General features: G+C 49.9%; 1 protein-coding gene across 3 annotated transcripts; it reads right to left on the bottom strand.

The window, feature by feature from the left end:
- Positions 1–26831: 26831 nt before the first annotated feature.
- On the bottom strand, positions 26832–66594 carry VSTM2B (V-set and transmembrane domain containing 2B). 3 transcript variants are annotated; one of them, XM_033225566.1, is made up of 6 exons: positions 66302–66594; positions 65294–65896; positions 64568–64752; positions 63530–63559; positions 61683–62157; positions 26832–27524 (listed from the first exon to the last, which is right to left on the bottom strand). In XM_033225566.1, exons 2-6 carry the CDS (start codon positions 65373–65375, stop codon positions 27436–27438), a joined length of 861 nt encoding a protein of 286 aa, XP_033081457.1. In that variant the 5' UTR covers positions 65376–65896; positions 66302–66594; the 3' UTR covers positions 26832–27435. The 3 variants fall into 3 exon arrangements, with proteins under 3 accessions (XP_033081457.1, XP_033081455.1, XP_033081456.1); XM_033225564.1 differs by lacking the exon at positions 63530–63559 and having other exon boundaries at positions 66302–66569; XM_033225565.1 differs by lacking the exon at positions 66302–66594 and having other exon boundaries at positions 65294–65956.
- Between the last annotated feature and the right edge of the window lie 4156 nt (positions 66595–70750).

Raw genomic sequence — 70750 nt, 5'->3', positions numbered from 1 at the left:
GACGCGTGCTGCCCATCTGTGCTGCAGTGAGGTCTCTCCTGGATGTGGAGGCTGCTTGCTGGACCCAATTTCCTGAAATTGATTGCATTGACTTGTGGGCTTTTTTTGCAAGTAACTGTTGTCTCTGCAAGAAGCAGTCCCCGAATCACATCAAATGACTTGAGATCTGGGTTGAGATGGTTTCTTTTAATTAAAAAGCTGTATTTCTCATCTTGAGTTGAGGAAGGAAATTTCTGGGAGAAGGAAACACAGCTGTGCTCCCAGGATTTCTCTCATCCAGAAAGACAGAAATTCAAGTGAATCTGGTAAGTGTTCATGCAGCATTTACAGTGTGTGGGATATTAGGGACATAGACACAGGAAGAATGATTAATTATAATCTGGTCTTCTCTGCCCTCAGGAAGCTTCTGCCCAGCAGGGTGGGATCAGGGCACCGAGTGAGAGCAAGTCTTGCAAGTACCAGGGGATAAAGAGGAGACAAGACTTGTTCGCCTGCGTCTGGAAGTGGAGTGTTTCCATTTATTACTGCACAAGCAATTACCCCAAAACGTAGTAGCTTAAAAGGACATTTCCTATTTCAGTTTCTGCAGGTCAGGAACTTCGGAATGGCTTAACTGAGTAGTCCTGCCTCAGGGTTTTCCAACTTGCAGTCCACATGTCAGCCAGAGCTTTGTTCATCTGTAGGCTTGGCTCTGGGTGTAGCATCCAGTCCCAGGATGGGCCCCACACAGGGATGTGGGTAGGGGTCCTAAGTTCCTTGCCATTCTTTGAGGACGGTTTTGAGTATATCTTCAGCTGGCTTCTCCAGAGTGGATGATCCAATAGCTAGCAAGGCAGGAGCTGCAGTGTTTTTCATGAACGACTCTCCAAAGACACCATTATTTCCGCAATGTTCTATTTTCGCATGAGCCAGTCCTGCTTGGTGTGGGAGAGGACCACAATACCAAGAGGCAGGGGTCACTGGGGACCATTTTGCAGGTGGCTACTGCATGGTTGTTTCCTTCTAGCAAAAGGATATGGGGTGGAGAACAGAGAGCTCAATTCCCCCATGTCTCCCGCCTGAACAAACTAGCAGCCTCTGCAAAAGCTACTTTGGAAAGCACTGCCTCAGGCCCTAGGCGGCAGGGAGCGCTCCGAGACTGCCTCGAAGACATTGCTGGTGCCGGCTTGCAAACGTAGGATGCTCTGTTTCAAAGGGCTTTCCTGGCGGAGAGGCAGGGGAGGCAGCAGGGGGCCTCCAGAGCCTGCTCCCGCTGTGACTTCTTGTGGTTCTACACTTTGCACCTTCAGAGTGGATGCTTCCCCTGGCCTTCATCTAAGCTGCAGTTCATGTCTCTAAAAAAAATATAAAGCTTTTGCTTTGCTGACCTAGATTGGTCTCAGCAAAAGCAAAGATGCATTTTCTCCCAGGGCCCAAGTCAGTCAGCCATTTAAGTGAAGTTTATTTAACAAAGGGAATAGTTCCAGTTGAATTCTCGAGATGAAACTGTGGGTTCATTTGCAGCTACATGGAAGGTTGAGGGGAAGCTAATGAAAATGGTTTTTCTCAGCCTACATGATTGATATGGTGTGACTGTGTCTCCACCCAAATCTCATCTTGAGTTGTAGTTCCCATGATCCCCACATGTCGTGGGAGGGACCCGGTGGGAGGTAATTTAATCAAGGGGCCAGTTTTCCCCCATACTATTCTTGTGATACTGAGTTAGTTCTAAAGAGGTCTGATGGTTGTATAAGGGGCTTTCCCCTTCGCTCAGCTCTCATTCTTCTCTCTCCTGCTGCCATGTGAAGAAGGACATGTTTGCTTCCCCTTCCACCATGATTGTAAGTTTCCTGAGGCCTCCACAGCCATGTGGAACTGTGAGTCAATTAAACCTCTTTCCTTTATAAATTACCCAGTCTCAGGCAGTTCTTTATAACAGCATGAGAATGGACTAATAAAATGATGCACCAGTGTTTCCAGAATGACATGTTCAGCTTCCAAGCTTGAGGCTTGCCATGTCTCTCCTTCATACACATACCCTGTGAAGATGAAATTCCATGACAAAAGCACATTTGGGTCAAGTTTCCTTGGGTCTGTGTGCTCCAATCCTGGGGCAGTCCTCCCACAGCTGTTGCCTTTGGGTGGGCCCCTGCAGATTTCTTGCAGGGGACATCAGTTTGGCCTCCTGGCATCTGCTCCCTCTCCAATAATAGCTTGTCTGATTTTTGCGGGAGGATCTGCCCATCCCACTCTCAGCCCAGATGCATCCAGTGAGGCTGATTCCATCCTGGGCTCACCAGGTCAGCACACTCAGTCTCTCTCACCCTGGTGATTAGTTCAGGATGATCCAGGCAGGGCATCTGTAACTGTACTGGTACTTTGTACCCCCTGTTACACAGAACCAGGATGGCTCAACTCTGGAACTTTTCTTTTCTAGAGATGGGTCTCACTCTATCACCCAGGTTGGAGTGTGGTGGTACAATCAATGGCTCACTGCAGCCTTAACCTCCTGGGCTAAAGTGATGCTCCCACCTCAGATTCTCAAGTAGCTAGGACCGCAGGTGGGTGCCACCACACCTGGCTAATCTCTTTATTTTTAGTAGAGATGCGGTCTTGCTATGTTTTCCAGGCTGGTCTCGTCTTGAACTCCTGGCCTCGACCAATCCTCCCACCTTGGCCTCCCAAAGTGCTGGGATCACAGATGTGAGCCACTGTGCCCAACCAACTCTGAAATTGTTATAAGGCTGGGGGACGTGTCACCATATGTAGCCACCTGTGCATCGGGCAGACCTGAGAGATGGAGGGACAGGCCAGGACTTAACACTTCTGAGTTCCAGATCCAGCTGCAGCTGAATCCAGCCCAATAAATTCCCCTTTGGCTTAAAGCAGTTCAGATTGCCAAATTCTGTCAACCGTGAGAGATCTAGTCGATCTAGTAGAAATCAGGTGGTTCTCACAATGAGATACCATTTCACACCAGTCAGAATGGCTACTACTAAAAAGTCAAAAAATAACAGATGTTGATGATGCTGTAGAGAAAACTGAATGCTTATACACTGTTGGTGGGACTGTAAATTAGTTTAGGCACTGTGGAAAGCAGTTTGGAGATTTCTCAAATAACTTAAAACAGAACTACCATTCAACCCAGCAATCCCATTACTGGGTATCTACCCAAAGGAATATAAATCATTCTACCAAAAAGACGCATACACTCCTATGTTCACTGCAGCACTATTCACAATAGCAAAGACATGGAATCAACCCAGGTGCCCACCAACAGTGTATTGGATAAAGAAAAATATGGTGCATATACACCATGGAATACTCTGCAGCCATGAAAAAGAACAAAATTAAGTCCTTGCCAGCTGGATACAGCTGGAGGCCATTATCCTAAGTGAATTATCTCAGAAACAGGAAACAAAATACTGCAAGTTTTCACTAATGAGTGGGAGCTAACTATTGGGCACTTGTGGACATAATGATGGCAACCATAGACACTGGGGACTCCTAGAGCAGAGAGGGAAGGAGGCAAGGGCTGAAAAACCACCTATTGAGTATTATGCTCATTACCTGGGTGATGGGATAAATCACACCCCAAACCTCAGCATCATACAATATACCCACGTACCAAACCTGCACGTGTACCCCTGAATCTAAAATAAAAGTTAAAAAAAAAAAAGGAAAAAGAAACGAGATGTTTCCACCTTTGCTGTGTGGAACTTAATGCTTCAGGTACAGACGCTATGGAAGATGGATTTCTTTAGTGTCTTGTATGAGTCACAACACTTGGGTGACTCAAGGCAGCCCTAAACTGTGGTCTTGAGCACTGTGCGCAGATGCCTGTGACCTCAGTGCATTTATGGGACTTCCTGCTACCAGCTGTGAGAATTGGTCTCAGCATTGCAGAGTTGGGTTAGCGGGAACCAATCTGAGGCTGTGGCCAGGCTGCCCTCAGGCTAGCATGTGATCCGCCTGTGTGTTGTCAACCTCTCTTGGTAAATAGGGAGAGTGGTAGTTGGATCACAGACTTGTTATCTCATCTGAAACCTTTTCTACTTTGGCACTCATTTTCTTTTCTCCTGCCCAGGGCAAAACTCTTCCCCCTTCCCATCTCATGGTATCTTGCCCCATCAACTCTCTTCCTTCCCTATCCCAGGTTCTATCTGCCAATTCCCTTTGCTTCCTTAGACTGTTCACAGGCTTAAGACTTTGAAACTAAGAAATTCTGCCACTGCCTGTCCAGGTCTTCTGGTACTTCTACTAGCTACAACTCTCCCTCCCTTCTCAGCCAAGCTTTGTGAAAGTATGATCTGTGCCATTCTTCCCATCTCATTCACTCACCCCACCTCAATCTTCTCTGGCAGAGGGGACGACTTTGCCACATTAGCAAAACCAGTGGGGCCAGCACACACGAAGCAACAGCACAGGTGCGCTTACAGCATGATGGCATCGTGCCTGGAGCCTGCCCTCCCAACATCATGCCCACAGTCTCTGGGGCACTAGGCACTGTGGATACCTTTAACTTCTTGAAACTCTCCAAGCCCTGGTTTCCACAATCTCCTTTTTCAGTGAGTTCTCATGTGTTTCTCGCTTTTTTCTGCTTTTCTACTTCATGGTCTCCTTTGTGTCCACCCTACTCCAGTGGGTTTTGTCTTTAAGATACCATCATTCCTCTACTAGAAGCTCCCTCCAGCTGTGTTTTAGTTAACAGCTTTATGCATTTGCTTCCAAAATTTATCTCTGGTTGCAATCTCTCTCATTACTTACAACTGTTTGCTAGATATCTGCAGTTTGGTATTCTGCAGGAACCTCAAATTCAAAATGTCCGGAGTAGCCTTCTGCTTCTGGCTGTGATAAAGTAATAGGGACTGGATTTACCTGGCCATCATAAACAACTGAAAAAGCAGATACAATATTTGAAACCACTGTTTTTAGGCATTGAACAAAAGGCAGCACAAGGCAGTGACTCATGAGAGAAAGGAAACAAGTGGGATGAGGCCTGGATTGCCTAAGCTCACCGCCTGGAGCGAGATTCCATGACAGGGATGGGGATGTGCCTGGGTGTCCAGACAGAGTCCAGTGGTTTCCTTGAGTTGGAGAGACAGTGTGGTGTGGAGAGTGCTCAGAGATATGCTGGTCCCACCCAGGTCTTCTGCTGAGTACCCATCAATGAATGCTTACGAAGAAGCTGCTTGAGGCCACTGAAGAAAACACTGGAAAGAAAAAGGTAGAACAATTTCTGGAAATCACAAGGGCTGGGTCAGGTCATATTCCCAACAGTCAGAATAGAGAGACCTTGTTATACACAGGTAATCCAGAAAAACACTCAGCACCCCATGATTTAGATAAAGTGGGCAAAGTTTTTGAAAGACACAAATGACTAAAGCTTACTAAAGAAAAGATAGATAACCCAAATAGCCCTATATCTATTAATGACATTAAATTCAGAGTTAGAAATCTTCCTCCAAAGAAAATTCCAGGCCCAGGTAGTTAAAAAAAAAATTGGCATTATTTGAGAAAGAAATAATGCCAATTCTATCCAAACTCTTCCAGAATATTGAAGATGAGGCAATACTTCCTAATTCATTGTATGAGGTCAGCATTAACACTAATCTCAAAACCAGAAAAAGGCACTATAAGAAAAGAAAACTACAGAGATTCCTCACAAACACAGATGCAAAAATTCTTAGCAAAATTTTAGCAAGTTGGTTCCAACAGAACCTAAAAAATCATGACCAAAGGGAGACTTGATGATAAATCAGTGTGATTCACTTTTACCAGGCTAAAAAGGAAAATCATGTGCTTATCTCAACAGATACAGAAAAATCACTTGACAAAATCCAATATCCAATCATGATAAAAATCCTAAGTTAACTAGGAATAGAGAGAATTTTTTTTAGGCTGATAAAACGTTTCTATGAAAAGTCTGCTAACATCACACTCAACAGTGAAAAGCAAAATACTTTTCCTATAAGATAGTAACAACACAAGAATGTTCACTCTTAGCACATCTGTCCAACATTATTCCAGAGTTTCTAGTTAGTGGGATAAGGCATGAAAAGAAAAACAACAACAACAACAACAAGCATACAGTTAAAAAAGGAAGAAGCAAAACCATCTTTGTTTGCTGACAGCATCTTCACCTATGGAAAATATCCTAAGGAATCAATCTAAAAAAATCTATGGAACTTATAACTAAGCTCAGTCATGTTGCAAGAAAAAGATCAATATACACAAGTACATTGTCTTTCCATATATGATCAACAATAAGAAATTTAAATTTAGAATAATGAAATAGCATCAGATATTTGAAATACCTAGAGATAAACTTGGCAAAAGATGCACCTGACTTGCAGACTGAAAACTACAAAATATTGTTGAGAGAAATTAAAGAGATCTAAAAAAATGGGGAGAAATATACTATGTTCATGGATCAGAAGACTCAGTTTTATTAAGATGTCAACTGTCTCCAACTTGATCTACAGATTCAACATGATCCCAATCAAAATTCAAGAATTTTATTTTTTGTAGAAACAGATCTGCTAGTTTAAAAATTTATGTAGAACTAAAAGAATGGAGAATAGCTAATTAAAATTTTTATGTGCAAGTAAAATATCTAGAATAGCTAAAATAATTTTGAAAAGGAAGAACTAAGTTGGAGGACTTATACTAACTGGAAAGAGAGCAGGTCAAGTGGCTAATTGTGCTGGGGGTTATATGTGCAGATCTGAATTTGGGAAATCTCCTTCCATCCACATCTCATGGTCAGAGTCAAGTCACATGGCATTTACAGATTGGGGGCTGTACCCACCTTGATCCTCTTGGATCACTTTTATCAACTCCATGCAGCTATCCCCAAGCACCTATGTGCTTTCTGCTAATAGACTGCACCTGCAACCTGCGACCTCCTGTAGGCTGCTCTTGGGCACTACAGCCTCCTCCCATGCATGCAGAGAAGGACCTGTGTATCTCAGAGCAGCCCACAGTCAATGACTGGTTGGGAGAAGAAAAGCCCAGCATCATTCGAGACCTGCCTGGCCAACATGGTGAAACCCTGTCTCTACTAATAATACAAAAATTAGCCGAGACTGGCGGCAGGTGCCTGTAATCCCAGCTACTTGGGAGGCTGAGGCAGGAGAATCGCTTGAACCTGGGAGGCAGAGGTTGCAATAAGCCAAGATAGCGCCATTGCACTCCAGCCTGGGTGACAAGAGTGAAACTCCATCTCCAAAAAAAAAAAAAAAAAAAGCCCAGTATCATTGCCTTGGTGCAGGTCAAACTCTGAGGTGCAATTATACTCCAGAGATTCTAGGCTGGGTCTAGGACTTCATCCAAAATCACACCCTTGTTTTCCTTCTCCCCTTCTCTATATCTGCACCCCCTCCCTCACTCTGCCCCACTTACTGGCTCCCTCTGGCAGCACTCAGCCAATCGATGGCATCCAAAAGAAGCAGGTCTGGTCGGCACCTAGTCTCACAGTCCCTTATTTACCTAACTTTCTTTCTTCTTCTTCTTCTTTTTTTCTTTTTCTTTCTTTCTTTCTTTCTTCTTCTTCTTCTTTTTTTCTTTTTCTTTCTTTCTTTCTTTCTTTCTTTCTTTTTTTTTTTAAATAGAGACTAGGTCTAGGCTCCCCTTCTCAAGGAAGCCTCCTCAGCTTGTCTCTATCATCAAGTGGCTCTGCTGACATCTCTGTTTCCCCTTTGCTAGACTCTGGCTCTCCAGTTGCCAGGAACCAAGCTCTATTTTTCTTTGCATTCCTGATGCTCATGCAGCCCAGTGGCAGCCATAGAATGACTGCTGGATGCATCATTTTTGAACTTCAGGTCTCTTCATGAGGCTGTTCTGCTGCAAGGGTAGCATGAGGTGTGATCCAAGCAAGGGGTCTTTGCTCTCTGCTGCTTCTCTGATGTGGCAAGAGGTAAAATATTCAAAAAGGCAGCTGAAAAAGGAGGCTGTACCCCTACTGCTGTCTTTAGGCCAGTTTTCCCCAGCTCTGGGCTTTGCATGGAAAGTTAAATCATCCCTGGTCCCCCAGGCATCACAGCTCTCAAATTATGCACTCTATTGCTCTGCAATTAAGCAATAATGCAATTAGAAATAATGCAGTGAAGATGATGATCTGTGAGGCCCATTCTTGAAAATGCTTGACTTGAATATTGAGCTTGGTTCAGGGAAAGACGAAACACAAACTTCTTTTATAAAAAACATAAAAAGGTATTGTCTTCAAACAGTTGTCTCACAGCCTGCAGCTTTCTGCTGTGAGATGTATCCGAGGAGTTGCTCCCTTGTGTATCTAATCTTCACTATTTGATGGGGGTGGTTCCGCAGGCAGATGACATTGCTTGCCACTTTTGCAGCCCTCCTATGCTTTGCCATGCCTTACCTGAGGATCAGATGACAGCTGCCTCCTACCTGCCACCCTCTTTCATTTCTTTGGGCCAGTGGGGCTGACTGGCAGGTCAATGGGATGAAGGAGGGGACTGAATCAGTGCCCTATCCCTGGAGCACAGAGTTTCCATGACAGTGGCCCCAAGAGGGGCTCCCCTGGCATTTTCTTTTCATGAGGGAGAAAGTCAGCCAGGAAGACTCTAGAGTGACGTGACTCCCTGGCTCCCAAACCTGCGCTGTCCAATGAGCACAAAGTGGACAGCGCAGCACGTACAAAGGCACAAGGTCCTGTGTGCTGAGATGCAACCTTCTTATCTTTTTGGTTAAAATGTCCTTCCTGTCTGAAATGGCATTAATAATGAAGTTTTTCTCAGTGTTCTTGCTCACCAAAACCAGCTTTCCAATTGTTTCATGTTAGGTCAGACCATGTGAAATTGCTAACATTTGACTGTTTTTGACCCATAAAATGGCAAATTTGCTGTATTTGATCATCGTGACTCATAAAAATGGCAATGTCAGATGGTTCAATCTAATACTTTCACTAATTCATGAGAAACCCAACATTTGGGACCCAACAGTGTAGTGGAAATACCTTTATTATAGAACGTGGTGAGTTTAGAGATTTGTTTGGCTTCTACCTCTTCCAACAACCTCAGGAACTCCCTGCCTGATGAGGCTTGGTTCCCTCATCTGTGGAGTGGAACTCATAACCCATGTCCTTCCCATCTCGCAGGGTCACATGAAATGATGGACATTAAATTGCCTCTTAAATACTAAAGTGCCCTGTGAATGTCGGGTTAATGGCCTGCAGTTGGGATGACTCTGATGTGTAATGATCAAATCCTCAGTTTGGACTCTCCCAGAGCAAAATGTTCATTCTTTAACCCCTGTTTTTATTTCTTTGGGATGAAAAAAAGTGGGGACAAGTTCTGTGGACTGGCCACAGTAACCCACCAGAGGCTGGTGTTTACATTTGCTGTGGCGGCTTCTAGTCAAAAGTCAGAACAATTGAGTGAAATGTGCAAAAATCAATCTGTCAGTGACTTTGTCTCCAGAAGGTTATGCAACTGGTTTGGATCTTTTTAAAAAAGAAATTGACTCAAGAAAAAAAAAAAAAAAAAACCACTTGAAATTCAGTTTTCTTTTCTCAGGATGGCTTAGAGACCATGTTATTTATAAAATGTTTTGAAATTCTTAGTAAGGATAATGCCAAAGTGAAATAAAGTATCACTCTCCAAGCAGACATTTCTAACATTTAAACACCATAAAGAGACTTCACTCAATGGTCTATCAAAAATCTCTATTAACTATATTTTTTGTAAAGGGCTTGACACAGCTATCCTGTGATAGCCCTAGAGGAATTACATGATTCTCCAGTGACTTTTGGGCCTCCATGGCAATGTAATTCAGCACAGTTATTGTTTGGAAATTGGTGTAGTGGATATGGTTGGCTCCCTGTCTGTATCCTCTCACCCTTCCCACTTTTGTGCATGTCAATCCCACTTCCAATGGCCAGAACCTGCATCTCTTTGCCTGGGGCTCTTTCGTCAACGGGCACAGTAAGTCAGAAGTGCCAGGAAGTCAGCAGCCCCAGGAACAGCTTTCAATAATGACGGACAGCAGTGGGAGTATCAGTACCCCACCTCCATCATCCCTTGGGTAGGACAGCTCTGAGGTGTATTTTGCAATCTCCCCTGGGATTGAAGTTCCCCAGTGGGATTCCCCGGTCAGATTAGTTCCAGTCTCCTCAGTGTTCCTGATATGGTTTGGCTGTGTCCCCACTCAAATCTCCCCTTGAATTGCAATAATCCCCACATGTCAGGGGCAGGACAGGTGAAGATAATTGAATCATGGGGGCGATCCCCCATACTGTTCTTGTGGTAGTGAATAAGTCTCACAATATCTGATGGTTATATGAATAGCAGTTCCCCTGCACACACTCTCTTGCCTGCCACCATGTAAGAGGTAACTTTTCTTCTCCTTGTCTTCCCCCATGATTGTGAGGCCTCCTGAGCCATGTGGAACCATGAGTCCATTAAACCTCTTTCCTTTATAAATTACCCAGTCTCCTGTATGTCCCTATTAGCAGCGTGGGAACAGGTGAATACAGTTCCCCAAAGGAATTAGTTCCCCTGTTGGATTAGTTCTAATCTCCCATAGTGGTAACTAGCCTGATAGCACACCCTTTTTAGGGTGTCTTCCCTTCCCTGTCTCACTTTCCCTCTACCCTGCAGATATTTCATGATCTCCCGAAGAGACTACTTTTGCTCAAATCCTAATCTCAGGATCTGCATCTGGGCCAACCCAAATTAAGAATTTCAGCAATCTGGCTGGGCGCGGTGGCTCAAGCCTGTAATCCCAGCACTTTGGGAGGCCGAGACGGGCGGACCACGAGGTCAGGAGATCAAGACTCATCCTGGCTAACATGGTGAAACCCCGTCTCTACTAAAAAATACAAAAAACTAGCTGGGCGAGGTGGCGGGCGCCTGTAGTCCCAGCTACTCGGGAGGTTGAGGCAGGAGAATGGCGTAAACCCAGGAGGCGGAGCTTGCAGTGAGCTGAGATCCGGCCACTGCACTCCAGCCTGGGCGACAGAGCGAGACTCCGTCTCAAAAAAAAAAAAAAAAAAAAGAGAATTTCAATAATCTGAGAGTATGGTGTGTGGGACTCAACTACATTAACTGGAAATATGGGATTATCCAGGGCATGCTATTTCTTGAGTCTGTCGGTTAACTGCTTAATGTAATATTGTTTGTAGTAATTGCAAGTCAAAGAGCTATGTGTTGCTCCCAAAGATTTAGTTATTTTAGCCAAATTGTGATTTGCTTGCCTTCTTTTGCTAGCAGCTCCTCAACTTCTCTCTGAGGAGTCCTACCTCCCACCCTCAGTCCTTAGCTCTAGTGTTAGGCTTATGACTCATGCCTGGCCGAGAAGAGCACCTTGTCTCCCTGGCCACCATGAATAGCTCCGTGTGGCACACAACTCAAGCCAGACCAATGGGCCCATTCCACGAGTTGCTAAATTAGGAAGATGTGAGGCAGGAGGCCTTGGAGTCAAGACATGGAGAGGAGCCTGCCTTGCAGCCAGGTCAGCCCAAGGAAGGCAGAACCAAGAGATGGAGGGAGAATTTGTCCTGATAATGCTTGCACCCTGGGTCCAGCCACCACTGCACTTTGCGGTCACATGAGTTGTTTTTCTGTTACTCGCGATTGAACCAGTCCTGACCACGCTGCTGAATTGAGGAGGAGGGGTTCTTTAGGCAAGGATCAGGGATGCCGAATTCTCTTCTCAGAAGTTGCTTCCCTAATGAGGGTTGCAAGCTACTTTGCAAGAGTGGATGCCCAGAAGAAGACTCTTGGCTCCGGAGCCAGGTCTACATCCAAGATTAACCTCTGTGAAGACCACAGGCACATTCTGAGTACCAATTCTGGCTCTGGATAGTGTTGGGAAACTTGCTTTTCCAGAAGGCAGCTGTGCAGAGGGTGGGCCAAAACATAGGATACAGTGGCCGTGTGAAGTGCTGAGTACCTGATGCATGGCTGTGTTGCTTCTGCATTGACAGGATTCCCTGTGGAAGGCGGTCCCCGGAACACAGTGCCATGTGGCCCCCCAGACACCCAGATGCCTGTTTCTGAGGCTCTGAGTAAAGGGACATATGGACCTCCACTATCTGGCAGCCTCATGGCAGGCACTGTGGCATTCAGTTTGTAGGGTCACTGGTAGGATGGTGCTGCTGCCCTAAATGGTCCCTGACCCATGCCTGGGGTGCCTTGTGCAGAGACCTTGGCCACCTGCTGACTAATAGCAAGAAGGGAAGATCTGTGAAGGGCCACATTGGCTGCAGCCACAAAGAGCAGTTGGAATAGGGAAGGCTGGTACCTGTGGCAATCGAGACCACAAACAGGACAGGACAAGAGCAGATGGAGACCAGGGAGGGGAAGGCACAGTATCATGGGTGCAGATCAGGGTCTCTGAAGATCAGGACCCATCTTGAAAGAAGGCAGGAGACACCACGACTGCAGGGGGTGAGATTTATAGGAGGCTGGGGGCCCAGGGTAAACAGCCGAGGACTCTGGGGACTGGGCAAGTGGGACAGATGACAGACCACTTTGACGTGGCCAGTTGATGTGGTCGAGGCAAAAGTGCCGTGTCCAGATGTAGAATTGCCATTTATAATTTATCAGCGATGTTCCCATCACCATCCCTGGCAGATGATGGGGTGAGGCTTAGGGCTGGGGTCTGATTTGATCTGATTTGCTCACTACTTGGTGAAAATAATTGCTTGACTGAACATTTAATGGTTTGGTTTGTAGGCTGTGTTAAATGTCCCTGTGTAAAAAAATCCTCATCAAAATGTCAGTGACAACTCACCCCTTATCATATCTCAGCAAGCAAGAAGGCTTCCTTTTAATCTTGCAGTTAAGCAAACAGGTTTCTCTCATTGGAAGGAAGGAGGGGTGGGTGGCTTCCTTGGTGAAATGAAGAGGGGTGAGTATGTCCTCCTTACCCAATTTGGAATGCTCTGCTACTCAACCTATGGGTCCTGTACAGCCACATCAGCAGCCCCTGTGAGTTTTCTAGAAATGCAGACCCTCAGGCCTTACCCCAGGCCCAGTGAAGCAAGACCTGAGTTTTAATAAGGTCTTCCTGTGATTCGTATGCATGGAGACTGTTGAAAAGTGCTGCTGTGGTGAACATCCTTTAGAGCATCTTCCCAGATTCCGGTGGCACTCTGTTCCCTCCAGCTGTAGGGGTGAGGCTGGTAGTCCTAGGGGTTGGGGCTGGCAGTCCTAGGGGTTGTGGTGGGCAGTCCTCGTGCATCCAACTGCAGTTGGATGACTCCTGGAGGGTCCCACAAGTGAATGTCTGCATCTTGCTGTTCGCAGGCAGGTCCTTCTGGAAGGCATTGTGCCTGCTCCTCAGTGTATAGCCACACCCCTGTTGCCCAAGCAGTGAGCTCCACAGCACATCCTTTCTTGGCTTTTTCTTCTTCCAGACTCACACTCTCCGCTCCTTCTCTCCCACTTTCTAGACTGACCCCCAAATAAATGACTTCCCCCTCTGTCCTTGCCCCAGGCTCTAATGAGAACACAGACTGTGCAGCTGTGTGATGCCAACATCCATTTCCCTCACTGGGGCATAGACTGGGTGTTTCCTTGGGGAATTACCATGGTCCTCGTACCTTGTCATCGTTGGCTGAATGAATTAGGACTGGTTGTCTGACCCAAGCTGTGCCAATCTGAGTGTTTCTCTGGGAATTTGAATTAGGACTCTCTCTCTCTCTCTCTCTCTCTCTCTCTGTGTGTGTGTATGCATGAGAGAGAGAGAGAGGAGAGAGAGAGAGAGAAATGGAGGGGGAAAGGAAGGGAGGGAGAGAGGGACAGAGGGAGGAAGAGAGAGAGAGAAGGAGAGAGAAAGTGGGAGAAAGGTGAACATCCTTTCTTTGGGTAGCTGCATATATCACGAATATTTGGGAGTGGGTCATTTTTCACCAGCTGCAAGGCCCTGAGTGAAGGAAGCCAGTACGTAGAGAGAGGAGCATGAAGCAGATGTGTTAGACACTGGGTAGTGGTGGTGTCTTAGTCCATCCAGGCTGTTATAACAAAATCCCATAGGCTGGGTGCCTTATAAACAACAGAAATTTATTTCTCACCATTCTGGAGGCTGGGAAGTCCAAGATGGAGGCACCAGCAGATTTGGTGTCTGGTGAGGGCTTCCTGGTTCACAGACAGTGCTTTGTTTTTGTGTCCTTGGTGGAAGGAGTGAGGGTCCCTCTGGGGTCTCTTTTATAAGGACATTAATCCCACAGAGGCTTCATGACGTAATGACCTCCCAAAGACCCTCACTTTCTTGAACCATCATTTTGAGGGTTAGGATTTCAACATATGAATATTGGGAGGACATAACCATTCAGATCATAACCCCACCCTGATGCGCAGGTGAATTCCACTCTTGGGTTCCGTGAGGCTCCCCATATCCTGACACACTACCCTGGCTAGCCTAGGCTGGCTTGAGCTGGCTGTCACTGCAGCTAACCATGTCAGCTGGGGATCTGGGCGGCACCCTCAGAACCTGCCCTGTTCCCTTCCACTGGGGGGAATCTCTAGGTGGTGGTAGTGGAAAGGGGTGTCAGGAGATCAGGGGAGGTAGGTGGCACCAAGGGAGCTGGGTGGACCAGGAAGGAGAAACCACAGCCAGGGCCATACAACAGGGACAATTCAGCAAACCAAGCCCTTGCTCCTGGGGACCGGCAGCGAGCTGTTCCCCTCACCCATGCTCCCCTCCAGGGGAACTCGGTGGCTCAGGCATGAGTCAGTGCTCGTCCCAGAGGCGGCCTCGGGGATGGGGAAGCGAGCATCTGGCCACTTTGGTTCCCTCCTGGATCTGCCTCCCCCAAATCTGTGCACACCAAGAGCATGGTAATTCCCCAAGGAAACACCCAGTCTATGCCCCAGTGAGGGAAATGGATGCTGGCATCACACAGCTGCACAGTCTGTGTTCTCATTAGAGCCTGGGGCAAGGACAGAGGGGGAAGTCATTTATTTGGGGGTCAGTCTAGAAAGTGGGAGAGAAGGAGCGGAGAGTGTGAGTCTGGAAGAAGAAAAAGCCAAGAAAGGATGTGCTGTGGAGCTCACTGCTTGGGCAACAGGGGTGTGGCTATACACTGAGGAGCAGGCACAATGCCTTGCAGCAGGACCTGCCTGCGGACAGCGAGATGCAGACATTCACCTGTGGGACCCTCCGGGAGCCATCCAACTGCAGTGTGCTTCCGCAGAGCCGGCTCTTCAGCCAAACAGGCTATATGGCTTAGAGGAAGCCCCGGAAAGAAAATCAGAGAGGTGCGGGCTTCCCCCTTGAGTATCCCTTTGTCCTCTACAGGAGCCTGGGTCTGTCCTGGAAGCTTCCAGCCCAGCTGGGGCTGAAGTCGGAGAGGGCTGAGGGAATGTCATGCACGGCACAAAACGATTCTGCTATAGTCAGGATACAGCTAAAGGTCATACCTCTAGCCCTGAGTGCCTGAATAAGCCAGGTTGTGGGAATAGTAGACGTCCCCACACTGAAGTGGCTGAATCATTATCTGAGGGTCATTTGCATATGATCTTATAGCAAAAATTCCCCTTTTCATCTTTACCAGTGACACACATTGGGAAACCAAGAACTTCATAGCAACAAGCAGGGACAAAATCTCAACTTTCTCTCTGGTTTTTATGGATTTCTATTTTGTAGAAAATATACACTGTAGCATGCCAAACTCTGTACACCTCTCTAATAAATAAAAACCAATTGCTAAAATATTTCCTGCTCTGATGGATCATTTTCTTAGTCCCCGCCTCAGAAAATTTAGGGGGGAAATGGCAAATTTCTCATTTATTTGACTGATTTTAGCTTTCCACAAGGTCAAAAACTGTATCCTGTGGCTCTCTCCGACTATTCATTTGCAAAACGTCCACCCAGCCCTGTTTCTGTTGTCTCGGGTGAGTCTGTGCATGGAGAAGCCTGTTGTCTCGGGTGAGTCTGTGCATGGAGAAGCCTGGCTTTGGCAAGGATAAGAGCTGACGTTTCTCTAGTTTCATTTGCCCAGAGTTTTCCTTGTTATTTTTGATTTGTGGTGTGACTGACTTACCCCACATCTGTCTCCATCATGACAGGTGCCCTCTGACTCACGCGGTGCAGCCCCTCTCTCCCAGGCACCGCCTCCTGGAGTTGCTCATGCTGTACCACTCTCCAGGGCTGACTCAACCTGCCACATATGCTGCCTGCCACAACCCTGTCCTGAGATTTATCCATGCTCTTGAGTGAGCTCCGAGACTCCCACATGGGCTGCCTCTGTCTCAGATGCCTCAAGACTCACTGGCTCTTGTTTCCCATCTCAACACGCCTCAGAAAGAGATGCAATGAGGCTGCTGCGTCTGGTGACAGCCGCTGGTGCGAAAGGATTTACTTTTGCCCAAACGACAGTGGCTCTGGTTGTAGGGGAGATCCAGCTGTCTGTGTCTAATAAGACTCTCCGAGCATCAAGGAAGGATAAGGAGGCCTCTTAAGACCCAGCTCAAACGTCACTTGAGCTCATTTCCATAAACATTTGATAAGTCCTTGCTAACTCCTCCACCCCCACCCATCACAATGAACTGTTTCCCTTCCTGAGTCCCTTGCTAAGCTCCCTACTGTGGGTTTCACAGTCCAGCTTGAATTCCGCTTAGCTGTGGAGGCGTTGATTCCTCTTACCAGACCACCAGCTCCCTTACCGGGGGTTAGGGGGTGATCCTTGCATAGTTCATCTCTTTCTCCTGTACAGGACTGTTTATGGAGTAGTTATCAATGTATATTTGTTGAATAAATAAATGCAGTTAATGTCCAGGCGCTGCAGAGCTTTTGGGGTCCATGGTTCCAGAGGCATCCCACATTTCCAGTCTCTCCTTCCCCTGAGTCCTGGTTGCCACCAGGACAACTCTTGGTGAGCCATCTCTTGGTGTAGTGGTTGTGCTCGTGGATCACCCACCCAGAGGTGCCTCAAGCTCCCCACCCAAGTGATGTGATCAGAGCCTCCACGCTCAGTTACCGAAGAACGAGGACTAAACAGCATGTTCCTGGAGAGCCTCTTTTTACACAGCAAATGTTCTTTTGAAAACAGGTGGAGAGTTACATCTTTATAAATGCAATCTTACATTTTTGGGGGGTGGAATTGTCTTTTGTTAAATTAAAAATATTTTACTGCTTTTATCTTATTACAGAAGTAATAAATGTTCATCACAGAGAAGCCAGACCTCAGTCAAGCATTAAAGTACGTACAATCCCACTTAGACAGAAACATAAACTTTTAACACCTTGGTGTCTAACCTTCTAAATCATTATTCATGTGTGTGTGTGCGCTTCTCTTTCTCTGTATAATAAAATTGGGATTCAGATCCTATTTTAAACATGCTGCAGGAGCTTGCTATTTAAAGGCATTCTGAAGTGAATCCTTTTGAAATGTGAATAATTCATTGGGGATTTATTTGTGCTGTTGGTTCAGGCAAAATCCAGAAGTCATAAACTGTTTATGGGTGGGGGGTAAGGGATGTTTGATAATCTGAACATTTGTCTCTCTCTGCCTCTATATCCATTTATCCATCCATCCATTCATCCATCCATCCATCTATCCATCCATCCATCCATCCATCCATCCATCCATCTATCCATCCATCCATCCATCTATCCATCCATCCATCCATCCATCCATCCATCCATCCATCCATCTATCCATCCATCCATCCATCCATCCATCCATCCATCCATCCATCCATCTATCCATCCATCCATCCATCTATCCATCCATCCATCCATCCATCCATCCATCCATCCATCCATCTATCCATCCATCCATCCATCCATCCATCCATCCATCCATCCATTCATCCATCCTCTATTAGCCTATCATATATTTCCTAATTGAGTGTTGAGAGATTGACATACAGACAGGCAGGAAAGCCAGGGCTGGGTTGATTGAGTACCCTCCGCAGGGAGCCTCACATGTGCAGCACCACTTATTTATGGCATTCCTCAAGGACTGGATTACACGGCAAAAGATTAACATCCCTGCTGCACAAATTAAAGATGTTCTATTATTTGCAGCATGGAGCGGACTAGCTGAAGATCAGCATCTTCTTTTTGAGCAACGTAATTGAATGTCTCTCAGCCTGAACCCCTTGCTGTATTGATTTGAATTAATTTTTTGTGCATTTGTAATCTCCTGGTTTCCCCAGCCCAAGAGTGCCCCACATTGCAAGGCTGCATGGCTGCCTCCTCCCAAGCCGTCATTCCTAGTCTAGAAGTCTTTGACAGTTCTAAGGACAATTAATCAGTCAAACGGAATCAGTTTTTGCTGATAAAGGAGAGCCTTCCTTGTAAAATTGACATCGCATTTTATGGGAATTAACGTTTTGAAAAGTGACCGTGGTCTGTCTTAGTTAAAAGCACCAATTCGTTAGGGCACAGTTTGGAGAAACCATGGCAGATGGAGGTGGAGGGGAGCAAAATTTTACCATTGAAGGGCCTAGAAATGAGTCTGTGAAGGAGGCTTAAACAATAATGGCCACGTCTTTTGGTATTTAGGGAGCAGGAAGATGTCTGGTTGCAAACAGGGAGTTAATCGGTTATGCAGAGAAGAGTATGTTAGTAGATTGTGTTTTAGACACACGCAGACCTTCTTTCAAAGCAAAACCAGAACATTCTGTATACTATAATTTACCAAAATAAAAAAGCACAGAAAAATCTTGCACAGAAAAAGAAAACGCAGGTTATCTGCAATCTAATTTAACTTCTTTGCTGTGTTCTTAAATCGAAAACTGGATACATGTTATTCGAAAACATCAATTACCTGCTTCAGGAATGGGATTCTGGTTAACCCTAAAACTCCTTTTGCTTCAGTTCTCTTTGAGAAACACTCTGAATGGTGACAATGTTCTCCAGCCCTCTGAGGCCAGTACAGTGACCACAGTTGGCCGAGGCTGCAGAGGGTAAAGGCAGGGTCGAGCCAGCGGAAGGACCTCCTGGAGTATCATGGGAACAGCTGTTACTTGGCACCCACCAGTTGTCACCACGTAGGAATATGGGCCCCGTGTGGCTACATATTATTTTTTTTCAGGAGAAGCCAGAAATTTGGGTTTTTAAAACAAATTTCAAGTATATGTGTGTATTTGTTACATAGGCATATAGCATAATGGTTGGTATTGAGCTTCTAGCAAACCCATCTCCCAAATAGTGAACACTCTACCTGATAGGTAATTTTTCAACCCTCACTACCCCCCTACTCTCCTGGCTTTTATAGTCCCCAGTGTCTGTTGTTCTCATCACGTCCATATGTATGTACCCACTGTTTAACTCTCACTCATCAGTGAGAACATGTGGTATTTGATTTTCTGTTTCTGAATTAGTTCACTTAGAATAATGGTCCCTAGCTCCATCCATATTGCTGCAAAGGACAGGAGAAATTTGGATGTTTACACGAGGCTTTCTGATATTGTAAAATAACAAGAAACATCCCTGCGAACGTCAAACGCAGCATATCTGCAGCCAGATGCAGCCTGGCAAATGCCAGTTTGCAACCTCTGGGTGGGAGATTGAGTTAGATGTGAATTTGTCTTGGGGACTGTGGAAAAGAAAAGCTGTTACTTTGCTTTTGTTTTAATATAAATCCTGGATAGGACTCTATCATTTTTTCCTCCCCCCTCCCCCCTCCCTCCCCCCTTTTTTTTTGGAGACAGAGTTTCGCTCTTGGCCCCCCAGCTGCAGTGGAATGGAGTGGTCTTGGCTCACTGTAACCCCTTGCCTTCTGGGTTCAAGTGATTCTCCCACCTCAGCCTTCTGAGTAGCTGGGATTATAGGCACCTGCCACCACGCCCACAGGTGGGATTATAGGCACCTGCCACCACGCCCACAGGGTTTCAACATGTTGGCTAAGCAGGTCTCAAACTCCTGGCCTCAAGTGATCCACCCACCTCAGCCTCTCAAAGCGCTGGGATTACAGGAGTGAGCCACCGCACCTGGCCATTCATTCATTTTTGATAACACAAGATGTACCCTAACCCATCATTCAGTTTGAAAACAAAGAGTTTGATGACAACCTTCATCCACTTGTGGCTCCTCACACCTCTGCTTCCCCACACCAAGGTAACCATGGTCCTGTATCCATCTTCATCTTTTCATTGCTTTCCTTTGAAGACAGTTTTATCTTAGCTACGTGTTTTCTTAAGAAGACTATCTGTCCATCCATCATCCATCCAACCATCCTCTATCTGTTGGTTTTAGTTTGGATTTAACTTTATGACAACAGTATTATACTGTAGGTAATCTTCAGGACTTTTTTGTTTTGTTTTGTTTTGTTTTTGAGACAGGGTCTCATTAGTTTGCTCAGGCTGGAGTGTAGTGGTGCTATCAAGTCAAAGCTCACCGCAGCCTTGACTTCCCTGGCTTAAGTGATCCTCCCACCTCAGCCTCCCACGTGCTACCACACCTGGCTGCATTTTAAAAATTTTTAATAGAGACAGAGTCTCACTATGTTGCCCAGGCTGATCTTGAACTCCTGGGCTCAAGCGATCCTCTCACCTCAGCCTCCTAAAGTGCTGGGATTACAGACATAAGAGATGGCACCCTGCCCTGTTTGGGGGTTTTCCCCACCAATAGATGCTAAGACTCAGTGTTTTGTTGCATGTTCCTTGCAGTGCATTCACGCTGACCCTTGATGGAGTAGTTGATGTCGTGTTCATATCATCATGAGAACTTTCTACAGCATTGCCATCCTCTCTCCTCTCTCCTGTAAATGGGAACTCATCTGTTTCCAGGGTATTGAATGGGGTTGCCTTGAAGTTTTTTTTTTTTTTTTTTTAATGTTCCCCAGAGCACAAGAGAAAGAGATTTTGCCACTAAAGATTGGAATCTCTGGGTCACAGTATGTGAACGTTCACTTTTAACAGTTAGTGCCAAAGTGTTTTCCAGTGAGGTTGTATCAATTGACACTCCCACAGTCAATGCCTAGGCGATCTTGGAAATGCATATTTTCTCTAACACTTGGTTTATCAGACTATTATTATTTTTACTTTTTTTTTTTTTTTTGAGGTGGAGTCTCACTCTGTCACCCAGACTGGAGTGCAGTGGCGCGATCTCGGCTCACTGCAAGCTCCGCCTCCCGGGTTCACGCCATTCTCCTGCCTCAGCCTCCCGAGTAGCTGGGACTACAGGTGCCCACCACTGCGCCTGGCTAATTTTTTGTATTTTTTAGTAGAGACGGGGTTTCACCGTGTTAGCCAGGATGGTCTCAATTTCCTGACCTTGTGATACGCCCGCCTCGGCCTCCCAAAGTGCAGGGATTACAGGTGTGAGCCACCGCGCCTTGCCTATTTTTACTTTTTTAGAGATACGGTCTAACTCTGTCACTCTGGCTGGAGCGCAGTGGTGTGACCACAGCTCACTGCTACCTTGAACTCCTGGGCTCAAGCGATCCTCCTGTCTCATCTTCCTGAGTAGCTGGGACTATAGGCTTGCCATCATGCAACTGTATTTTTATTTTTTTTTTGCAAAGACAGTAATATGGTTTGGATGTTGGTCCCCTCCAAATCTCATGTTGAAATGTGATCCCCAGTGTTGGAGGTGGGGCCCAGTGGGAGGTGTTTGGGTCATGGGGCGGATCCCTCATGAGTGGTTTCGTGCCATCCCTTTGGTGATGAGTGAGCTCTCCTTCAGTTAGTTCACTTGAGATCTGGTTGTTTTAAGAGTGTAGCACCCATCCCCTCCTTGTCTCTCTCCTCACGACTCTCCCGTCTTCGGCTCTCACTTCACTTTCCACCACAAGTGAAATCTTCCTGAGACCTCACCAGAAGCCAAGCAGATGCCAGAATCATGCTTCCTGTAAGGCTTGTAGAACCATGAGCCAAATAAACCTCTTTGCTTTGTAAATTACCCAGTCTCAGGTATTTCTTTACAGCAATGCAGTAACAATGGACTAACATAGATGAGGTCTTGCTCTTGTGCCCAGACAGGGTCTGGAACTCCTGACTTCAAGTGATCTTCCTGTCTTGGTCTCCCACAGGGCTGAGATTACAGGCATGAACCACTGTACCTGGCCTTTGTCAGACTTAAATCTTTGGTAATTAAGTAGGCATAATCATTGTGGCCTTGAATTGCATTTCTGTCATATCTATTGAGGCTGAAAACCTTTTATATTTTTTTCTGGCCATATTTTCTCTTCCATGATATGGTGGTTCACATCCTTTGTCCATCTTCCCATTGTATTGTTTGAGCATTTTTTTTTTTTTTTTAAATGGCGTCAACTTGCTCTGTTGCCCAGGCTGGAGTGCAGTGGCATGATCTTGGCTCACTGTAACCTCTGTCTCCTGAGTTCAAGTGATTCTTCTGCCTCAGCCTCCCGAGTAGCTGGGATTACAGGCATGTGCCACCGGGCCTGGCTAATTTTTGTATTTTTAGTAAAGAAGGGGTTTCACCATCTTTACCAGGATGGTCTTGAACTCCTGACCTCAGGTGATCCACCTGCCTCGCCTATCGGAGCCACTGTGTCCAGCCTGTTTGTGCTTTTTTTAAAACTGATTTCTAAGAATTCTTTGTACATGTTTGATAGTAATCCTTTCTTAGGTGTATTTTGTAAGGCTCTTTTCACTTTCTTTGTGATGGTTTTTGATAAACAAATGCCTTTGTTATAATGTAGTCAAAATTGTCCATATTTTCTTTCTTTCTTTTTCTTTTTCTTTCTTTCTTTCTTTTTTTTTTTGAGACAGTCTTGCTCTGTCACCCAGGCCGGAGTGCAGAGGTGTAGTCTCAGCTCACCGCAACCTCTGCCTTCTGGGTTCAAGCAATTCTCTGGCCTCAGCCTCTGGAATAGCTGGGACTACAGGCATGCGCCACCACTCCGGGCTAATTTTTGTATTTTCAGTAGAGACAGGGTTTTACCATGTAGGCCAGGCTGGTCTTGAACTCCTGACCTCGTGATCCACCTGCCTTGGCCTCCCAAAGTGCTAGGATTACAGGCATGAGCCACCACGCCTGGTGCATATTTTCTTTTATAATCACTGCTTTTTCGGTCTCATTTAAAAAATCATTTCTAACTCCAAATCTAAAAGAGACCACATATACTTTCTACTAAAAGTCCACTTACCATTTCTCCCTTTTAAACAATCAGGTGGAGGGAACACATGTGATCTTTATTGGGTCTTTGCTAGTTGGTGGAAAGTTAGACTTGGTGTGAAGTCATGTGTTCTGTGACTTGAAATATATTTTTGGTGCTCCTTGGGTCTTTGTCATTTAAAAGGGGCCACCTCTGGTGGTGTTTCCAGACTCTACCTCATGTTGTGTCTGCAGCCACAAAGTGGGGCAGGTCCCTCATAAAGATCGTGGGATTTCCATGTGTTTCTAGGGCCCCTGGCATGAGGTAAAAGGTGTATTTATGCTCTGGTGGGGTGTGCAGGTTCTTCTTGGTTGATGAAGGTAGGGAGCCCTGAGAGGCAGCAGCTCCATTGTGGGGAGATCGGGTACCCAGTTGGCTGAAGTTTCCCCAGTGCTGGGCCATTCCTGCTGCTGCAGCCTTGGGGGGAAGGAAAGAAATGGTGTCCTAAAGCAGCAGGCTGCTACACACAGGTGTGTGCATGCATGGGGGCAAACGCACCAAAGCCTCTGGCCACCTGTCCCCCAGAAAAGTGGGAGTTGTATCTTCTGAAATGCAGGCAAAATGAATGCCCAGTGTCGCCCAAAGTTGGGATGGGCCCGCTGGAAGAAGCGGTGCAAAAATAGGCAAGAACTCTCTGGGCGCAGTGGCTCACACCTGTAATTCCAGCTCTTTGGGAGGCCGAGGCGGGTGGATTACCTGAGGCAGGAGATCGAGACCAGCCTGGCCAACATGGTGAAACACTGTCTCTACTAAAAATACAAAAAAAAAAAAAAAAAATTAGCTGGGTGTGGTGGCAGGTGCCTGTAGTCCAGTTACTTGGGAGGCCGAGGCAGGAGAATTGTTTGAATCCAGAGGCAGAGATTGCAGTGAGCTGAGATCACACCACTGCACTCCAACCTGGGCGACAGAGTGGGACTCCATCTCAAAAAAAAAAAAAAAAAAAAAAGATAGACCGGAGAGTTAAAGTCAAAAAAAAAAAAAAAAAAGTTAGACTGTATCCCTGGCTGGCAAAAGCAGAAGCCATTTTAGTCACGAGCTCAGCAGCTCACAAATGGCTGTTTGCTGTATTCCAACCAAGGGCAGTCTTGGATCAGACAGAGCTGTTGTTTTCTGAGCCAGAGCTGTAACCAGGAATGTGATGTTGAGAGAGAACTGAAACAGAATGCTGCAGCCTCTGCCCACACCACCTCTGGTCAAATTCTGGGAATTCCTATCCTTCCTTCCAGGCTATGCCCCCAAATACTGGCTGCTGCCTGGAGGGCACAGGTGGGTCAGCACCACATGAGAGGCTAGAGTCAGGGACAATCCTCATCACCAGGCAGAGCAGGGCTCCTCCACGGAGGTCTGGGCGTGGCTTGGTCTCCCCTACCCCCCAGCCTGGCTGCCCTCCTTCCTTTCCCTGCTGTCACTCAGCCCCGGGCTGGAGAGGAGTTTGTACTCCCTCTGGACTCCTGTCCCTCACTTTAGAGTTAGTTGCTATATGGACCCATAGCTCCACAGTCCCTTCAAGCAGGCGGGGGCACTCTCTGGCTGCACCCAAGCTCCCGAGGCTGCCCACCATGCATTTTTCCCAAACCTAAATAGACCGTCTTGTTCTCCAACCCCAGCCCATGTCTGCCGAGGCTGAAAGCAAACTCCAAAGGGAAAGGCAGTTTTGGGAGTCAGCACCATGCCACAATTTTTGTTTCTGGAGGGTGCTTCTCTCTTCTGGTTTGTATGCATTCCATAAAACACAGTGCAGGCTGAGTGTTCTTTGTCCTCATTTTCGGAGTGCATGAGACCCCAGAAAGCATGAGCCCAGGCCTCGTGGATCGGCACTGTGGATTCTTAGGGGTGCACTTAACTTCTTCTTTCTTTGTGTCCAGGGTCCTGGACCAGCGGGACTGCTGGCAGCCGCTCCTTGGGAGCCTGGGTCCAGAGATTGGCCTTGCCTTCCAGCCCAGCAACAGCTCCAGTCTCAGTTCCATTAACTTCTGCTGGAGGCCAGGTTCAGCCTCCCCTTCAGGGAACTTGCTCAGCCTCATGCTCAGCTTCCCACCTAGAAGTGCTCTGTTCCCAGGAGGCAGACATGAGGAATAATTTTCTGTGTTTGAGGGGAAGCCTCTTTGTGCAGAAAAGGCTGGTTTCTCCAAAGCACACCTGCTCCTCTCACTAGGGCCCATCACCCCAGCCCCTCCCCTGTGCCCATCACACCTGCCCCTCCCCTGTGCCCATCACAGCAGTCCCTCCCCTGTGCCCATCACACCTGCCTTTCCCCTGTGCCCATCACAGCAGTCCCTCCCCTGTGCATATCATGCTAAAGGTTGGGAGCTTCCAGGCTGGGACCTGACCACCCGTGTTTGTACAGAAGCATCTGGTTTTGATAACGGGGAATGAATCCCCAGCCCTCCATCCCCTGGAATGATCTGGCACAACGTCACCCTTACTGACACATTGTCCCCGTTCTACTGGTATCCGGGAAGTACGGTTTGCTCTCCAGCACACTGGGCCAGTATTTAACATGACATTAGCTGCCGCAGTATTGAGTTAACTATAAAAGGAGATGATCCTTCTGGACAGAATCACTATCCGCCAGACAGAGTGATTAAATTTACAGCTCGATTGGTGCTGATCAATATAAAGGAATTGTGAAACAAGTTAATGTACCCATCAGAAACAGCCGTCCCGACCGTTCTCTCCACACAGGCCTCCCTGGACATCAGGTCCACCCGGGGGTCTCTGTACACGTGGGACTGTCCAAATGCACAATTTCTCTTCCCCTGAGCTAAATACAGTCAATCAACTACACACTGAGCCAATCAGGACAGACTGGGTATGCTGCGATAATGCCGAAGATGAGTGGGTGAAGCGGCACGGCGGACTCCTCACGGGGCTGCACGATCCAGCGCTGGCCACAGGGAAGGCTGTGTTCATCGCAGTCACTCAGGGACCTAGACTGGCAGAACACTTGCTGATGTGAATGCTGCGAGTCGTCACGTTAGAGGACAAGTGCTTTGGAGGGCCTCCCACTAGCAATCCTGTGCCTTGGACTAGGAGCAATGCGTGTCCCTTGTGTTCCCAGCTCATGCGCCAGAGCTGCGGCCCCACCCGCCACAGGAGGCCAGGAAGTGCCATCCTGCCGCGTGCCTGACCAGCAGAGAACGGAAGTATTTAGCGAACGACATCAATGACAACCACACTTATTGAAACTGCAGGTGTTAAAATCTGGCTGGGTTTTAAACAAATCCATGGGCTCCAGCTATCTAATGAGATGCTGTCATAGAATGAAGTATACATAGTAGCCCCCACGCAGGGCGTGCCCGTTTCCTTAGGACATGTGTAACCTGCCCCAAACCCATGAGTTTCAGGGTCTCAAAGCAATCTTTAGATGCATGGGAAGGAGTGTGGCAAGCCCTACCTTCTCCCCAAATTCCCCCTTCAAACTAGCAGCAAAGCTAACCCCAGTAAATACACCTTGACATACAATCTCCAAGTGGGCGAATGCATTGCATGATTCATTGAAACCAAGTGGGAAGCAGTGATTCTTGACTTATTTCACACCTCCTCCTGGTGATCTCCTTTCCTTCAGGACCCAGGCTGGGGGCTGGTCTCACTGCTGCCTCCATGAGGTGCCCTGTCCCTAAGGGAGGCTGGGCAGGTGCTCCCATCTGCTCAGCGTGGTCTCAGCCAGGTGCCCTGGGCTGTCCTCCATGTCGGGTGACACCCAGCCAAAAGTGCAGCTGGAGTCAGAGCACAGGAGGGGACGGCAGGCAGCCAAGCTGCAGTGGGCACCAACGCTTGACATTCATACATGGCTGTAAAAAGGTTATTTCAAAGTTGTTTTTTATTCAACTGTTCTTCAGCAATATACAATACAATTTATAAACAAGTGTCTGACCTTGTTTCCAATCTTTATTTAAAAATAAATATTATTGACAGTGAATTTTAATTATGATGTCTTTTTTTAATCAAAATGCCTTAAAAGAAATAATTTAATAAAAAAGAAAAGCCCCCAAAGAAAAAAAGTAAATAAAAAAAAATCCTAAACACAATAATCTACTAAAAATATTTCGCTTTGTCAAAAGGCTTTGACCCCAACATTTGTACATATTATCCTAAAGATAACTGCTCAACAGTTCGTGCAAAATGAAGACTTGGAGGGAAAGTGTAGAAAATAAAACTACATTGAAGTAGAGAAATCATCGATTCCCATGTAGACTGCACGGGCCAAACTCCAAATTATTTGGAAACTAGATGCATTATTTTAGGTGTTCTACATTTGTGTAACTTCCCCAAAAATATGATTTATTTATTTTCCATGTGGACTTTTTCATGCGCCTCTCAGTCTCTCTGTGTCCATTCAGCGACGTGGTCCTCACCGAGGGCCCTGGGCAGGTCATGTGTGGCCTCTGAGATGCTCGGGTTGGCCCTGTCTGTCAATGTCCCACCAGCAGGTGCAGGAACTTATGCAGAGCTAACAGAAGCAGGGACAAGAGCGGGTCTGTGGTGGAGCTACGGCCGGTGCCTGCAGGGGATGAGAAAACAGGCAAGGTTAACAGCTGAGTCACAAGAACCTAGGAGCTTACAGCAGACCAGGGACAGTGAGGCTTCCCCAGGCCAGGGCGGCTCACACTCAGCATCCAGCTGGAGGCTGGTGTCTGTGGCTGCCTTGGTTTAATGATAAAGCATTTTGTTGCTGCAGTTTGTAATTTACAGACCATATACTTTAGGATCCTAGTGAGATCAGACACAAGCGCCTGGCCTGAAGTGGGGTGTGAGAGCTCTAATGTCCAAGTCATTACCTTATTTTAACAAAAGGATGATATGAGCTGGCCATGGTGGCTTATGCCTGTAATCCCAACACTTTGGGAGGCTGAGGCTGGAGGATCACTTGAGCCCAGGAGCTTGAGACCAGCCTGGGCAACATAGTGAGACCCCATCACAACAAAAAATAAAAAATTAGCTCTGTGTGATGGCATGTACCTGTATTCCCAGCTGCTTGGAAGGCTGGATTGCTTGAGCCAAAGAGTTGGAGGCTGCAGAGAGCTGTGATCGCACCACTGCACTCTAGCCTGGGAGACAGAGTGAGACTCTATCTCAAAAAAAAAAGAAAAAAAAAGACAATATGCTTCCTTCTCCCCAAATACACACTGCAAAATGTCCTCATAATTTCTAGCCCTGCTTGTCCTCCTCCTCCATAAAGGCTACATGATTGCACACAATTCCGTCCCTTGTGCATCCCAGCGTCCCCTCCACACCCCTGCCTAAACTGCACAGCTTTGCACTCCCATGCACCCTGTCTCGGGCATCCTGATGCTGCTGTGTATAAGTCTTTTTTCCACAGCAACCTTGTCTGTTCACTCTTTGGGTTGCAGTGTGGAGCTGAGAAACCGCAGGTTGGTGGAGACGAGTGGGCTGGGGTCTTTGAGGAACCACCCCAGCAACATCTGGGTCACTTCCACCTGTCTCTCCAGTATGATCATAACCTGGCCCCTGGCCTGCCATGGAGGCCGTAACACCTGTGCCTCACCCTGTTTCACCTGGGTTCCCCACCTGGCTCCCCGTCGGTCTTTAGGGTCTTCATCTGTTGTAAGGCCTCCCGTGCAACTGGGGAAAGCCCACCCGTAAACCCTGGGCTTCTCACCTGGAAAGTGGGATGCTCCCTCCAGGGTTATGAGAGGAGCAAGTGTAGAAGCACCCTACATGCTCCTTGGTGCTGCCAAAACCACAGGGGTACGCCATTGCTACTTGCTTAGTCAGCGGCGTGAGTGGATGCGGTTTCCGGCCCTGCCCTGCTCACTTGCACCATCTGGAGGCCTGTCTCCTCCCTTCTCTTGACCTCACCAGCTGGGCTGCAGCCCCGTGCCTGTGAGGAGGGGTGCAGGAGACCCTACCCTGTGTCAATTTTCAGTAGGGCGGAAGGCTCAGCTGCTTTCACTCCACCACGGCAGCCAGGACGGCTGGTTCCCTCCAGCCTTAATAAACAGAGACTTGAGGCTTCCCTGACAAGGCTGGGCCTGAATGCACAGCTCTCCTCTCTCCAGGTAGCAGCACCCTTAGTCCTTCCTATCCAAGGTGTCTCCTGCTCATTAATTCTCCCTGCTCTGGGCATAGCTGTCTGTGTCATGGAGTTCATGTCCGGGCCCCCATCATCCTCTTTTTGCGGAAAGAGGAGGCTGCACAAATCATCTGGCCTGAAACTCCGGGATTCCACCTGACCACTGCAGGAAACACAGACTGTGTTCAAACATCTGAATGCAAAGTGGGTGGTGCTGTCCGAGGGGCAGGTGAATTGTCCACAGACCATCGCTTCTGCACACAGTTCTGGGGCCTGGGTGAGAAGTATTAGAACACCAAAACTCCAGGTGCGCAGACCTTCCTCTACAGATCTTTATGCTGCAGGCAGATGTCCCTCCTGGCCCTCCTGCAGCACAGCTCAGGCTGGTGTTCTGCCTCTGGGACTCTTTAGTGGGAAGAATCATCCTGTGGTTGTCGCTGCGAAGACTCCAATCTGCTCTCATTCCTTGCTGTTAGGCATCACTGGGAAGGACGAGGGGTGGAAGCGGTGATGGATGAGTTGTTGGATGCCCAGGTGACTGGGTGGAGTTCACCGAGGCTCGGGTGTTTGGAAAGTGGGGATCCAGCCAGGAGATCAGGGTACTGCCTCCCAGGTACTTCACCCACAGCCAGACTGCCCCCACGGGCCTCACAGATCTCCTGGCTCTGATTTAATTTATTAATTAATTAAGATGGAGTTTTGCTCTTATTGCCCAGGCTGGAGTGCAATGGTGCAGTCTCAGCTCACTGCAACCTCCGCCTCCTGGGTTCAAGCGATTATCCTGCCTCAGCCTCCCGAGTAGCTGGGATTACAGGTGCCCCATACCATGCCCAGCTAATTTTTTGTATTTTTAGTAGACAGGGGGTTTCACCATGTTGGCCAGGCTTGCCTCGAACTCCTGACCTCAGGTGATCCACCTGCCTCAGACTCCCAAAGTGCTGGGATTACAGGCTTGAGCCACCATGCCTGGCCTTTTTAATTTTTATTTTTTTAAATTTTTTTGAGATAGAGTTTCACTCTGTCACCCAAGTTGGAGTGCAGTGGCATGACCTCGGTTCACTGCAACCTCTGCCTCCCAGGTTCAAGTGATGCTCCCGCCTCAGCCTCTCGAGCAGCTGGGATTACAGGTGCCTGCCACCATACTTGGCTAATTTTTGTATTTTTAGTAGAGATGGAATTTCATCATGTTGCCCAGGCTGGTCTCAAACTTCTGACCTCAAGTGATCTGCCCACTTCGACTTCCCAAAGTTCTGGGATTATAGGCATGAGCCACCGCGCCTGGCCCCTGGCTCTGATCTTTAGGCTTCTGTAAATCCTGACACGAAGGCAGGTGCAGGTGAGACAGAAATAATCCGCAAGAGGTGTTTAAAGGTGGATGCACCTGTGCATGGAACTCCAGACACTCAGGATATGCAGCAGCAGGGGAAATGGCTAATGGGAGGGTGAGCCTGGCAACATTAACCTTGCCTGGTGCCTCATGGGACTGTTGGCATGGAGATTTCAGGAGACATTTAAGATTGCCTCTAAGTACTCCCAACTAGTCATTGGCACTATCACAGCCTCACCTACTCATGTTTAAAAGGTTTTAAATTGCAAGGTTTTCAAAACACCGTTGATTGAAATAACCAGCCTGCCACTCTGTGCTGGGCCAGGGTGGAGGCTGCAGTGGCAGTGGGGCTGCAGTGTTGGCTCTTGGAGGCTGATGCCTGGGGAGGGTTCACCCAGGGCCTGCTGTGTGTCTGCTGGTAGATGTCTGCACGGTGGCCAGGGTTTGGCTCCTGGATGACACTTCATTGTCTCCCTGGCCCGGCACTGATGTTGGAGTGGGAGGGAACCAAGAGAAGTAGGATGGTGCAGTGGGCTGGCACTGGAGAGATGGGCTTCCAAGCCTAGTCCTGTTTCCAGCTTGCTATGTGACCCTGGGCAACATTCTTCACCTCATAAAATGGGATGTGCATAGCTCCATAAATTAATATGTGCATGGCATGTCTCACTGGGCGGGGGTCCAGATTAAGCAATATCATAGTGGTTGATTGCAAAATGGCTACAAGTCCCCCTTCCCCATCCCAGCATCCCTATCATAGTGCCCTCCCACATTGACTCTGGGCTTGGCCACATGACTTGCTTTTGCTGATGGAACATTATCGGGTGTGAAGTGAGCAAAGGCCTGAAAAGTGCTTGTGCACTGAGGTTTGCCCTCTCTCTTGTGGCTCCTGGAACCCATTGTCACATGAACAAGCCTGGACCAGCCTGCTGCAGGATAAGAGCCATGAGAAGTCCTAGCGGACGTCCCTCTAAACGAACCAGGCCTCAACTGAATTAGCAGCTGATTATAGGTGCATGATTGAGCCCAACAGACCAGCAGAAGAACTGCCCAACTGAGCCCAGCCCAAATTGCTGAGCCAGAATCCTGAGCTAAAAACGGCTGTGGTGTTCTGCCAAAGCCACTGAGTTTTGGGGTCCTTCATTATGTATCAAAAGCTAACAATACAAGCATGTAAACAACAGCGCCTCAACAGAGTCAAGTGCCATGCAAAGAGAGGTTACAGAAAAGGGTGACATAGCTTCTTCTCTAAAAGGATTGGAGAATAATCTTTCTCAGGTTGTAGATTTCCTTCTCTCAAGAAGAAAATTTTCCAAGCTAGAATCAGCAGGGCAAATTATCTCCTCAATCATCTACTTATTTATTTATTTATTTGTTTAAAATATTATTATACTTTAGATTCTGGGATACATGTGCAGAATGTGCAATTTTGTTGCATAGATATACATATACCATGGTGGTTTGCTGCACCCATCAACCTGTCACCTACATTAGGTGTTTATACTAATGTTATCCCTTTCCTAGCCTCTCAACCCCCAACAGGCCCCAGTGTGTGATGTTCCCCTCCCTGTGTCCATGTGTTCTCATTGTTCAACTCCCACTTATGAATGAGAACATGCAGTGTCTGGTTTTCTGTTTCTGTGTTAGTTTGCTGAGAATGATGATTTCCAGCTTAATCCATGTCCCTGCAAAGGACATGAACTCATCCTTTTTATGGCTGCATAGTATTCCGTGGTATATATGTGCCACATTTTCTTTTTCTTTTTTTTTGAGATGGAGTCTTGCTCTGTCACCCAGGCTGGAGTGCCATGGTGCAATCTTGGCTCACTGAAAGCTCTGGCTCCCGGGTTCACACCATTCTCCTGCCTCAGCCTCCCAAGAAGCTTGGACTACAGGTGCCTGCCACCATGCTGGCTAATTTTCTGTATTTTTTTTAGTAGAGACAGGGTTTCACCATGTTAGCCAGGATGGTCTCGATCTCCTGACCTCGTGATCCACCTGCCTTGGCCTCCCAAAGTGCCGGGATTACAGGCATGAGCCACCATGCCCGGCCTGCCACATTTTCTTTATACAGTTTATCATTGATGGGGATTTGGGTTGGTTCCAAGTCTTTGTTATTGTGAACAGTGCTGCAATACACGTATGTGTGCATGTGTCTTTATAGTAGAATGATTTATAATCCTTTGGGTATATACCCAGTAATGAGATTGCTGGGCCAAATGATATTTCTGGTTCTAGATCCTTGAGGAATTGCCACACTGTCTTTCACAATGGTTGAGCTAATTTACACTCCCATCAACAGTGTAAAAGTGTTCCTATCTCTCCACATCCTCTCCAGCATCTGTTGTTTCCTGACTCTTTAATGATCGCCATTGTAACTGGCATGAGATGGTATCTCATTGTGGTTTTATTTTTATGTTTCTTTTTTAAACATTTTTATTTTATTCCAAGTTCTGGGACACTTGTGCACAATGTGCAGGTTTATTACATAGGTAAACGTGTGCCATGGTGGTTTGCTGCACCTATCAACTCATCACGTAGGTACTAAGCCCCACATGCATTAGCTATTTATCCTGATGCTTTCCCTCCCAACCTCCCCACCGACAGGCCCCAGTGTGTGTTGTTCCTCTCCCTGTGTCCATGTGTTCTCATTGTTCAGCTCCTACTTATTAGTGAGAACATGTGGTGTTTGGTTTTCTGTTCTTGTATTAGTTTCCTGAGGATAATGGCTTCCAGCTCCATCCATGTCCCTGTAAAGGACATGATCTCATTCCTTTTTATGGGTGCATAGTATTCCATGGTGTATACATGCCACATTTTCTTTATCCAGTCTATGATTGATGGGCATTTCGGTTGATTCCATGTCTTTGCTATTGTGAATAGTACTGCAGTGAACACATGTGTGCATGTATCTTTATAGTAGAATGATTTATATTCCTTTGGGTAAATACCCAGTAATGGGATTGCTGGGTCAAATGATATTTCTTGTTCTAGGTCTTTGAGGAATCACCACACTGTCTTTCAAAATGGTTGAACTAATTTATGTTCCCACCAACACTGTAAAAACATTCCTATTTCCCCACAGCCTTTCCAGCATCTGTTGTTTCTTGACTTTTTAATAATCACCATTCTGACTGGCGTGAGATGGTATCTCATTGTGGTTTTGATTTGCATTTCTCTAATGATCAGTGATGTTGAGCTTTATATATATATATATATATATTTATATACACACACACACACACACACACACATACATGTTTGTTGGCTGCATAAATGTTTGCTTTTGAGAAGTGTCTGTTCATGTCCTTTGCCCACTCTTTAATTAGGTTTTTTCTCATAAATTTGTTTAAGTTCCTTGTAGTTTCTGGATATCAGACCTTTGTCAGATGGATAGATTGCAAAAATTTTCTCCCATTCTATAGGTTGTCTGTTCACTCTGACAATAGTTTCTTTTGCTGTGCAGAAGCTCTTTAGTTTAATTAGATCCCATTTGTGAATTTTTGCTTTTGTTGCAATTGCTTTTGATGCTTTCATCATGAAATCTTTGCCTGTGTCTATGTCCCAAATGGTATTGCCTAGATTTTCTTCTAGGGTTTTTATAGTTTTGGGTTTTACATTTAAGTCTTTTTTTTTTTTTTTCTTTTTTTCTTTAGATGGAGTTTTGCTCTTGTTGCCCAGGCTGGAGTGCAATGGCACCATCTCAGCTCACTGCAACCTCTGCCTCCTGGGTTCAAGCAATTCTCCTGCCTCAGTGCCCTGAGTAGCTGGGATTACAGGCATCCACCAACACACCCGGCTAATTTTTTGTATTTCGAGGAGAGACGGGGTTTCACCATGTTGGCCAGGTTGGTCTCAAACTCCTGACCTCAGGTGATCCACCCACCTCGGCCTCCCAAAGTGCTGGATTACAGGCATAAGCCGCTGCACCCACCTTACATTTAAGTCTTTAATCCATCTTGAGTTAATTATTGTATAAGGTATAAGGAAGAGGTCCAGTTTCAGTTTTCTGCATATGATTAGCCAGTTTTCCCAGCACTATTTATTAAATAGGGAATCCTTTCCCCATTGCTTGTTTTTGTCAGGTTTGTCAAAGATCAGATGGTTGCAGATGTGCGTCTTATTTATTTCTGAGTTCTCTATTCTGTTCCATTGGTCTACGTGGCTGTTTTTGTGCCATGCTGCTTGGTTACCATAGCCCTGTAGTATAGTTTGAAGTCAGGTAGCATGATGCCTCCAGCTTTGTTCTTTTTGCTTAGGATTGTCTTGGCTATATGGACTCTTTTTGGGTTCCATATGAATATTAAAACAGTTTTTTTATAATTCTGTGAAGATGTCAATGGTAGTTTAATGGGAATGGCACTGAATCTATAAATTGCTTTGGGTAGTAAGGCCATTTTCACAACACTCATTCTTCCTATCTACGAGCATAGAGTGTTTTTCCATTTGTTTGCGTTCTCTCTGATTTCCTTGAGCAGTGGTTTGTAGTTCTCTTTGAAGAGATCCTTCACTTCCCTTGTCAGCTGTATTCCTAGGTATTTGATTCTCTTTGAAGCAATTGTGAACAGGAGTTCATTCATGATTTGGCTCTCTTTTTGTCTACTGTTGCTTGTGTATCACAGGAATACTTGTGATTTTTGCACAGTGATTTTGTATCCTGAGACTGCTAAAATTGCTTATCAGCTTAAATAGCTTTTTGGCTGAGACAATGGGGTTTTCTAGATATAGAATCATGTCATCTGCAAACAGAGACAGTTCAATTTCCTCTTTTCCTGTTTGAATACGCTTTATTTCTTTCTCTTCCCTGATTGTCCTGGCCAGAACTTCCAATACTATGTTGAATAGGAGTGGTGAGAGGGCATCCTTTTCTTGTGCTGGTTTTCAAGGGGAATACTTTCAGCTTTTGCCCATTCTGTAGATATTGGCTGTAGGTTTGTCATAAATGGCTTTCATTATTTTGAGGTATGTTCCATTAATACCTAGTTAATTGAGAGTTTTTAACATGAAGTGCTGTTGAATTTTATCGAAGGCCTTTTCTATGTCTATTGAGATAATCATGTGGTTTTTGTCTTTCGTTCTGTTTAGAATTGTGTTTCTTGCATCCCAGGGATGAAGCTGACTTGACTGTGGTGAATAAGCTTTTTGATGTGCTGCTAAATTCGGTCTGCCAGTATTTTATTGAGTATTTTTGCATTGATGTTCATCAGCGATATTGGCTTAAAGTTTTCTTTTTCTTTTTTTGCATCTCTGCCAGATTTTGGTATCAGGATGACACTGGCCTCATAAAATGAGTTAGGGAGAAGTCCTTCCTTTTCAATTGTTTGGAATAGTTTCAGAAGAAATGGTAACAGCTCCTCTTTGTACCTCTGGTAAAATTCAGCTGTAAATCCATCTGGTCCTAGGCTTTTGTTGGTTGGTAGGCTATTTATTACTGCCTCAATTTCAAAACTTATTACTGGTCTATTCAGGGATTCAACTTCTTTCTGGTTCAGTCTTGGGAGGTTATACATATTCAGGAATTTTTTCGTTTCTTCTAGAGTTTTTAGTTTATTTGCATAGAGGTGTTTACAGTATTCTCTGATTGTTGTTTGTATTTCTGTGGGGTCAGTAGTGATATCCCCTTTATCATTTTTTATTGTTTCTATTTGATTCTTCTTTCTTTTCATCTTTATTAGTCTAGCTAGCAGTCTATCTATTTTATTAATTTTTTCAAAAAACCAGCTCCTGGATTCATTAATTTTTTGAAGGATTTTCCATATCTCTATTTCCTTTAGTTCCACTCTGATTTTGGTTAACTGTTTCTTTTCTTTTACTAGCTTTGGAGTTTGTTTGATCTTGGTTCTCTAGTTCTTTTAGTTGTGATGCTAGGGTGTCAATTTGAGATCTTTCTAGCTTTTTGATGTGGGCATTTAGTGCTATAATTTTCCCTCTTAACACTGCTTCAGTTGCATCCCAGAAATTTTGGTACATTGTCCCTGTTCTCATTGATTTCAGATAACTTCTTGATTTCTGCCTTAATTTCATTATCTACTCAGGAGTCATTCAGGAGCAAGTTGTTCAATTTCCATATAGTTATGTGGTTTTGAGTTTCTTAATTTTGAGTTCTAATTAGATTGCACTGTAGTCTGAGAGAATGTTGTAATCTCAGTTCTTTTGCATTTGCTGAGGAGTGTTTTACTTCCAATTTTGTGATCAATTTTAGAGTAAGTGCCATGTGTCACCAAGAAGAATGTATATTCTGTTGTTTTTGGGTGGAGACTTCTGTAGCTATGTATCAGTTCCACTTAATTCAGAGCTGAGTTCAAGTCCTAAATAGCCTTGTTAATTTTCTGTCTCAATGGTCTAATATTGACAATGAGGTGTTAAAGTCTCTCACTACTATTGTGTGGGAGTCTAAGTCTCTTTGTAGGTCTCTAAGAACTCGTTTTATGAGTCTGGGTTGTCCTGTATTGGGTGCACATATATTTAGGATAGTTAGCTCTTCTTGTTGAATTGATCCTTTTATCATTATATATGCCCTTCTTTGTCTTTTTTGATCTTTGTTGGCTTAAAGTCTGTTTTGTCAGAAACTAGAGTTGCAATCTCTGCTTTTTTCTGCTTTCCATTTGCTTGGTAAATTTTCCTCTATACCTTTATTTTGAGCTTATGTGTGTCTTCACATGTGAGATGAGTCTCTTGAATACAGCACACCAATGGGTCCTGATGCCTTATCAGCTTGCCATTCTGTGTCTTTTCATTGGGGCATTTAGAGCTTTTACATTTAAGGTTAATATTGTTATGTGCACATTTGATCCTGTCATCATGACGCTAGTTGGTTATTTTGCAGACTTGTTGACGTAGTTGCTTCATAGTGTCATTGGTCTTTGTACTTCAGTGTGTTTTTGCAGTGGCTGACAACAGTTTTTCCTTTCCATATTTAGTGCTTCCTTCAGGAGCTCTTGCAAAGCAGGCCTGATGGTGACAAATTCCCTTAGCATTTGCTTGTCTGAAAAGGATTTTATTTCTTCTTTGCTTATAAAGTTTAGTTTGGCTGGATATGACATTCTGTGTTGGAAATTCTTTTAAGAATGTTGAATATTGGCCCCAATTTCTTCTGGCTTGTAGGGTTTCTGCTGACAGGTCCACCATTAGTATAATGGGCTTCCCTTTGTAGGTGATCTGGCCTATCTCTCTGACTGCCCTTAACATTTTTTCCTTCATTTTAACCTTGGAGAATCTGATGATTATGTGTCTTGGGGTTGATCTTCTCATGGAGTATATTTCTGGGGTTCTCTGGGTTTCCTGAATTTGAATGTTGGCCTGTCTTGCTAGGTTGGGGAAGTTTTCCTGAATGATATCGTGAAGTGTGTTTTCCAACTTGGTTCTGTTCTCCCCATCTCTTTCAGGCACTTCAGTCAGTTGTAGGTTTGGTCTTTCTACATAATCCCATAGTTCTTGGAGGTTTTGTTCATTTCTTTTCAGTTTTTTCTCTCTAATCTGGTCTGCCTGTCTTATTTCAGTGAGATAGTCTTCAAGCTCTGAAATTCTTTCCCCCCCTTGGTCAATTCAGCGATTGATATTTGTGATTGTATTGTCAAGTTCTTGTGTTGTGTTTCTCAGCTCTGTCAGGTCATTTCTGTTCCTCTCTAAACTGGTTATTCTGGTTAACAGCTCCTGTAATGTTTTCTCATGTTTCTTAGTGCAGCAAAGTTTGTTATTACCCACCTTCTGAAGCCTACTTCTGTCCATTCAACCATCTCAGCCTCTGCCCCATTCTGTGCTCTTGCTGGAGAGGTGTTGAGATCATTGGGAGGAGAAGAAGCATTCTGGCTTTCTGAGTTTTCAGTGTATTTTCATTGATTCTCATCTTTGTGAGTTTATGTAGCTTCAATCTTTGAGGCTGCTGGCCTTTGGATGGGGTTTTCTTGCTGGGACTTTTTTTGTTGATGCTGTTGTTGTTGTTGCTGCTTTCTGTTTGTTTGTTTTTGCTTTAACAGTCAGGCCCTGCTTCTGTAGGGCTTCTGTGGTTTGCTGGGGGTCCACTCCAGACCCTATTCACCTGTGTTTCTCCCACACCTGGAGGTGTCACCAGTGGAGGCTGCAGAACAGCAGAGATGGCTGCCTGCTCCTTCCTCTGGGATCTCCATCCCAGAGGGGCACCAACCTGATGCCAGCATGAACGCTCCTGTATGAAGTGTCTGGTGACCCCTGTTGTGGTCTCGGTCAGCAGGCATGGGATCTGGTACTGCTTAATGAAACACTTTGGCTACCCCTTGGCAGAGGGGGTGCGCTATGCTGGGGGAGGGGATCCCACTTGTCCAGACTACCCAGATTCCTCAGCCAGCAGGGGAAAAGACTAAGTCTGCTGATCTGTGGAGACTGCGGCCGCCCCTCCCCCTAGGGGCTCAGTCCCAGGGAGATCAGAGCTCTGTCAGTATAGCCCTGGCTGTAGCTGCTGAAATTCCTACAGGGAGGCCCCACCCGATGAGGAGGGATGGGTCAGGGTCGGGCCTAAAGGGGCAATCTGACCGTGATCTGCCATAGCCGCTGTGCTGCACTGTGGGAAATTCCTCCTGGGTCCAAACCACCTAGTCTCCCCAGCACTGGGATGAGAAAAACAGCAGACTGGAACTGCAGCAATGGCTGCCGCCCTTCCCCCTGGGACCTCAGCCATCTTAGGCAGCAGGCAGCCTCAGTGATGACAGCTGCCTCCTCCCCCCAGAACTCAGTAGTCTTAGGCAGTCTCTAGCTGAGTGCCGTGCTTGGGACCCAAGGCCCTGGTGGCATGGGCTCACGAGGGAGATCTGATCCACGGGTTGCAGAGATCTGTGGAAATAGCATGGTTTTCTGGGTACGGTAGCATGATCACTCACCGCCTCCCTTGGCTGGTGGTAGGTGCTCCCCTTGCCCCATATGGCTCCCAGGTGGTCCACTGCACCACCCTGCTTTTCCTTGCTTTCCACGGGTCCTGCCAATGACCTAGTCAGTCCCAGTGAGAGAACCCGGATACCCCAGTTGCTGGTGCAGGATTCCTCAACCACTTATTTTGAGACATCCCTGGATCTTTGGCAAAAGAAAGACCTAGGATTTGCAACCTTTTACTACCTGATTCATCAGACATATAAACAATTTAGGTTTCCCAAATGAATCGAGGCACACCAAGGAAGACTGGCTTCCAGGCTGGCCCTGAGTAAGAGAGGTCTGTACATCAGCAATGGTTCAGAGCTCTGGAGTCTTGCAGCCCTGTGTCCACCTGCTCCCCAGGCATTGCCTCCCTTTCCAAATGTGACACAAGACCCAAAGAGGTGAACGATGTTGCCCAGGGTCACGTTGTCTGTTCCATTGTCTAGCACTCGGCCTCTGCTGTCCATTGCTGTCCAGAATGGCAGGTCCCAGGCCCAAATTGACCCTCCAAGGCAGGGCCCAGAGGGTGCGTTCTGCTCAGCTGAGGTAGGATCTCATTCCTATCCCTGTAGCCTCTTTTTTAACACGGTGTGGAGACATCTGTGTTCCTGGGGGCCATGTGCTGAGCAGGCTGGCTGGCATGCAGGCTGATGCATTGATTGGATGCTAATGGTTTCTTTATCTATTCCCTCCTGTCCTAGGGAGTACCAGGAATAGTGCTGGAGCATGTGGAACTTTATTTGTCATGATTAAGCTGCAAAATCAGGCTGCTTGAGAGGTGAGGGAAGCCCTCTGATGGAACAGTAGCTGATTCATTCCTTATATTAAGCAAGTATCATCATTTTGCTAATCATTCTTCTTAAAGGAACCAAAGCTTCTTTGGCTCAAGATTAAGATATCAATTAAGATATTAATTTTTATCATTCAGATAGTGAGCAGGATAAGAGACACGCTGGAGCCATTTGAAAGAGATGCTTAAAGAACACAACAGGCATCTCTACTTCCCCCTGCCCCCCACCCCATCATAAGCACACTAAAAGTGCCAGCCCAGCAGCTTCTGTCTGGGAAATTCCTCATTTCAATTTATCAAGCAAAAGCAGAATTCCAAATCCCTGCCAGAAAGCTGTATGACAGCTCTCAAGTCATTTTAAGCCTTGTGATAAAAGTAAAGGTGAAGGTTCCTCCAGGCCGTCGTCTGACCCAAACTCTGCCCAAGCCTGTGAGTTAGCTTCCTGGAGAGTGGGGAGAAGGGCTGGTAATCCCCATATTGACTGGGACTTCCATAGGCATGGAGTATCTGGTCTATGCTGTGGAACGGAGTGCAGAGGGGGCCACTCCTCCCCTGTGGGCATTGGGATCATGGTGGGGGGCTCCCAGCTTACCAGTCTGCACAGCTAGCCAGGGCAGCCACTGCTGTCCATGTTTCTAGAAGTACGGATGGCTTCCCTCTGCTTTTGGGGTCATATGGGCCCCGGCTGTGGTCTGTGGCCCTTGTCCTGTGGCTGTGGCTTAGAAGAGAGCTGCAGCCCTCTCCACTGGAACTGAGAGTCTTTGGGCCTGGCTAGGTCCTTTGCCCTTGCAAACCTGCTGGTGGCCTGGGAGCTGCAGCTGGGCTCAGGGGTTTGCAAACAGTGCTGTTTTTTTTTTGTTGTTGTTGTTGTTTGTTTTTTGTTTTTTGTTTTTTTTCAGGTTTGAGAAGAGTAAGTAAAATGAAGACACATTTGAGGCCTGGCTCTACACACAAAAATGGACAACAGGCTGGTCTGGCTCTTGCAGCCTGGCTAAGTGGAAGCTCATTTCATAGGCTGATGCTGTAATGCTTCTCCTGTCTTTCACTTGCTCTGTCCAGTAGTGCACAGAATATTCACACATTGAGTGCAGGCAGCCACTAGAGAAGAGCTAGTTCAAGGGAAGACATTGTCATCTTCAGACAAAGCCATTCCAACAGTAAGCTTGGATATTCTACCATGAGGACAACCATGGAGGTCTGACGGACAGGCCACTCCTCTGTCAAGCAGATCAAGGTCACTCGCATCTGTTCTGCATTTTGTGCCGTCATAGCACATTGATTGATTGACTGATGATTGACAGGGTCTCATTCTGTCACCCAGGCGGCAGTACAGTAGTGCAATCATAGCTCACTGCAGCCTCTAACTCCCAGGCTCAAGTGATCCTCCTGTCTCAAGTGAGCCTCTTGAGTAGCTGGGACTACAGGCACATGCCACCATGCCCAGCTAATTTGAAATTTTTTTTGGTAACAATGGAGTCTTGCTATGTTGCCCAGGCTGCTCTTAAACTCCTGGCCTCAAGTGATACTCCCACCTTGGCCTCCCAAAGTGTTGGGATTATAGGTGAGAACCACCACTCATGGCTTATAACAGATCTTTAATCAGAACAAGGGCTTCTTGGCTAGAAAGGGTAGAGAACCAAGCTGAGGGTCCTGGATAGGGGCCCCTGAAACAAGAGGGCTGTCCCCAAGGGGCAATAATGGCCTTGATGGGCTGGACTTGAACATCCATTTAGCCATGGGGACACTGGCCTGTCTGCCTGGGGCAGCTGGGAACAGACCTGCTCTTCCCGATTCCCCATCACCTGCTCTGGGGCCCACTCAGGAGTGCAACAGAAGGCCATGCCCCAGCTGAAGGAGGAGGCTCCGTCTCTGAGTTTCCTGGGGGCAGGGTACAACGAGTTTCTCTGGGTTTGCAGGGGCTTGTGGGATGAGAGTAGGAGAGGGCATTTAGTAGCCATCCTGGCTACAGTCAAACCCCATCCTTTTCCCTCTGGGGAGATGTATATGATCCAGATGTCAAGGCCAGGGTCAGGGCCAGCATTAGGGCCAGCATCAGGGGTCTCCTCGGGCAGCACTGGGGCCAGTGTCAGGGGTCTCCTGGGATAGCACTGGGGCCAGTGTCAGGGGTCTCCTGGGATAGCACTGGGGCCAGTGTCAGGGGTCTCCTGGGGCAGCATTAGGGTAGCGTCAGGGTTCTCCTGGGGCAGCACTGGAGCCAGCGTCAGAAGTCTCCTGGGACAGCACTGGGGCCAGTGTCAGGGGTCTATTGGGGCAGCACTGGGGCCAGTGTCTGGGAGTCTCCTGGGGCAGCCTTGGGGCCAGCATCAGGGTTCTCCTGAGGCAGCCTTGGGGCCAGCGTCAGGGGTCTCCTGGGACAGCATTGGGGCAAGTGTCAGGGTTCTCCTGGGGCAGCACTGGGGCCAGTGTCAGGGGTCTCCTGGGGCAGCACTGGAGCCAGCATCAGGTGTTTCCTGGGACAGCATTGGGGCAGCGTCAGGGGTCTCCTGGGGCAGCACTGGGGCAGCGTCAGGAGTCTCCTGGGACAGCATTGGGGCAGCGTCAGGGTTCTCCTAGGGCAGCTTTGGGGCCAGCATCAGGGTTCTCCTGGGGCAGCACCGGGGCCAGCGTCGGGGCTCTGCTGGGGCAGCATTGCGGGCAGCGTCGGGGGTCTGCTGTGGCAGCACTGGGGGCAGCGTCAGGGGTCCGCTGGGGCAACATTGGGGGGCAGCGTTGGGGGCAGCGTCGGGGCTCCCCTAGAGACTAGCCTTTCACTCTTCTTCTCTATTTCCCTGCCTGCCCCACTCCCTGATTTCCTGGTTACAAAACACTGTATTCTACAGAGTCCAGGGACAAGGTGGAGGCACCAAGTGTCCACCTGAGGGCTGTGTGGTTTGCAGAAGGGTCGAGTTTGGTGCACGCAGAGTCTTACAAATTGTAAATTATAATCTGGCATGTACAAATTGGGAGACTTCTACATAAAAGCAGAGATTCAGGTATTTCCTAGAAAGGCCCTAGAACCAGCAACCCCGGGCCTGCTTTTCCACCAAGCTACAGGATGCTGGGGCGGGCAGGGGCTGGCTGCTCCTCCCAGCAGAAATCCTTCCCCTCATCCCTCCCTGCTAGCCCCCAGCCTGGGCCCAGGCTGAGCTGCCAGTCCCATCCCCACCTCCTGTGCAGTGGGCCCCTTTTGCTCAGCCAACCTGGCCCATCGTGGGTGCCTGAATTCGCATTCTATGTGCCAGGCCTGGTGCAGGACCCAGGAGGCTTGGCTTGCACCCTATCTTTGTCCCTATGCAGTTGTGTGGCCAGGCATGCCCCTTCCTTCATGTTGGGGGCTGGCTCTCCTAGCTCCCACATTCCCAGCTTCCTGATGGGGCCCCTGAGCCTGTCCCACCCTGGGAGCGTCTGGTGGGATCTCCCAGGCCCTGTTGAGAACCTGACTCTCAGCTCTTCCCTGGATGCAGCACTGGCCCAGCCCGCTGCAGGGTGAGAACCTCTGGCACCTTGCAAGGACGCTGCCTCCCTTGTTGACATTTTATGAAAGCCTCTTCATGGATATTTATTCAAAGCGAGTCAGCGAGGAATAATTGAGCACTAACAGAGTTCGGATAGAATCAGTTTCTGCCATAAAATTAATGTGTACTGTAACTGGGGCAGAAACGAGGGGTCACTGATACAATTGGGCTTTAAAGGAAATCGAGATATTTTAAAGAAAAGTCCAGTGTGGGGTGCAGACCTGCGAGAGCAGACAAGATGTGCACCTGTCCTCCTGCCCTGTCCCTCGCTCCCAGGCCCTGGGCAGTCAGCACTGGGTTTGCAGACAAGCTGTCCTCCTGGGGGTGACGTCATATCCCCTGGGGATGATGCCCAGATGGCTGCCTCCGTGTCCAGGCCGTGGAAGGAGCCGGAGCACTCCTGGGTGAATGTGGCCGGACTGCTTGTTCCCTGCCTGTTTTAGCCATTCCCCACTGTGCCCTCTCTCCCCTGCCATAGCCCCAGTTGAGGCCTCCACCATGCCCAATGACAGCAGTGGCCCCTAAAGCACTCTCCTACCTTCGTAACCACCCGTGCCCCACTCTGTCCTTCAGACGCACCTGGATACTCTCCCTGTGGTGCAGAACCTTTGATGACTGCCCTCTGCCCACGGGAGAAAGAGCCACTGCCTGAGTGCCACAGTTGGGGTTTCTCCATAATCCTCCATCCCCCCACTTCACTCTGGCCACTCCCCTGCTGCAGCCATGTGCTCTGGTTCCCTGCAAGCATCTCCAGGCTGACTCTGCAGAACGACTAGCCCCCTACTTTTCCTTTGTCCGGATGCTGCCTCCTCCAGGCAGCCCTCCCTGAGCACCCAGACACAGAGGGATTGACACAAATGTCTGTGCTATTTGTTTAGGTGCCCCTTGCCTCTGCCTTCTTCTCTTCCACTACCCCATAGGTGCCTTCCTCACATGTCCTACCTCTGTTCCTGGAGGAAGCCCATGCGTGAGAGGGCTGGCCTAGGGCCTCCCTCTCTCCTCAGCCCCCAGCAAGCAGCCCCACCCACAGCCAGGACATGGCAATCGCCTGGTGTTGCAACTGACGACCTCCAGATGAGAGCAGAGGGCAGGGACCAGACCAGTCAAGCAGACAGAACCTAGCACCTTTAGGATAATGAGGCAAAGGTTACCAGCACTTATTAGGGCCAGGTACTGCAGCAAGTACGTGACCTACGTTAAATTCTATCCTTGTAATGGCAGGAGTTACTTTTACCCCTATTTTATAGTTGGGAAAACAGGTCCAGGGAGATGAAGTGATTTACCCCAGGCCTGGGGTTGCCAGATAAAAAACAGGACACTCCATTGAATTTGAATTTCAGGAAAACAGTGGATACTTTTTCATACAAGTATGTCCCAAATATTGCATGGAACATACTTACGTTAAGATGTTACTGGTGGTTTATCTGAAATTCAAATTTAACGGGGTGTCCTATATTTTTATTTGCTAAATCTGGCAGCCCAACCAAGGCCACACTGAGATAAACAGCAGGACTGGGACTCGCACCCAGGCAGTCTGGCCCCTTTGCACACCTAACCACTGCCACACACACCACCTCTCCAGCCCAAAGAGCCGAACTCTCCTTCCCTAAGAATGCCTCAGCCCAACCCCGGCCCATGGCTACTTGCAAGGGAAGGAGAATGGGGATGATATTTTTTCCTGAATGTTAACATTCATGGTGGCTTTTAAATGTGGCCAACTTTGTCGCCACCTCCTCTCCAGTTTTCCACCTCTTTTGAGATAATATCTTGCCCCAATGGCCCTTTAATGATGTCACTTAAAGTGGATGGCAAGCAGGCCTTTTCTCTGTGGTTGGGCAGCTGCTGTCAGAGGGGGCCACTGGCGGGCCCGACTGCAGTGAGCCCCGGGGAGCTCCCCATCAGGGACGGTGAGGCTGCCTCCCTCAGCATGGGGCCCATTCCTCACCTGGAGGCCCTTGCCCCATCTGGATTGCTAACCTTCAAGGCTGTGGGATGCTAACAGGCACACAATTCTCAGTGCCCCCAGCAGTACTTGGCCCCTGCAAGAGAATTTTCCCCTTTATCCCTCTCAGCGGCCTTAGGAGGTAGAAGCCACTTTCCCCTTTTATAGGTGAGGTCCAGAGAGTTTGAGTGACTTGCCTAAGGTCACACAGTGGGTAGGTGGTAGAAGGTTATCTCCAATGACTCCCTGGTACCTGTGAATGAGTCCAGGTTCCTTAGCTAGCTGGAAGCCCTTTCACCCCGTGGACAGTGCTGCCTTGCCTGTCTCCACACTCTTTTGAGTGCCTTGAGCTCCAGGTAAACGGGACTCCCACGCTGGGGGCTGCATGCACCCAGGCTCTCCTGCCTTCAGGCCTTTGCTCAGTCTGTTCCCTTTGCTAGACTCCCTTCCTGATCCTCTCCGGCTCTCTCGAGCTCACCCATCCTCTCTGGCTCATCCCAGAGGCCCCCACAAGGGGACTCCAACACAGCTCTGAATCCATCTACTTCCTGAACCTGCCATTACCCCATACCCACCCTGCCCTGGCCCTCCAACCCTCCCCTTTACCGCATCAGCTCTCACCTGGGCGGGGGCAGCAGCTCCCAACAGGCCGCCCTGCATCCACTGACCCCCCGCAAGCCAGCCACCGACACGCCAGCACTCTAATGTGGCTGCCCGGAATGCCCTTTTCTTTTCTTTTCTCTTTTTTAACTTTTATTTTAGAATCAGGGGGTACATGTGCAGGTTGGTTCTACCAAAAAGACACCTGCACCTGTTAGTTCATCACAGCAGTCACTATTCACAATAGCAAAGACATGGGACCAACCCAGGTGCCCATCAATGGCGGGTTGGATAAAGAAAATGTGGTGCATACATATCATGGAATACTATGCAGCCAGAAAAAAGAGCCAAATCATGTCCTTTGCAGCAACAGAGTGCTCTTTTCTTTTGTTTTTTGAGATAGAGTTTCACTCTTGTCGCCCAGGCTGGAGTGCAATGGCCTGATTTTGGCTCACTGCAACCTCTGCCTCCCCGGTTCAAGTGATTCTCCTGCCTCAGCCTCCTTAGTAGCTGGGGTTACAGTCATGCGCCACCACGCCCAGCTAATTTTTGTATTTTTAGTAGAGATGGGGTTTCACCATGTTGTCCAGGCTGGTCTTGAACTCCTGACCTCAGGTGATCTATCTGCCTCAGCCTCCCAAAGTGCTGGGATTGCAGGCGTGAACTACCACGCTGGACCCACAGTGCTCTTTGCAAATGCAAAGCACAAATTCCTCCTGCTCCCCAAGTTCCCAGGAGTGTCTGTCTCAGGTTGAAGACCTAACTCCTCTCGCCTGGCTACCCCTCTGCCTGCACCCCTGCCTGCCTCCCAGTGCCATCAAGAATCCACCCTGCCGACCCCCAGGGATCTCCCATTCACCCATTTCTGTCCTTCTCAGACCATGGGTCTCCTTCAGACAGCAGGCCCTCCCTGACCCAGTCTGGAGGCTCTCTTTGTCCTACAGGCTGCAAGCCAAGCTCCATTTCTTCGGGGCTACATGTTGATGGCCGTAGTGTGTTACCATCTGACCCCTGTCTTCTCTGCTAGAGGGTGTGCCTGAGAGAGTGGAGACCATGGCTGTCTCAGCTGCATATGTCCTCATCACCCAGCACACTGCCCGTACCCTGAGAGGCTCATAAAATATTTGTTGAATGAATGAATGAATGAAAGTCTTTCTTAGACATCCCAGCTGGTCTAACCATCCATAATGCACCAGACATTGGGCCAGGTCCTTCAAAGGTGGCCTTGTATTTTTAACCTTCAGATACAAGGTGGGGCTGAGAGACCTGTCTCAAGTTCCCTCTGGGGAGCCCAGGGCTGCCACAGTGACCTTGACCTGACCTTCCAGCTGCCTAACACTGCCAGCACACATGTCTTTGTCTAACTTTTTCTCAAGACCATTTCACAAATTCACCTTCATTTTCCTTTTATACCAATTTGTTCATTAAAAACTCTTCATTCTATTATGCCGCATTCAGTTTTATAAGCCACTTCAAATTCTTCCTTTAGAAGGTAGCATATATGTGAAAACTATTTGTGTATTTAATATAATGTACATACATATTGGTATATATATACCCACGTGAGAACTATATGAGCTGCTTTTAAATCTTTTAAAGCAGTAGAACCCTATTTTCAACTAATGGCTGCATGGGACCCCAATATGTAAAACCATTAGAAGCAGAATGGCTCTGGTTGAAGTTGGGGTGGGGCTCCTGGGGTTCCAAGGAGCACAGTTTGGGAATCACTCACCCTAGGCTCTCTAAAAGCCCCTTCAAGATCTAAAACTCTGGGACTTGTGAATGCTGGAGTGCTGGTGTGCCCATTATGCAGATGGCAGAGCTGGGGGATCTGTCCGTATTTTGAATGAGTGGAGCCCGCCCCTCCTTGAAGTCTCCTATACTGGCCTCATTTAAACCCCAGTTGTCTGGGGGTACCTCACCTCCCTGCTACAATCTTCCCAACCTTGGAGCCAGGGTGTACCTTGGATCTCCTGGGTCTGGCAAATAGTGGGTAGTCAATTAATGCCTGCTCAAGGAAGGCTGCTCACTGTATGGGTCCAGGCTTCAGCTCCTTGTCCTGCACAGTGGAACTTGGCCTGGCTGGGCAAAGGCAGGGATGGTGGAGCATGGCTTGAGGTCGGGGAGGAGGCTGTAGGTCCCTCCAGCCAGCACACACAGGACCTAACCACAGTCCTTTCCCATTACAATCCGCCTTTGGGTTCCACCTCAGTGACACCTGGATATTTCTTTCTGTTTCACAGTGAGGACTTTTCTTTAGAAACACAATTTAACCAAAAAGGTTAACATATTTTAATTGCCCAGGGATAGTGCTCTGAAAATTCTATAACATGTGCTCATTAAATGAAATTAGCACAGAGGAGCTGCCCGGGATATGTCACGCGTTAAAATATGACGCTATAGAATAGAATGCATTATGAATTATTGCCTGGTGTATTTTTGTTACATTAGTCTTTAATGTGAATACAGTTGTTTATCTGCCCACCTGGAGATGGGATTTTTTAAATGCCTGAAAAAACATATCTACATTAATTTGTCCATGTACAAGAATCAGCAAATCTGGGCCAGGCTGCATCTGCCAGAGTACCCAGTGCCCAGCAGAGGGAGGAGGTCTGTTGCTCCCGTCCCTGAAGGCTGAGGGGTTAGGGGAGCTGAAGCAGGCTGTGGTTGGCTGTGTCCACTCACTCTGCCCATCCTTTCTGTCTGTGTTCAATGGCCTAGGGACTGTAGGCAGAAGCATGGAATGGCATGGAATTCTGGGCCCTACCACCCCCTGGAGACTTTTTTCCTATGGCCTCCTTCCTGGAAGACATGACTTGAGTGTGCGGTGTTCAGTTGCGGGAAACTCCAACCTTAGGCATGCCTGCAATCCCAATCCCACCCATCCTGCAAGCTTCAACTTGTATCCCAATTCTACCCATCTTTCCATCCATGTTTTACATATTTATCCATTTCTCCTACTTTCTACTCTCCATTTACCCATCCACCCACTCACATCTTCTTTCCACCCATTCATCAGCTATTTATTTTTCCACCCATCCCCAATTCATTCATCCATCCATCCATCCATCCATCCATCCATCCATCTCCCATCCATTCACCCATCTATCCACCCACTCATCATCTCTCTACCCAACCATTCATTTTCCCATCCATCCACCCATCTATCTATCCACTCATCATACTTCTACCCACCCATTCATTCTCCCATCCATCCACCTTTCTACCCATCTACTCATCATTCTTCTGTCCATCCATTCATTCTCCCATCCACCCACCCATTCACACATTGATTCACCCTTCTTCTTACCCACCCATTCATTCTCTCATCCATCCACCCATTCACACATTAATTCATCCTTCTTCTTACCCACCTATTCATTCTCCCATCCATCCACCCATCTACCCATCCACTCATCATACTTCTACCCACCCATTCATTCTCCCATCCATCCACCCCCATCTACCCATCTACTCATCATTCTTCTATTCATCCATTCATTCTCCCATCCATCCACCCATTCACACATTGATTCACTCTTCTTCTTACCCACCCATTCATTCTCCCATCCATCCACCCATTCATACATTAATTCATCCTTCTTCTTACCCACCTATTCATTCTCTCATCCATCCACCCATCTACCCATCTGCTCATAATCCTTGTATCTATGCATTAATTCTCCCATCCAATCATCCATCTTTACATCTACTTATCATTCTTCTACCCATCCACTCATTCTCCCATCCATCCACCCATCTACCCATCTACTCATCATCCTTCTGCCCACCCTTTCATTCTCCCATCCATTCACCCATCTACCATCTACTCATCATCCTTCTACCTATCCATTTGTTCTCCCATCCATTTGCCCATCTACCATCTACTCACCATCCTTCTACCTACTCATTAATTCTCCCATCCAGCCACCCATCTACCCATCCACTCGTCATCCTTGTATCTATCCATTCATTCTTCCATATGCCCACCCATCTACCCATCCACTCATTCTCCTTCTACTCATCCATTCATTCTCCCACTCATTCACCCATTCCCTTATCCTTCCTTCCACCCATCCAATAATTCTCTCACCATCCACCCCTCTATCTATTCACTCATCCTTCCTTCTACCCATCCATCCACCCATCTACCCATCAACTTATCATCCTTCTACCCACCCATTTGTTCTCCCTTCTATCTATCCATCTACCTATCCACTCATTTTCCTTCTACCCATCCATTTATTATCCCATCCATTCATCCTTCCTTCCACCCATCTATTAATTCTCCAATTCATCCACTCACCCACTCATTCTTCCTTCTACCCATCCATTAATTCTTCCATCATCCACCCATCTATTCATCCTTCCTCCCACCCATCCTTCATCATTTCACACATCCTTCCCTCCACTCACCCACCAGCTACTTGTTTTTCCACCCATTCACCCCAGCACCCATCCAGACAGCCATCAACCCATCCATCCAATGAGTCCAAGCCCCATCATCTCTTGACTGAATCACTGCCTCCAAAGTGGTCTCCCCCATCCATCAAATTCATCCCACCTCTCCAATCTCCACACTGCAACTAGAGTGACCATTTCTGAAAGCATCATGTCCTAGCCACTCAAACCCCATCCCACTGCCCTTAGGATAAAGCCAAAGCTTCCTGATATCTTCAAAAGGCCTTACAGTTTAACCCTGTTTGACCAGTAAACTCTAACTCTTGACTTAATTTCCCCTTTGCTTCCCCATCTTGCTTTCTCTGCACCCATCACAGTAAGCTTCTGTGTGGCCTTTGCATTTCCACAGATCCTTATTGCCACAGGACCTTTGCATATGTGAGTCCCTCTTCCTGGAAAGCTCTACCCTCTCTCTTTACCTGGCCAACTCATAACTTTCTTTCTGATTATGGCTCAAATGTCACTTTCTTCGTGAGCCTTCCCTGACTGGGTTAAATCTCCCTATTTTAGCTCCCATAGCCCATGGGCCTTTCCTTTAGAGTACCAGCCATGGCTGCTAATTTCCACTTGCTATGTGACTATTTGATCAATGTCTGTCTCTTCCTCTGTCACTTTCTCAGGACCTCATTAGTCTTAATCACATTGCGCCCTCGGTGACTAGAAAAATTCTTGCACATAAAAAAATGCTCCATGGACATTTGCTGGATGAATGATTGAATGAATGAATGAACTAGTACAAAGTGTGATGAATATAGGGCAGTGGGGAAACAACAGTGAGAATGAACCAGGCCTGCTCTCCACGGGCATCCGTCTGAATGGGGCACTCAGCCAGGTGTTGACTGCAGAACAGGGCAGGAACTTCTGGGAGCCCTGAGGCAGCAGCAAGGCACATCTAGGTGCTCAGAATGAAAGAAACTTCTTTGGCTGCAGGGTCAGGAAGTCTTCTCCCAACTACCAGCCCACCCTGGCCCCACCTTTCTGAGTTCTTCCCAACTACAAATCCATCCTGGTAACCCACCTCTCTTGTGCCTGAGCTGAGCCCTGAGTTCATCCTCCATCCTGCATGGCCACCATAACTAGACCATGAGCTCCTCCCTGGGGCAGGGGCTAGGTCTGCCTGATGCTCTGGGTAGCCCCCTGCCCCTTCGCCTGGGCCAGACCAGATACAGCAGACCAGGAATCCCCACCCCCCTCAGACTGAGCCTGCTGTAATGTCAGCTCTCCCTTCTATTGGTTTATTAAAGATTCTTCCTCTGGGTCAAGCGGTGTTTGTACGAGAATCAGTTGTAATAAAAGTCACTCTAAGGGGACTGACACTGCAGTTGGGCTTTCCTGGCTTAAAGAAAACTGTGCCTCCCTCCCTGAGGGTAGCTCATGGGCAGCAGGCCAGGGCCAGCAGAGGGAGGGCTCTCTGTCTCTAGAGCTATCCGATTACAGGTGGGTGGGCCTCCAGCAGGAGTCTGCAGTGGGCTGTCTGTGCTGGGCAGGAGGCAGGCTCACATGGCGTGAAGGGTGGAGACAGGCAGGAGGGGTCCTGGCTTCCTGGCCCAGCCTGCAGCCTGCTCACACTCCCAGCACATCCCAGAGGTGGCATCTCTGTCCTGCATTCATCTCACTAGCCTGGGTGCCAAGTGGCACCTTTATTGGCAATCTCTGGGCGCAGTGAGCCACAGCAAGGGAAGCTGGGGTGGACGTGAATATGAAAAGCAAAATGCAGGAACACAATTGGAAGAACCAGTACACATCCTGAGCCTGTAATGCTGGCCTGAGTTACGTCACCCAAAAGGCCTATCCCTGTGGGGCATTCCCTGACACAGGCGGCTCTTCCTCTCTCTCTCACTCTGTCTCTGTAAAGGCCCCAGTGACGGGGACTCCGGGCACCTCCTCTCAGTCTAAACCTACCCCAGGAGGCTCTCTGGCTATATGACATGGTGAAAGAGTTTTCTACCTTCTCCCCACTTCTCCCATGGAGACACAGCTGTCCAGTGCTGCAAACACTAGCCTCTCCTCTGAGCTTTTCCTTGTCACCCAAAAGGCCTTACCCCCTCCCATCACAATGCTCCTGCCACTGGCAGCAGCCTATATGTCAAAGGAGCATGACCAGGCATGACATGGAGCAGCTTTCCCCAGGAGCCCTGTTAGCACAGCCAGGCCTCGGGCATGTGGGCAAACCTGGAGGTTTGATTTGCTGGTGGACCATACGAAACCATGATGAAGCTGTCCTTGTTCACCAAGGAGCTCCTGACTCAGGGCAAATAGCCCCAACCAGGCTAGGATGAGGATGTGGCACCATCCCCATTTTTCTACCTTCCGCAACTTGAAATGGAGCAGCCAGAGAATGTACAAAAACAGCAACTCTCCGAGCCATTTGCAATCTGATGGCCCTTTCTGTTTCTGAGCTCCATCAGCCCCATCACTGAGATGGTTTGGATGTTTATCCCCTCCAACCTTATGTTGTAATGTGATCCCCAGTGTTGGAGGTGGGGCCTGGTGGGAGGCAACTGGGTCATGGGAGTGGATTCCCCCACGAATGGCCTGGTGCCTTCCTCATGGTAATGAGGTAATGGGTGAGTTCCTACTCTATTAGTTTACATGAGAGCTGGTTGTTTAAGGAGCCTGGCACATCCTCCCTCTCTCTCTTGCTTCCTCTCTCACCATGTGACACACCTACTCCCCCACCTTGAGTTAAAGCTTCTTGAAGCATCACCAGAAGCCAAGTAGATGCTGGTGCCTTGCTCATACAGCCTGCAGAACTGTGAGCCAAATAAACCTCTTTTCTCTATAAATGACCAGACTCAGGTATTCCCTGATAGCAATGCAAAATCACCATTAGCTCCATCACACCCACGGCATGTGCAGGAGGGAGGGCAGTCTCATGAAGGAAGTCTCAGATCAGACCACCCTGTCCAGCTTAGTAAGCTATCCTGGATGGTTAACACAATTCCCATGAATAACGCTGGTTACCAAAGCCAACATCCACTGAGTGTATTCTAGGTGCCAGGCCCTGTGCTAAGCTGACATCTTTCCATGGATTATCCCCCAGATCCTGCCAACCGCTCTCTGGCATAGGAATCAGTGTCGTGCTAATGATAACAGATGACGGAACTCGCACACAGGGAGTGGGAAGTGATGAACTCAAGAATCCAATCAAGTGGTTGGGTATATCTGGAAAACAAGTATAATACTCTTAGGGTATGAAGGGCAAGAGTGAGAAGCACATGCTGTGACTTTTGCAGGGCCAGAGCCCTGTAAAGGCCCAGAAATGTGGTAAATTTCTTGGCATTCAAATCCTGGCTTACCTGTGAGCCAGCCAGCTGAACAGTGAGGAACATTTGAAATGTCAGGAAAGAATGCAATGGTTGGAAGTGGTGGTGAGTGTAACTTCCTCCAGAACCATGTTCAGTCTCCACTGGGTGATGCTTTGGTTCTCCCACCAGCATGGGCAGCCATAGGGAGGACTGACCTGCCTAAGTAATTTTCCTGGCCTCAGTCTCTAACGGGCATCAGATGCTCAACTGGGACTCTGAGGGGGTGCCCTGTCCCTCTCAGCGGCCCTTCTGGCAAGCTGGTTACTTCTGAGCTGGACGGAGCAGAGCCCATGGGTGCAGGACAGTAGGTGGGTGCAGGAGAGTAGGTGGGTGCGGGGGATGGGTGGGTGTGGGGAAAAGCTTCCGAAATATCCACTTTGACTCCTCATTTCATGCCAACACCAGGACCCCTCAACATTCCTCTTGAACTGCAAAAACCAGAGCCAACTGAAGCCTCTCCAAAGTAGCTTTGATATTTCAGCCTGGAGAGCAGTAACAACCAATAACTTCCAGAAACAGGATTGCTGGCAGGACAGGCTTTGCACAAGGTCTGTCTCTCAAGGGCCATCCTGTGGAGGATGCACGCAGGAGAAGGGGCCTGGGCTATGCTCATACTTTGCGGTCACTGAGGGTACTGCTGTCTGTAAGCAGCCCCCCAGCCACCTCCACCACTGACTGCTTGACAGCAGCTACACCCTAACCCACAGGAGGCCAGACGGGATCCTCCATCTTGGTATTCATAGCACATCTTCCGTGAGAGCACCAAAGCCACGGACAAGCAGGCTAATTTTGCTAGAAGCACCAGCCCGGGGAAGGAGGTGTGTCAGCCTTCATCAGGAATAGGCAGGAATCGGGAGTTACAGGGGCTGAGCCTGTTGACTTCTCATCTCAAACTTCCCTGCAGCCCTTACTTAAGGCAAAGTGAAACCTTCTCACCGCTCTGGATACAAGTTTCCAAGAGATGCCTGGTGATAGTCAGCAAAGCTTGGGGGAATAAAAAAGATAATGCTTTTATTTTTCTCCTGTGCTGCAAAAATGTCTTAAAACCATACTGGTGTCTCCCAGAAAGCTCAGGGGTTTAGACCACAGCCAAGGCCTTGCTCTGTCCACACAGAGCAGAACTAATCAATATCATATTACAAAAGCACTTGACCTCATTTATCCCCACGGATGCTTGGGGAATCCTTAATATTCAGAGCTTTAAGGATATGCACCTGGCGTGTTTAATGAGCAGTTCCTTGTTGGGGGGTTAGCTCCCGGTGACATTTAACAAGGCTGGCTCCCAGGTCTTTTCTTGGGGGCTGCCACTCCACCTGGGGAGAGAGTCTGGGCTCTGGCTAAGAGCACAGAGAGAGCGCTGTGTCTTCTGGGGGATGGACTGAGGCAGGAGGCATTAGGGAGAACTGCAGGAAGGAGGAAAGCTGGTGAGAGGAGAGCGTGGCACATAGTAAGTGCTTAGTAAAAGGCAAATATTATTATTCATCATTAGTATAATCCAAAAGCAGCTGTTTTATCCTGAATTTAGGATCTTGCTGATGCTGAGAGGATGGTTGCCCAGTGAGCTGACTGCTATACAAAGGCCATTCCATTTGGTGTGGCCTTCTCCATCCTTCGGAAGCAGAGAAAGGGCATCTGAAAGCTTTTCCAGGTCTGACCTAAGGTGGGAGACTTCAGCCCTAGTGCTTCTTTCAAGTCATAAGTCACACACTACATACAGGAAGCCTCTCTTCTGACTGCCTCAGCTGGATTAGTGCTGGCACAGTACAGACTGCTTTGCCCTGGAATTACCTGGGTGCCCTGGCTCCTCTGTTTGGGTCCATGCTGCGATCTCTGGTTCCCCTTCATGGCAAGCGTGGGGCTGGGCCCAGCAGACTCCCAGTGACTGGCTGCTGGGGGAGAGGACGACATGTTGCTGATGATGGTGTAAGATTGCTGCTGTCAGGGATGATGCAGGCATCGCTTGCCAGCTGTGAGGCTCAGCCATTTCCTTTATGAAATCCTCTAATTTTCTCTTTCAGGATGCTCAGAGAGCCTCGCCTTCTCTTCTCTGGGACATCTCTTGCCAGATTTATTTTCTTCTTAATTATAATTCTCATGTCACATCAGAGCTTGGGGGAAGAATGGATTGTTCATTTAAGGCGAGAGCCTTTGGGTCCTCTTGGGTCCGGGGAGATGGGAAAACCAGGTGGCCGCCTCCATGGCCTGCTCAGGGCCCACAGGTCCTGGGCCTGCTGGTGCTGTTGGTGACTCCGCTGCATCACGATTCTCCTGGGTCATGTGTGTGCCATTCCTTCAGCTCTATCATCACCAGGGTATGGGTCGAGATGTAGTGACTGTCTCCACCTTGCCCACGGCCCACTTCGGTCATGGTTTACGGTTGCCATGGCGACATCCAAGGATGCTCCCCCTTGACGGCTCCCAGCAGCCACAGCCTCTCTACAGCCGTCATACCCATGGCCTTGGCTGCCTTTCTCTCATTGTTAATTGAAATATTGAGAGCCAGTTCTCTGTGTGGGCACCCAGCAGCAGCTTGCCACATCCAGCCGGCTCTCTGTGGGGGCCATGGTGCCTTCCCTTGGAGCCAGAGCCCTGAGGCTAATTAGAGGTTCACATGCCACCGCTCTGATCCCAAGGTCCCTGCAGAGGGTAACTTCTGGCCAATACGACAGCCATTCGGTTGCAAACTGGATTATTTTGAGGCCACGCTAGATTTCACTGCGGTGCCTTTTCCATTTAGAAGTGTTTGTCTGGAAGATATTCTGTTTGGTCTCTCTCTCTCTCTCTTTTCTAGAAATGGTAACCAGCAACAAAGTGTTCACGAAAAATGGGTCAGTGTTCAGATTAATTAGGAGCCAGATTTACGAACACAGCTAAGATGGGGCCCGGCCTCCTGCGCCTGCTCTGCTCTGCTAATCCAGTCCATGTTTATTTTTAAGCACAAATACCAAAATGTCTCTTGACAAATGAGACGTGAAATGAATGAGTTTTTGCACATCAACTTTTAGTGCAAATATGTATTTGGCTGTATTGGGTACACATGCAGCACAGGAAGGGCTTTCTTGCCTGGCTATGCAGTAGCTAATGGATGAGGGCTGGAGGAAGTCCCCCCTCTCTCCTTCCTGGCATTACCAAAGTGGCTTATGTAAAAAATAGGGACTTTTTTTTCTGACTTCCTTCCAGGAACCATCGCTTAATGGGGGCGACTGGGGACATGTGCTGGGACCGCCTCTGCAGTCGCCAATCTGAAACGGCCAGTGTCCTGAGCCTCTTTTCCCTCCCTCCCTTCCTTCCTTCCCTCCTTCCTTCCCTCCCTCCCTCCCTCCCTCCTTCCTTCCTTCCTTCCCTCCCTCCCTCCCTCCCTCCCTCCCTCCTTCCTTCCTTCTTTTTCTGAGACAGAGTTTCGCTGGAGTGCAATGGCGTGATTTTGGCTCCCTTCAACCTCCGCCTCCCGGGTTCAAGTCATTATCGTGCCTCAGTCTCCCAAGTATCTGGGATTACAGGTGCCTGCCACCACATCCAACTAATTTTTTGCATTTTTAGTAGAGATGGGGTCTCGTCACGTTGGTCAGGCTGGTCTCAAACTTCTGTCCTCAGGTGGTCCACCTGCCTCGGCCTTCTGAAGTGCTGGGATTACAGGTGTGAGCCACTGCACCCAGCACATGAGCCACTGTGCCTGGCCCTGAGTCTCTTCAGTGCCCCAGGTCCTCAGCCCACCTTTCTCAACTCTGCTGTGAGCCCCTGAGGGCTGACCTCTATAGCTTGCACCACCTGGGTGCCTCTGCCCTCTGATTCCAGAAGGGTTTGGCCAATGGGAGGCCCGGACGGGGAACGGAGGGCGGGAGGAGAGCGAGATCCTTGCTGGGTGACTGTGGATTGGCTCTGTGCCTCCCCTCTTACTCTCTGTGTGCCACCAGCAGCCCCCATCCTGGCTAGGTCTGCTGATGGCTCCCACTGATGGCAGCCCTGGGCACCTGCACCCATCCTTCGTTGGCTGCCCTAACCCTGTCCACACCTTGGTACATACGCTCTTTCCACTCCCCCCAGTGACCCTGTTTGAATGTGCCATGTGCCTCTGCCAGCACCCTGGTTGATACCCTCTGCAAACACTCTAGACTATTAACCAAGAGGCAGCCGTCCTTTTTGGACCGCCCCCCATCAAGCTGCTTAGAATTGCAAGACTGGGAGGCCAGGCCCAAGGTCGTCTGACCCGAGCTCCCTCTGCAGCTCAGGCTGCTGTGGTTCTGAGCAAAGCGGCTGGCTTGTTGCCTCTCAGGGCGCTCAGCAGGACCTGGTGCCAGCAACCGAGCTCGGGGCACTGGCTGGTGATGCAGCCCTACAGAAAGGTTACTAATGCCCATCCTCCAAAACACAGTCTGCAGGCTTCACATTGACAGCACACAGCTTGGGTGGCCTTGGGTGACCCGGGCGAGGTAGGACACAAGCCTGAGCATGGCTCCCTCCTTGGCATCAAGGCTATTCGGGTGTGTTTGTGAATGACAGGTATTGCCATCCACTTTTCCATGCCCAGAGTGGGACACAGAGTGCCTGCAGCAGAATGACTCTCATAAGAGATTCACCTGGAGAGTGGGGGATATAGGTTTTCTGACCTCCCAGCTGAAGGCCCACCTTCTGGCCACCCCAAAGGAGGCTTGGAGAGAGACTGGAGGTTCTTTCTGAGATGTGTCTACACAGTTCCTGGCCTGTTTAGGAGCTGGCAAGGGTTAGAGGGTGACGGAGACCTCAGAGGTCACTGTACTTCTATCCCAGGAGCACTGCTGTCAGGCCCCCTGGGAGCCAGGCAAGCTGTGCTTTCTGGATGGCTGTGGACACCAGCCCCTGCAGAGAAGGCAGAGTGACCCACATGGGCATTAACATATGGCCCTGTGGCTGGTGGATGCCCAAGGCCCTATCTGCTGGGATGGTGCTGGGCACTGTGCCATCAGCATCGAGCTGACCTGAGGACCGCCATATCTGCTGTCCAGCCCACCTTCTCCAGGATGAGATGTCCTGGAGCATCTTCACTCTCTCATTCAGCCTTCATGGCCAGCACAGACTGGAGATCGGACTAGCTATGGCAGGCAGTCAGGTCATCTGTGGCTGGGCCTGCGACTCAGGCTGAAGGCCAGGGGAAGAGGGAGATTCAAGCAGGAGTGTGTTCTTGACCTTGGTCTCATTACCATTTTGTGAGCACAACTAAGTTCACTCTCAAAGATCTCTTTCACATGGTCTTGACCAAAGTCTTTAACCAATGGCCGGTTCTACTTGGCATTCAAGGCCCTCCATAGCCTGGCTTCCAACTGCCAACCTTTTAGCTTTATCTGCTCATCCCCTCCTCTCCACTAGTGCAGCTAATGACCGGGGTGATAATAATGAACATATATGTGCTGCAGTTTCCATACCAAGCTCCCTCTGAGGTCAGAGAGATTATCCTGTTCATTTTACAGATGACTCAGAGGTGGTAAGCCACTTGCCTAAAATCACACAGCCAGTAAGTGGTGGAGACACAACCCACATCTGGACTTCTGCCTTTCAAATCCTCCAGGAATATCCTTAGAGGTACGTCCCAGCTTGTAATGCACACATTTCCTTGCTAGGGCCCAAGGGAAGGGGAAGAAGGACATTCTCTTCACCAACCAGCATCAGTTAAGCCAATGGCTCTATAAATCAATAGGCGCTCTCCCTGAGCACTGCCTGTATGCTGAACAGAGATGGCTAATTCCTCAAGGAGTCACGCTCCCCTTGCACTATGAAGAGATGAGGCCTGAAAGCAGCCGCCACGCCAAGAACTACATTTCCCAGCAGGCACTACATCTGTGTTGGACCATGTGACTGAGTTCTGGCTGATGGAAGAGGGTAGAAGTAATATTTACCACTTCTAGACCTGGCCCTTAAAAAACACCTTGCCATTTTTCCAAACCAGCTTTTCTCTGAGAGAGTTAAGTGCTGCCAGAATGATTTGAGTGGCTATTTTCTCAGTCTCCCCAAAACGATACATACTTAGAGTGGTCCTAAAGGCATATGAAACAAGTGGATTCATTATACACAATGTATGCCTGAGAGCATTAGGGCTTCATTCTCTTAGGGCAGTGAGGTGACAAGGGCTGCTTCTGTCTCTCCTCCCTGGTCTGCTGGCTCTATGTCATGCCCAGAGTGACTCTGGAAGCCTCTTGCTGAGGCTGGTAGTCTCAGCCTGGGTCCTTGAATGACTGCATGGAACAGAGCCACCACATGCCCTGGGGCACTCCAGGGCAGGACGTGATATGAATGAGGAATATTACATTTGAATTGTGTCAAGCCACTGGCCTTTTGGGGTTTATTTGTCACAGCATCAGTGATATCTTAGTGCAGAGGGTGGAAAGTTCCCAGCTGGGTGTGAAGGCCCTCTGCAGGTCCCTACCTTCCCCAGTAGGCTGAGGGACAGTCTTGTGGGGCCCTGTGTAGCATCCAAGAGAGATGAGGCCTTTGGATCAAGCCAATAGCCTGAGATGCACTGAGGAGGCTGCCACAGTAGGTAGAGCTGAATGAGAAACAGAACTGAACTGATGTGCCAGGCAGACTACAGGCTCAACTGTCGGAGGGCTTGAGAATTAGCTAGGGAGGCAGGATGAGATGGTGACATGAAGGACATGAAGACCCGCCCCCGTGGATTCTGCAGGTAGTCCAGGAGACTGCAGGTAGACCACCCTTTGAGAACTACCATTGTAGGGTTGTGACAATGTCTTCCATCACATCTGGGAGGTTTCACATGCACCTGTCCCCAAAGTCAGGCTCCCAGGGCTGTGTGGCCAGGAGAGATGCTCCCTGTGGGACTCTGTATCAAACAAAAGTGAGGAGAGGGGCTGAGGGAGGGAGCAACCTGCTCACAGTCGGGCAGTGGGGTGGGCTCTGAGGCCCAGCTTAGAGCAGTGGGAGAGAGTGGGGGATACCTTGGGAGGAGGGGCACATTGGACAAGACTTTCTACCCTCCATAACCACCCCCCACCACCCCCACCCCCGCCTCTGCCAGTGGCTCCTACCACCCCAGAGGTGCCTACCGGGGGTAGTCAAGCCGTCACTTTCTCCTCCTCCTGCCTTCCCACATCCCACCCCCATTCCCAGTCCCCTCTTCCAGCCTCTCAGCTCCCTAAGAAAGCAAGCCTTCCCCTCTGGGTGCCTTCCTAACAGTGGCTTAGGGCTCAGTCCTTACTGTCCCCACCCCAAAGCCAAAGGGAGGGGAGCTGCGATTTGCAGTAAAGTGCAGAGCTGGTGCCTAGTGCCATCCTGCATTTAGCCGAAGAGAGCATAAGTTACACAGCCAGGCCCCTCCACGCCCTTGGACACAGTCGGTTCAATCGAGCACACAGAATAGAAGCCAACACAACCCAAGTTTTAACCGCCTTCCGCTCTCCAGCAGGTGCCAGTGCCCCCACCTGGGGATAGCTTATTTCCACCATCGGTGCTGGCAGAGTGCTGGCCCCTTGCCACCATCGGAGCTCACCCCTCAGGGTTCAGTTCTCCAAACCCAAAAGAGGTCGCCTCCCCACACTACAGCCTCCAGCGTACCCTGAGGTCGCTGGCAGCGCAGTCCCCTCCCCCGTTCATAAATGCACATCATAAATGCTTCCAGAGGCCAGGAGTAAAGACAGAGAAACGCCGGGAAGAAGTCCCTAGGGGACCGCGCTCCCGATCTAACTAGGAAGAAGTATGCATATACAAATGAGTCAAGGGGGCGGGTCCTGGGTCCGGAGTTCCTCTGGTCGTCCCCGCGCAGCCCCAGCACTGAGCCATCACCGCGCGTGCGCCCCCTCTCCGCGCGCCCTTACCCGAGCCGTGCCTCTGGCGCAGCAGGACCGCCTGTCCCGATGGCGGCGACGCTGACGAAGCAGCAGCAGCAGCTGCCGCGACGGTGGTGGTGGCCGTGTGGGCCGCAGACGCTGCCGCGGCCTCGGGGACTGCGGGATCGATGGCGGCTGGAGGGCTCCCGGGCGGCGGGCTCTTGTCGCCGCGGATGGGCTCGGAGGTGGTGCGGCCCGCGGGGCCCGCGTTGTTGGCGTTGGCGGCGCTGGCGGGGCCATGGCGACGCGGGCCGCTGCTCTGGATGTGGGACACAGCCTCGGCGGCCTGCATGTTGGGCGGCGCGAAGCGCGAGAGCACGCGCAGCAGCGCCTGGGCCTTGTGCTCCTGCGTGTCGTCGTCGCTGTAGTCCGACACGCGGCATTCGTACACGCCCTCGTCTTGCAGTCGCACGGCGGACAACCGAAGCCGGTGTGAGATGTCATTGCCCTGGACGCGCACGGTCTGCAAGAGAGCAGGGTTAGAGGCCGGGCTGGGCAGCTCCCAAACCTGCTCTTCTGGCCGCCCTGGCCGTCGCGCCCCCTTGTCCGCGCACCCCAACACTTTCGGGATCCCGGTTTGCCCACCATCACGATCTGGCTTCCCTTTCACCCGCGTCTACTCCGTGGCATAGGGCTTCCAACTCTGCGTGGACACCGGGCAGCCAGCTCTTTGGATTGTGTCCCCACGCCCCCATCATGTTAACCAAACGCCCACCTTGCATCTGCCCCGCTCATACAAACCAACCCTGCTTGTCTTCCCGTAGCTGGCCCTTCAGAAGGGCAGAGCCCACCTCTCCTTCCTCCCTCCTGCACCTTCAGGAAATCCCAGGCTGGACTCCCAGTTCTGGAATGCGCAGAAACCCCAGGCTGGACTGCCCCACGTCTTTCCCGCCGCGACGCGCGCCAACCCACAGTCCCGCCCCAGCCGGCCCTCCACACCTCCCGGCGCAAGGAAGGCCTGCCTGAATCGCGTCCTAAGGAAAGCCACCCTGTCACCGGACCCCGCCCTTCACAGCTAACACTCCGCTCTCCCAAGGAGGCAAGCAACGCTGTGGCTGCTGCCCGGCTCCCTGGCCACCTGCTACCAACCTGCCTTTCCGCGGGATCTCCAGAAGCCCCCCAGCGAAGTGCTTCTCCCCTGCGCCCCGGTGGGGACTTCGGGAAGGAGCTGCTCTATGACTCTCACCAAACACCCAGGGAGCCCTCATCTCTGAACCGAGCCCACGGGAAGGCTTCGTCATCTCCAGGCCCTTCTACGCTCCAGCTGGGAAGCTTGGGCGCATCTCCTCCCAGAGTTACCAACCCCATGACCCGGGCCCCTCGCAGCCTGGCACGAACCACCCCCTACCTTGTCCCCCGCAAGCCTGTAACACCTCGCACCCAAACCCGCAATCCAGGCGGAAGATAAAGGGTTGCAGCGGAGGGCGCAGAGCGGATCCTCAGGGCGGGGCGGAGGGGGCGGGAAGCTGGCGCCACGGTCGCGGGGAGGGCGCGCTCCCGGTGCTGGGAGGAATGCCCGCAGAGCGGAGGCGAGCGGGCGCGAGAGGGCCTAAGCGCGCGGTCCTGACTAAGGGGAGTTTTACAGGTGAGCGCCGAGCCGAATTAGGGGACTCAAGCCTTGGACCCTTGATTTACACAAAAGAGAACCCGACCCTGCAACCGGCGACAGATGGCGCCCGGACAAGCCAAGCAGTCACCAATGCAAGGCTGCGATCGCAGCCCTACTTGCGCGGCCCCACATGCGCGGCTGCCGCGGCTTGCTAAGGGGAGGGAGCTGCGGGATGCGAGGCGGCCAGAAGGGGTCTCCCGCGGCCCGCGCTGGGCTCCACACTTACGCTGATTTTAGTTGCATCCTTATTTGTTACCTAAAATGCAAAGAAGGAGAGAGAGAGAGAGAGACATGAGGCTCGCGGCCTTCTGACTGGGGAAACTCGGATCCGCCTTTAGGCAAGGGCACCCTCCTCCGGCAGGCTAGGACCGAAACCGCCCGGGCGGTGGGGGTTGAGGGCACAAAGGACGTCCGGCTTTCCACGAGTTTCCCAGGAGGAAGAGGGCTTTGGAGCTAGCATGGTGCCTGACCAACGGGTGGCTGCTCTGGTGTACACCTGCTGGCTGAACTGGGGAGACTGGATGGACACCAGGGTGGGAAGGAAAGCCCCTCTCCTTCCCTCTGGGCATCCTTAGGCCCTGCCCCGTGGCTCAAAATCCTTCCCCAGCTCACTGAGAGTCGTGAATAACTGGAGGGAGGGGCCTGTGTCTGGACGGTACCCAGCAGGAGGCTCAGTGACAGTAACTCTGGGTGGGACCCTGGGATAATGTAGGTGTGTGTGTGCACGCGTGCACGCTAGAGTGTGTAAGAGAGTGTGGGTTTTGAGGCAGACAGGCAGCTTGGGCCTGTTTTCAGCTACAGGGAAGTCGCCCCTCAGTTCCCCTGAGGGCTAGAGGTCCTGCCGGCTTCCCAGTACTCGGTTTTCTGCTGGCCTCAGGAACGCAGCCACGGGGAGCCCTGGGGTCCTCAAAGTGGCAGAGGGCGGGGAGAGCCTGATGGGACCAAGGGGGCTTCCTTCACTACCCACCACCCATCAGAGGGCTGCAGTCAGCAAGCACGAGCAAACGACCTGGCTGAGGTGTGGCTTTTCAGGGGCTGGGCGTGAATGGAGTTCCAGGAGGTGGCGGGAACAGCGATGCTGTCAAAATAATTGACAGGTTTGGGGGTAACCACTGCTGACTTTGAAGATGCTTTGGGATGCGAAGGTGGAAGATGGGCTGCACCACAGGGCGGCGCCCTGCGCTAGCGAAGCCGGCTGCTTCCCTCCCCGGGTTAGCCCTCGCCGCCCCGGGCGCGAGCCGGTATCGCGTGGGCGGCGGGTTACCTTGCTCCGGGCGCCCGGCACGCTGAGCGCCAGCTCGTGCAGCAGCTCCCGGGGTGGCTCCTTGAGGTACCACCACTGAATCTCCAGCGAATACGAGGTGGCTCCGCTGGCCCGGAATGCGCAGGGCATTTCGATGTCGTCTCCCTCCCGTACTGTCACATCTTTGGGGACTTCTGTGAATGTAGCTGGGGGTGGGGAGAGAGAGAGGCGTGACCAGCTGTAGGGCGGGGGCCTGGGGCAACCCAAAGCGAGGCGGTCGGTCTCTGGCTCGCTGGCCTTGTGCCCCCCACCCCGCAGCTGCTCCGTGGCGCACGGCCGGAGGGGCTAGCAAAGTTCGGTGAAGAGGCTGCAGGGCCGCGGCAGGGACCGGTCACCGACTGCCTGCTGCTTCCCTCCGGATGGGGCGGGGCGGCAGGGGCGGCTCGTGCTTCTCCCCCGCGCCTGGCTGCACCGCCAGAGCCTGAATGGGGCGCGCTAACTCCCGCACCCCGCAGGCCTCCTTTCCGCAGCCGGGGACCCGGCGGGTCTAGGCACGACTCGGGCGCGGCGCTGCTGCTGCGGCGACCCTTCGCCGCTCGACTCCCCCTACCCCTCCGGGCCCGGGCTGCACAGCGGGATTGCTGGAGACCGCGAAGCTTCCCCGTTCGTTCTCTTTCTCCTTCTTCTCGGTGGCGGCCCCAGCAAAGACCCCCGAGCCCACCGCGGCAGCAAAGTTCCCGCGCTCACCGTCGGCCACGAAGAGCAGCAGGGCATGCAGCAGCAGAGGCGGCAGGTATCCGAGGGCACCGAGCCTGTTCCGCTGTTCCATCTCCCGCGGAGGACGCGGTGGCGGCGGGGGCCCGGGAGCGTAGAGGCGGCGGCCGCGTGGGCTCGGATCGGCTCCGGCTCGGGCTAGGACGCCTCCGAGCCTGCCATGGCCCCGCGCGGCGCCTCCTCCCCTGGCCGCCGGCGGCCGCCAATCAGCCCCGCTCCCTCGCCGGCTTGCCCGGCGCGGCTCCGGCGGGGGGCGCTGCGCGGGGTGTGCGGGAGACGCGGTCCCACCGGGAGGCTGCTGGTGATCGGTCAGTGCCTCTCTCTGTCCGGTCCTCCACAGGACTGTGGGGATCCGCGGTTCAGTCTCTGCCCCGCGGGCCAGGCAGGGGCTGGGCCGCGCCGGGACCCATCCCTGGCCGAGGGAGTGCGCGCCACGGAACCGCGAGCTTCTGCCTCCCTGTCTCCTTCTGGTTCTGCTCCCGACTGCCACCTCCTTCGGCTCCCGCCGCCGCCCCCGCCGGTTCCTCCGCGGCTCTTTCCGCAGGGCGAGTGGGCGCTCAGCCGCGGCGCGCAGACCTGGCGTCCGACCCAGCGCAGCGCGGGGAGAGCGGGTCCGGCGTGGCGGACCCGGAGCCGGAGAGAGGCGGGGAGAGGGGGAGGGGAGGGGAAGGGAGGGGGCGGTCAGTGGCTAGGCGCCAAGCCGCCTCCGCCGCTGCATCGCCCCGGCCCTCCCCTCTCCTGCCACAGCCCGCCCCGCCCCCGCCCCAGAGCGTGCCCCCTCTCTCCTCGGGGGTCGCTCGGAGGGACCACCGTCTTTCTGGTTGAAGTACAGCTCCACCCCGCACCCGCTTGAGTTGGGAGTCCTCCCACCTAAACTCTCCCTGGCTTCTTCCCAGTCTCCACCGCTCGAGACGGCCGCTCATCCCTGCTCCCCGTGCGTCCCGCGGTCCTCTCCGCAGCTCCCAGCCCTCAACTCCTTACCCCAGTTTGGGCAACCAGCTGCCCCGCTGTTTGGCCCAGGCCCGGGCCATGGCGGGTGGGTGGGCGCCCGGCCGCGAGAAGGGCGGAACGCTGTGCCCAGCCTGAGACTAGGCTGGGTGGCGGCGGCAGCGCCGGGAGTCTGCAGTGCGCGAGGGAGAAGTGAGCGCACAGCGCCCAGCGAGCAGGTGCCTGTGGCGCGGAGAGCGCACCCGCGAGCTAGCCGGCAGCGGCCGTGAGTGACGGCAGGGGCGGCGGGGGTGGGGTGGGGAGAGCCGGGCACGACTCAGGGACCGGGAGGTTTCCGGGCGGGGGCGGGGTTCCTGCCCCTGGATCGCGGTTGCCTGCGTCTCCACCCGCTCTTCATCGGTCGTGGCCCCTTCTTTACCCGGTGCAAAGCGAGGTACCGAGGCGCCAGGAGACCGGAACCCATCCCCCGCCTGCTCTGGCGCACCCGGCATCCCGGTACCTCCCCCAGCCTTCACCCGGAGGGAGCCTGCCCCCTCCCCAGCCATCTGAGGGAGCGTGGTCTGGTCCCCGAAGGGAAACGCGGGGTGGGCATGTGGTTCGGACGCAGCGCGTAGTCATAGTCATAGAGGCGAGTCCTAAGGCTTGTCTCGGGTCTCTCCTCTCTCCTTCCCCCTGGAGTCCCCAGCTAGTGCATTTCAGCACCTCTGCCCCTACCCCGGCCTCTATGCCTCAGCTCTGACCTCAGGTTGGGGTGGGGCAGTCCGGTGGATTCACGTGCCTGATTCCCCGGCTACTAGCCTCCCGGAGGCACCGCCAGAGGATTCCCCGGGAGCCAAGGAGAAGGAAACCCAGAGGGAAAACACTCTCCAGCAGCCACACTGGTGCAGGCGGCCAGCACAGCAGAGCTCAGAGGGGAGGAGCTGCTGGCCCCCTCCAAGGCTGTCCTTGCTAGCGGGTGCCCCGGGCCAGCCCTTCATGCCTCCAGTGCCTGCCTTTCAGTTTCCTCGTCTATGGCCCAGGAGTCACTCACACCCGCTGGCTCACTGTGGCTCATCTATCAAGCCCTTGTTTTCTAAGGTCTTCTGCTGGGGGCAGAGGGAAAAAGGGGGTCCTGTAGGACTTCCCTCCTTTCCCTCAAGTTCCTCTCCAGGGGCTCCACAGATTCAGTTGCCAGCTCCTTCTGTCATGGCAGGGGCTTTTCCTAGGAAATCCCATGTGCCCTTAGAAACCACTTTGGACCCCCAAATGTAAGACCCTGCCAGGCCCCATTGCTGTCCTCAGCTTCTGAAGGGAGAGGGCAGACTTGCACCGCGCTATGCAGATTCAGGACCATGGTGGGGTTCCAGGAAAGCAGGCTCACTTGGGCACTGATTCCAAGCAGGGTTCTGAAGAAAGAGCTAGCCCACTGTGCAGTAGCCTACCTGGAGAGGCAGCAGTCTCCTTTCCTGATGCCAGATCCAAGCAGAGGCTAATGCTAGAGGTCGGCGATGGCCGTGGGAGAATCCCTGTAGCTAGAGGGAATTATCTGGAAGTAATTTATCCCTGTACCTCCATGTGGGGTTGGGTGTTTCTTGCCCACTGCATGAGTTGGTATTGCTCTAAGAGCGACAGATACATGTTTTCACATGCTTTCCATGTACTAGACACTTTCCAGGCATCAGTTCTCAACATGACAAAGAGCTCCTTCTCACAGAGGAGAATCAGATCTCTCTTCCACTGCTGAAACCCCGCAGTGGCTCCCATTTCACTTGGCATAAACACCAGTGGCCTTGCAGTGGCTACCAAGGTCAAGCCATCTGCCTTTCTGCTTCCTGCTCACCCCCTTCCTTCATCTCCTCATCTTTTCTGTCTTCTCCATAGCTCACACTCCCCTAGCCACACTGTTCTCCTTCCTACAATGCAGCACGCTGGGCATGCTTCTACCCCAGGGCCCTTGCACCAGCCGTGCCATCTGGCTGACATGCTTCTCCCACAGGTACCTGCTTGGCTAACTCCATTGTGCTCTGGTTTTTGTCAAGCAGTCACTTTCTCCATGAAGCCCGCCTGGACTACCATATTTTACGCTGCAGTCTACACTGCCTCTCCTCCCACCACCCAGCACTCCCAGGCCCTCACTCTGCTTCCTTTATTTTTTCCATTTCACCAGCCATCTTCCAACACATGGGACCACATCCTTATTTATTGAGTTCCTTGTTGAATGTCTCTAAGACTCTGCCTGCTTTGTTCACTGATGTATCTCTAGCACCTAGAACAGGATCTGGCACAGAGTAGGAGCTCAGTAAATACTTATGGAATGAATGAATGAGCTCATTTTATCTCAATCACAACTCCAAGGGTAGACATTGTGATTTTACCCCATTTTATGGATGAAGCTCAGAAGTTTACGGAACTTGCCCAAGGTCACATAGTTAGTAAGTGGCTGAGTGATGCATCAACCCAAAGTCTGTCTTACTCTGGGGTCCTAGATATTAACCAAAACACTAAGCTCTTCCCTGCTCCAGGTAAGACTGTGTCCTGATGCCTTCAGTTGGTGTGAAGAGCAAGGCCCTGCCCTTGCCTGATGGGGGCAAGGAGCAGCCTGAGCTACACTTGTAGTCTCTTTCCTATCTGTTCAGCTTCGTCTATTTGTTTTTTGCCTTGCCTTGTAGACTGTGATGACAGCAGCTGACCCACCTTCGCTGTTTTTTTTGTTTTTTGTTTTTTTCCCCACAGGGTCTTGTTCTGTTGTCCAGACTGGAGTGCAGTGGCACGATCTTAGCTCACTGCACCTCAACATCCTGAGCTCAAGCACCTCAGCCTCCAGAGTAATCATGCTGACACCAGGAGGATTAGCCCACCATGCCTTGCTAATGTATGTAATTTTTTTTTGTAGAGATGGGATGTTGCTATGTTGCCCGGGCTGGTCTTGAACCCCTGGGCTCAAGCGATCCTTCTGCTTCAGCCTTCCAAGTAGCTAGGACTACAGGCATGCACCACCACACTTGGCTAATTGCATGTTTAAACTTTTTGTGCAGGTGAGGTCTTGCTATGTTGCCCAGGTTGGTCTTGAACCCCAGGGCTCAAGCCATCTTCCTGTCTCAGCCTTCTAAGTAGCTAGGACTACAGGCATGCACCACCACACCCAGCTAATTTTTTATTTTTAATATTTTTTGTAGAAATTGGGTCTTGCTGTGTTGTGCAGGCTGGTCTCAAACTCCTGGCCTCAAACAGTCCTCCTGCCTCTGCCTCCCAAAGCCCTAGGATTATAGGAGTGAGCCAACACACTGGCTTTCTCTGTGTCTTTAACTGCCAGCTGGGCCTGACCCGTAGTTAGAGCCTAGTAAATGTTCGGACTGGAAACCCTGCTAGGATCATTGGGGAAGGGGACATTGCCTCCCCTTTGCTGTGGGTTTTCCATGGGCAGGGCAGGGACTTTTGTCTCTTCCACTTAGCCCTTTGGCTAGCTAGGAGGAATAGTGAGCTAAGACCAGACTGCAGCTCCTGCCATTCAGAAGGCACTGGGTTCCTTCCCTGCCAGTCTCTGCCAAGCCTGGCTTCCCGCTCCCAGCAGGGGAGTCAGTTCCTTCTTACTATGTCCTGGTGGGATGTGGTCTGTCAGTTGGAGACTCTAAAGAAGGTGGCTGGGGTGGAGCATGCGGGTCACTTCTCCCAAAGGGACACTAAGCTCTGGGGACACAGCCATTCAGCTCTACCTACTGTGGTATCTCTCGGGCTCCTAAAAAGGATGACCTGTTTGCAGTGAATCGTGGTTATGTGAAGCGATGGACTTGAGAGCGTTTCGTGATCATTTTGTTTCTAGTCCTGATTAGTCATCAATGGGAACTAACACGGTTTTCCCCTCCCTCCACCCACAGCTATAAAATGCCTGTGGAGTCGCTGTGCACAGGGACCTGGAGGTGGATCCTCTTGTAATGTGGCTGATGGGGCCACGGGTTGGCTGCCCTGCCCAGTTGGCTGTGCCCAGGGGACTTGCTTCTGCCAGGGCCTGGCTACTGTGTGCCCAGCCTTGGAGCTCTCACTCATTACCTGTTATGAGCTGTTATTATAGGGCTGAGAGCTGGGGTGTTTGTCAATACCATTTTGTGGATGGATTCACTGGACTCTCAGAGGCACTTTAAAAAACGCTATTTAAAAAGACTGCCCAGCCTCTTGTGAAAGCACCCTTAAATTACAGCCCTAAGTGAGTGTTTTTCCTGGAACTCACTTTCAAAATTTATTTATTTTAATGCTCAGGTCCTCTTGGAGTTGGGGTTTCAGTATTCTTGTCTCGACTGACCTTTCCTGTCCTTCCTGTACCATGTACGGCAACACTGATTTTGGGTAATGTATTTTGATTTTAAGATGCAGCCCATCCATAAACTTTTCTATCAATAATCCCAGCACACTCTGTGTACCCGACAGCTTACAGGAAAATAGCAGATTTATGGGGGCTTTTATTTTTGGCCATTTTAATCATTCACACGCCACCAGTGTCAGGGATAA

The sequence above is a fragment of the Trachypithecus francoisi genome, unplaced genomic scaffold (genome assembly GCF_009764315.1).
Source record: "Trachypithecus francoisi isolate TF-2019V2 unplaced genomic scaffold, Tfra_2.0 Lachesis_group12, whole genome shotgun sequence".
Lineage (NCBI taxonomy): Eukaryota > Metazoa > Chordata > Mammalia > Primates > Cercopithecidae > Trachypithecus > Trachypithecus francoisi.
This window is presented reverse-complemented; position numbering and strand designations above follow the sequence as displayed.

Excerpts from the sequence above, each read along its gene's own strand:
- VSTM2B (XM_033225566.1), bottom strand. The coding sequence starts at position 65,375 with ATGGAACAGCGGAACAGGCTCGGTGCCCTCGGATACCTGCCGCCTCTG. Across the intron at positions 64,753-65,293 it reads GCTGCTCTTCGTGGCCGACG|CTACATTCACAGAAGTCCCC; the intron begins GTGAGCGCGGGA and ends CCCCACCCCCAG. Across the intron at positions 27,525-61,682 it reads GCGCCAGAGGCACGGCTCGG|GCACCGGCCGTAGCTCCACC; the intron begins GTAAGGGCGCGC and ends CATCCCCTGCAG.